Source organism: Leucopleurus acutus (assembly GCF_964270905.1).
Source record: "Leucopleurus acutus genome assembly, chromosome: 8".
NCBI classification, from domain to species: domain Eukaryota; kingdom Metazoa; phylum Chordata; class Mammalia; order Artiodactyla; family Delphinidae; genus Leucopleurus; species Leucopleurus acutus.
In genome coordinates, this window is record NC_139151.1 from 81,674,550 (window position 1) to 81,746,638 (window position 72,089).

The following is a 72,089-nucleotide window of genomic DNA, read 5'->3' on the forward strand; positions in this document are numbered from 1 at the left end:
CCAAAAAGAAGAGCTATACTTTTAGCTTCGTATATGACACAAAAAAATGAATGCCTGCCCGAAAGGAATCAAGAATACAGTAATTCACTAAAATCAAGAATACAATATTTTAGGAGGGCAGAGAGGGAACTTTCACCATAAGGAAACCAAATGTCTGCTTCACCCAGATGAAGAGACCTGGTGTCCAACAGGCGAGGGGAAATGAAAAACAACCTTATTCAACGTCATATTCACCTTTTTTGCACCCTACAAATTGACTCAATCAGGAGAAAGGACTACATGTATTTTTGAGTCCAGGTCTTACTGCATCATAAACATAGGGTTGTTTCAAACCAACGCTGTGTGGAGCTGTTGCCTTAACAGAGTCTGACGGCCAAGGCTAGAAACCCTGGTATGACTCTGACTAGGGATAAAAATATTAAATTTCAGAGCATGTCATCAACAGAGGACTAAACGAAGCTTTGGAGACGGCTTAAAATTTCAAAAAGAAAGAGCTTCAGCAATTTGAATTATTAGTTTATTGGTGCCTACTAAGAGAAGAGGCATTTAGTAAGTTCCCAAATAAACTCTATAGACCCAAATTAAATAGGCTGTTAGAACCCTGGGAAAGATTCATAATATTCCACCCTCTTACCATATTTCTGCCAACACCTCTTATTTATCTCTTGCAGCTGCTTCTTCAAGGTCTCTACTCTTATTCTCCCATACTAAGCACTCCTGACCCTCTCCACATTATCTCATATAAAACATGCATCCACTCCTTTAAATACTTGTTTTATTTTAAGGCTAGCGCATTTTGTGTCCTCTCCAAGAAATATTTGCTTTTTTCAAGTCACAAAGACATGCTCCAATGTTTTCTTCTAGAAGCTTTATAATTTTAGCTTTTATAACTCATGATCCATTGAATTAATTTGTATGTATAACGAGAGGAGGTGGTAGACGTTACTTTTTTCCATGTGTTTAGCCCACTTGTTCAAGTACCATTTGTTGAAAAGATTTTCCTCTCCCCATTGAACTGCCTTGGCACCTTTCTTGAAAATCAGTTGACCTTATATGTGTGTGGGTTTATTTCTGGATTGTACTTTGTTCTGATGATGTATTTGTCTAATTTTAAGTCAGCACCACACTGCCTTGATTACTGTAAAATGTATAGTAATCCACTTCTAGATTTCACAGATAGCCTGATGCAGAAGCCTAAGACCTAAGTTCTAGGGCTGACTTTGGCATTAACTAGCTGTGAAATTTTGAACAAGTCATCCAATTTCTCCATGCCTTAATTTATTCATCTGCAAAGTAGGAGGGAGTAGATAAGGGTTGCAAATTAAAATAACTTGGCAAATAATTTTGATCAATTAATCTGGAAGTTACAACACAATAGAGAGTGGTGGGGAGTGTGTCAAAGTTCATGTCCAGTCTAAAGATGAAAGTTACCACTCAATTCTAGCTTGCAGGAATGTAAGCTTGCTGCTGCCAGAGCTTCTGATTTTTCCAGAGAAAACAGAAACCTGAATTTTTATGTGAAATCTTCTGACTTCTACAGCATTAAGCAGGCCAAAGAAAATACAGATGCTCAGCCCTTGAGCTGCCAGTTCGAGACCCATGAACTAGCAAACCTCTCAGAATGCTTATACTTCTTTTATAGAGTTACTTGTAAGAATAAACACGGTAACATACAAAAATGCCTAGCACTGTGCCTGGTACATAATAAATATTAAGTAAAAATTCTGTCTTTTCTTCTAGATTAAACATTCCATAACTTGTATCCCAAATCTCTACCACAAGGCCCACTCTTTTTATAAGCTAAGAACCATCTCCTCCCTCAAGCCCAACTATTAGCTCACTCACCACTGAATTCACAATCTATCCTGTGTTGGAAACTTCTGGTTGTCCCTCCAGAACCTCCCTCTACCTTTCTCCAGTTCAGTTTGTGCCCAGGAAGGTTTACTTATGTGAACTTCATGAACAGGGTTTTTTGTTCTTGGCCAATAGAAACATCAACAAAAGATTCACGGGTGGGAGAAGAGTGAAGTTGCAGTATGTATTCCCCCAGTGCCCTACCTGCTGAGTTACCAGGGTTGACTGTGGCCTAAAGCCATAGCTTTCTTCAGGCTGCTTTCTCCATAGAGACAACCACCCTCTTTGGGTTCCATTAACTATTTTCTCCTGTTGACTCTTCAGGACAAGAAGTGGTAATAGCTCTCATGTTCTTTTAAAACCTGTCCACTCACTTGAAAAACTCATTCAATTTGAGTGTGCAACGTCATCTTGTGTATAGACATTGTCTAATATGCCAACCCCTCACTCCAAATAGAATTCCTTCCCCTGTTCCCTTTATCAATCAACAGTGCCAATTAACCAGCCTTAAAACGACGATCCTCTAGTAAAAAAGAAGGTTCTCATGCCACCCTTAGGCCTTACTCTTCCCTAAGGATGAGCCAGGAAGAAAGGCAAGAAATCCCATTCACCAAAGAGTAGGGGGAGTTCAACAGGTGGTTAATTTCAAGGAAAATGAGTTAGTCACATTTTCTAGGAGTAGAGTATCAGATGGAATAACGTTTACTGCTTTTGTGACTGCAATTTTTCCCCCTTTGTTTAACCAGGCCAGAAGGGTAAAGGCTCAGGGCTGCTCTGTGCAACCTTCTTTCTCTCCTTTGTGAATATTCTCTCCTCATTCATGCCTGGACCCACCAGCACTTTTTCCCTGGCACTGGGTAAAATCTGAATTGGTCTTTCCACACCATCAGGGGAAGATCTGCTATCCAGGCTGACCTTAATAAACATATAAAGCTGTTTGGCCTGCTTTGGATCTAAGTTACTGATATATATATAGGCTGCTTCTGGTGTCTTACAAAGTTTTCTATGTGGTTCACCCCAGTGTACTGCTATTTTGCACTGGAATTTCAAGCAGAAGTCTCTGCTAATAGTAGTATTACTCTGCTTCCTCTTGCATTTTCTTTCAAGTATCTAGTGGCCTCAGAAGCAGGAGGCTTGGATGCACTAAGGCAGAATTTGTGGACTCCTGATTATACTAGCATAAAATAGTCTCCTTGCCTCTTAAATTAATATTAGGAAGGTAGCACCAAATTTGCTTACCTATGAGGCTGGACTTGATCTCAGTCTCTTGGTTCCTATTGACTTCGATTTGCAGACTTCAACTATGGAAGAATCTAATATGACATTTATTCATTTTCTCTGGAGAGTGGCCCTGGGAGAGAAATTATTTTACAGAAATAAATTCATATCTCAAGGGTATAAGCAAAGATTTGAATTATTTTTTTATTTTTATTTTTTGGTACGCGGGCCTCTCACTGCTGTGGCCTCTCCCGTCGTGGAACACAGGCTCCGGACGCGTAGGCTCAGCGGCCATGGCTCACGGGCCCAGCTGCTCCGCGGCATGTGGGATCTTCCCGGACGGGGGCACGAACCCGCATCCCCTGCATCGTAAGGCGGACTCTCAACTACTGCGCCACCAGGGAAGCCCCCTTGGATCTTTTGAGTTAGCTGGGTTATTTGGGTTTGCCTCCACATCCTTTCCAGGTCTGGTCTCTTTGTCAACTAAAGGTAAACACAGGATACTTGGTGCTCTCAAACGTCTCAGTAAATAAGTATACAGTTAGAACTTACTCTGAGCTCGGCAACATGTTGCACATTACCAGAACTATTGTAAAGTGTGTGTGTATACGTGTGTATGTGTGTGTACACTCCTTTCTATCCTCTGCTCTCCTCCATAACAGTGCTAGACACTGTTCCAATCTCATTGTACATCTTTTCTCACAATTATCTTGTGAGGAGAGTACACTTACTATTGTGATTTTGCAAATGAGGAAAATGGGGCACAGTGAAGTTAAAAGCATCTTGCTCTAGGTCACAGTGGTGAGTTGGGGTCCAAACCTAGGTAGCCTGACTCCAAATCCAAGGCGTTTAACTATTATTTTAAGTACTAATCTGACTAGATCAGAATTTAGAACTCTGATTGGGCTCTATTATTGCAGTCATTGTCTCAGTATAGGTTAGAAATTCATGAACTTGCAAGTGTGACGCCCTCATTCTCTTTGTTTCCATGTAGCAGAAGTTAAAGATAAGCCTATATGGCAGAATGCTTCTCTCTCTCTCTCTCTGCCTTTCTGCCTCTCTGTCTCTCTGTCTCTCTGTCTCTCTCTCCCCTCTCTTATCTCATATACACATGGAACTCTCATTGACCCAGTCTTGGGCAGCTAATAGGAAATTTGCCTTGAAAAGAGGCTTCCTCTTAGGCCCAAGTTTCAAGCCAAGACCCAGATTACCAGATAGGTTTACATTTGGGATTAGGAACCACACCCTGCTATAAATAAGACATGTATTTGTTTCCTATGCTGCTATAACAAGTTACAACAAACTTGGTAGCTTAAAACAGTACAAATTTATTATCTTACAGTTGTGCAGGTTAGAAGTACAAAGTAAGTTTCACTGGGATGAAATCAAAATGTCAGCAGGGCAGTATTCACTCAAAAGGCGCTGTTCTCTTGTCTTTACCAGCTGCTACCGGCCACCTGCATTCTTTTGGCGCACAGCCCCTTCCTCCATCTTCAAAGCCAGCCCAGTACTATCTTTAAATCTCTGATTCTGACCCCTTGCATCTATAATCACATCTCCTCCCTCTGTCTCTGACTTTCCTGCCTTCCTCTTATAAGAACATTTGTGATTACACTGGATCTACCCAGATGATACAGGATAATTTCTCCATCTCAAGATCCTTAGATGAATCACATTTGTATAGTCTCTTTTGCCATATAAGATAACACATTCACAGGCTTGGGAGATTAGGGCATGGACTAATTCTTTCTAGTACAATTTGCCCTCTGGTCCCCAAAGATTCATATTCATCCCACATACAAAATACATTCACCATAGCCCAATATCCCCCAAAGTCTCACCCATTACATCAACTCAAAGTAAAAAAAAAAAATCTCAACCTAACTTGATCAGTTCCAAAGTCCCAAATTTCAGCAGCAAAATGATCTGAATCAGGTATGGGTAAGATTCAAGTAATCTATTCTGGGGCAATATTTCTCATCATCTGTGGACCTGTGAAACTAGAAAACAAGATATTTGCTCCCCATATGTAATGGTAGTACAGGCATAGGCTATCCATCATAATCACATTCAAAAAGGGATCAGATGGAAGGGAAAAGGAGTCACTGGTCCCAAGCAAACTAGAAAACCAGCAGGGCACACTCTAGTAGGTTTCAAGGCCTGGGAATGATCTTCTGTGACTTGAGGCTTTATTTTCTGGGCCCAGGACTCCCCTATCTGAGTCATCTTTCCATTTTCATGAAGGATAGCACATGTTTGCAGCTGAGTGGTTTTATCAGCCTGTTTCTTGCCTGTAGAATTTTGGTAGTCCAACAGCTTTCTTTCATTGCATTCTCTGTCCCTTTCAGTCTAAGCTGGAAGTGTTCCTGTTGGTATAAAATTCTCTAGATCTTTGTGGATCTCCTGTGTGTCCTGTGGATTCACTCCATTAGATAAGAGGCTCCTTCACAGATCTTTCCTGGATAATCCCATCTCTATTCCTGGCTTCTGCTCAGATAGCTAAGGAGATCCATGAGTCATATGCCTGATCTCTTCCAAGATACCTCTGTGTGACAGGATATTCTGACTGCTTCTTCTAAAGCTCTAGCAAAAAGTTGTCCAATCACATCATTGGCTTTTTCTCCAGGGCAAACTTTCCTCACAGTGAATCTCCTTATTTTAGCATCTCTTGCAATCTGGATACACAGAACTTCCCAAATTCCCAGTTCCTTTTTGTTTAACAATTCTTCCGTCAACCTATCTCTTTCCTCTCACATTTTATTATAAGCATCAAGAAGAAACCACTCTGAACCTTCAACAGTTTGCTTGGAAATCCCCTCAGCGAAATATCCAAATTCACTTATAAGTTCTACTTCCCACATGATTATAGGAAACAAATCGAATAAGTTTTCTGTAATTATATAACAAGGGTACATTTTCATAGTTCTTACATGTCCCTCATTAACTCTTGAGCCCTCCCCGTGAGTGCCTTTAATGCCCGTATTTCTACCAACAGTTTTTATGAAGATTTAGGTACTCTCTAAGATGATATAAGTTTTCTCTATGAATCCTCACTTCCTTCTGAATCCTCACTAGTAGTCATTAACATCCATATTTCTACTAACAGTCTCTTCAAGGCAATATATATGTTTTCTATTATTCTGCTCAAAATTTTTCCAGCCTCTGCCTGTTTCCCAATTCCAAAGCCACTTCCATTTTTTTTTTTGGAAAAAAATCATTCATTTATTCATTGTTTAAACACTAACCAAGTACTGCATACACACACACACACACACACACACACACACACAGAGATAGAAATGATGCATCCTATGCAAGGTTTATACGAGTTTAGAGATGAAAAAAAATTGCTCTGTCCTTAAGAAGAAAAGATATTTGGACATCTTACTGGAAATGAGAATAAGTATTTGCTTCACAGGGCAAATGAGGATTAAATGAGTTAATGAATACAAACTCCCTTTACAATTCCTGGCACATGATCAATAACCATTTCTTGTTATTACTAACATCAGTTGTTGGTGGAACTGTAAGAGATGACAGCCCAGTGGTTCTCAAACTTTCACATGCATCAGAATCACCTGGAGGACTCATCTCTAACCAGCTCTTCTAAGCCCCACCTATCATTATTACTCTGATGCCTCTCTCTGATAACTGCATATCATATCAGAAATTTTTATTTTATTAACCTTAAAGAAAGCAGTTTTATAAATACTATGTTTATACACATTTGTGTGTGGATAGGTGAGAGGAGGAGGGGAGAGATCTCTGGACAGGAAGGCTATACAGGTGGTCACCCGTACAACCCATATAACTCATCAGTCAGTTTGAAAACCACTAGTATTCGTTACCTATTGTAGGGTAAAACATTCCCTCCCCAATTTTTTTTATTTTAAGTCATACTCCCCCAAAAGGGGAAGGCCCTGGGCTGTGGAATGTAGAAGTCTTAAACATAGAAGCGCCAACAGTGAATATTTAACTCAGTTTCTGGGCATCAGGAATTCAGGCATGACTTAATTGGACGCTCTGCTTCAGAGTCTCTCACAATACTGCAATCAAGATGTTCATGGGGCTGAGGTCTCATCTGCAGACTTGACTGGACAAGGATCTGCTTCCAAGTTTACTTACATGGTTTTTGGTAGGATTTGGACTGAACCCCTCAGGTTCTCACTAATTATACTGGCCAGAAGCCTCTCTCATTTTCCTTGCCCTGTGGGCCTCTCCAGTATATTAGCTTGCTTCATCAAAGCCAGGGAGACAGAGGTAGAGAGAGTGTGCTGGCAAGATGAAAGTCACAGTCTTTTGATACGTGATCATAAAGGTGACATCCCATCACCTTTGCCACAGTCCATTGGTTATAAGCAAGACACTAGATTCAGCCCACTTTCAAGGCAAGAGGATGACACAAAGGTGCAAATACCAGCAGTGGAGATGACTGTGAGCCATATCCAAAGCTACCTGCCACACCACTCATATAAACAAAACTCTTCATTTTACAGATGAGGAAATTGAGGCTCAGAAACAGCAGATGGCTTCAATACGATCACATAGCCAGTCTACATCCCTGACTAGAACCCTAGTGCTTGTTCTGTTATATATCAGTACAAAATTCTCTCCATTTCATCTCTACTGCAGACATCACAAACAATACATCGATTAAAAACAAAAGAACAAGAAAAAAATGTTCTGATGGAATAAGAGCTTATAAGTTTATCATTCCAAAACTGTAATTCTAATAGAATTTGGAAGGCATTTGCCTAATCATCACCGTAATCAAGAACTCAAGAAATAAAAATGTAATAATAAAATAGTGCTAACGAATAATCACTTATTGGGTGCTTTGTTCAAATAACACAAAGATAAGCATTTTCTTTTGGATCTTATCTATACAGTCTAGAAGGCAATTTCCTTATCTCTTTACCAAGAGAATGTATATCTCTCTAGACCCTATGAGGTTCTCCTATATCTTTCAAAACTAAATGTACCTTGTAAATATATATATCATAGACCTCCTCAAGTGATACTTATTCCCCAGACAGCTGACTAGAAAAGGCTCATTTCAGTTTCAGTAAACATTTATTAACCACTAATTGTAAGTAAGGTATATGCCAGGCTCTAAGGGATCAGCAATGAACAGGACAAGAGGGGTTAATGCTCTAATGGTTCTTCAGATCTACTGGAGAAAACAGACATTTTTAAACTTTATAGATAATTAATTCATGTGCAAAATGCTTGGAAGGTAGAATACAGATTGTTATGGGAGAATATAATAGTGAGTTCTAACCTAACACAAGGGTGTAGAAAGAAGTGATAATTAAGCTAAGATCTGAATTGGACTTAGAAATTTGCATATTCTGTTCCCTGATCTAGGCAAACGGGTAAAGCAAGAACATCCAAGGCAGTCTCCAAGGTGAGAAAGCTGACTTTATTGGTAAGATGAAATCACAGAAAATATCACGAGTTCTCTTTACTCATGATTGGGAACTAACAAAATAGTCATCATTACTACATTCGGTTGTTGGCAACAGTTTTAACTGAGCCCTGGGTCTGTCACACTTGGCAATTTGGTTCTAGAGTTAACCTGACTTCTTGACAGAGGGCATATGTCTGGAGACTAAAGCTCATGGAAGTAAATCTTCCTTTACTTAAAGCAGGGTAGATATCCAATTATTGACTTTGGGACAATTTCCCAAATTTCCAAAATGAATACAGGTCAGGCGCATGCCCCACGGGTTGAGAAGGTTTATGCAGGACAGATGGGTACTTTTCACGGGGAACAGACTCCATAGGAGAAGTAAACTTCCCAAGGAGAGGTTTTAAAAATTACTCATTGGTAATTTTCATTAATGACGAGTCATTAGTGCTAAATCATTCGCAATCCGCTTCCCAACAACAATGGGTAAAGGGATGCATCAGAACAGAGAGCTCTGGGTAAAAGCTGGGATGCAGCCACTCAGGAGAACTGTGCCCCAGGCCTCCCTGGAGGGTGACGCATCTGCTAAGTAGGAAATGCAGCTCTCGCAGAGGAAGCCACAGCACAGTATTTTTTACAATGCCATCTAGTGGACATTAAAATCATTGCACAAGAGTCCAAACACCTATGTTCTAGTCCTTGCTCTGACACTTAGCTCAAGCCAAAAAGCTGATACTAGTCCCTGAACACTTTTGTTTAGTGAGTAATACCAAACATCATTTTTGCCATTACAATAACCTGTAAGTCTCCTTTATCTATAATATGGAGGGAAACAACAGCAACCTCTCAGAGTTGTTATGTCGATAAAGTTATTTTCAACGGCTGGAGTTGTAGTACCTGGTTAATGGAGAATAAAGGCAGGAAAGGAGGAGAGAAATTCTTGAAATAGTCAAGAGTAAAGATGGTAAATGGTAAAGATGAGCTGGTCAGGAGCTTCCTATGGGTGTCCCAATGTAACCAAGAGATGGCCGGTGTAGAAGAAAAAACACAGACTGAGGAATAGATAAAGGTGGATCAAAAGCTGATTCCATAACTTAATAGTGGTATGACAACAGGGAAGAGGCTACCCTTTCTGAATCTGTTCCTTCATCTATAAAAAGTGGTAGCTATACCTACCTCACATTGATAGTCCTAAGATTAAGAGAAAACGCTTCCAAATAGAAGATGCTTATGGATGTCAATTCCCTTCCCACTTTCTGCATCAAACCCTCAGCTGGTTTTAGGGCTCAAATAATTCATTCTTTTCTATTAGATCACTTGAAGTTAGGGTTTTGGCTTTTCCAAATCCTCTTAATCCCTTCCCACCAACTTCCTGCTCTGACACTCTTCACTCCAAGGAAGCAACTGGTTCCAATCAGGCTGTCCATCACAAGTCAGACATTTCTAACTAGCCTGTTCCCAGAAGTTGCTAGAAGGCTATTCATACTTCTGTCCACTCCTCACAGAAAATCTATAGTAATTATTCTTCCCATGGGTCACCCAACACAGAGAAGACAGCTGCAGCAGCCTGCTGACTCGTGACCCAGAAGATAATTTGCTCAGCTGATACTTTTTTCTGCCCATTTCCCCCCATTCTTCTCTCACCTTCAAAGTTTTTTGTTTTTAATTCATCGGAACATCAGTCTGTTGCCCTCACAGTATGAGACAGCTTTTTGCCTCTCCATCCTGTATGCCTAAGTGAGTAATGCCCCGGAGCTGGGAGAGTAATAAAGGATGACAAGGTTTTTAATTCAATGCTGAGAAAAATAAGTATATGTCCCCTATTTCTATGTAAAGGTTCATTCTTAGTCGGAGGGACATGCCATCACTTCAAAAAGGCTCCCTTCCTTCCTGATGTTGGTTTGTTCCTCTTGGAGACAAAAATAATATTTTCCTCAGCAAAGGTGATTTTCCTCCTGTGAAGCCTGTGGACAACTGAATTGATTTTGCAAGCAAAACAATTTTAGTCTATTTATCTTCTCAGGATGATCACCTTCACTGAATCATTTTGTCATCTCTTTGCTGTCGGTTTCTGTAACAGAGAAGATTGTAGGCCTTCATACTTTATTTTTTTTAACATCTTTACTGGAGTATAATTGCTTCACAATGGTGTGTTAGTTTCTGCTTTATAACAAAGTGAATCAGCTATACATATACATATATCCCCAGATCTCCTCCCTCTTGCATCTCCCTCCCACCCTCCCTATCCCACACCTCCAGGTGGTCACAAAGCACCGAGCTGATCTCTCTGTGCTATGCGGCTGCTTCCCACTAGCTATCTATTTTACATTTGGTAGTATATATAAGTCCAAGGCCTTTGAAACAGAAAACTAGATACGGAATAACACAATGGCATCCATGTAACTGGTAGGAGTTAAATGTTTTATTATTTTAACACTCTAGATTGGTTTTCTCCAATAGCTCTCCAAAAATGATTTTATAGATAAAATTTAGTAAAAGTGAGAGTTACTATAAAATAGCTATATTGAAGACTCAGTTTTTCACATTTCTTTTTCTTCCATTTGGAAAGTTGAAAAAGAGGCTTAAGACATGAATTTCACTTTTTCATTATAAAATCAATACATATACTGGTTAAAAAAGAAACAACATAAAAATGTCTAGAAGAATTTAAGATGAAAAGCAAGTCTTCCCCTACCTTTTTCCCCAGATATAATCTGTATATGGAGTTCTATGTGTGTAAGTATATAGGCATATACATAAATAAAATCCTATTACCCAGCTTCTTCCATATAGTATATTTTGGAGATCTTTTTATACCAACACTTATAAATCTACCTCGTGTTTAAGTGGCCACACATCACAAATATTTCTGCATCTATCATAATTTATTTACCCAGTCCTGACTGATTTTTTTCAGAAATTTTAGCAAATAACAATTACAAACTATGCTTCATAGAACAGCCTTTAAAATCTATCTTTATATTTTTGGATGGGTAAAACTGCATGATATAGATGAGCAGTGGAATTGTTGGGCCGAATGGTAAGAGGGGCAAGAGCGAGGATGCAAAGCTTTCCAGTTGACATGTTCGCAAGTCCAGTTGACAAGCAGACGCTGAGTCCTTGGTACATCTACCCCAATCTTTCTGGGAGACCGATGGAACTAAAAATCAGTACAAGGTAGATTATAATCACATGAATCTTGCCACTTTAAATTCTCTACCATTTCTTCGGGTTTTTTGTTAGTTAGTTTGTTCGTTTTAGCTTTCCCCCATTTCCCCTCTTCTTACCTTCTCCCTATTGAAGTAGAGGGGAATAGCTTGGATAATATAATGATGGGAGAGGCCTCTAATCCAAGTTTTGACCTCCTGAGCCTCCCTGATGCCACTGAGGTGTGGCTGGTCTGGTTTTGTCTCTGGACTTTCTTCCCTGATACCTGATAAGGTTGGCTGATCTGTTCCAGGTTTTGAGCGTTTGCAGATCCACTGCTGACAACCACCACGGACTTTACCATTGCCTCTGGTCATGAATTCCCTATACTTTACAGCCTTCCTGTACGAACCCCAGATTTCTTCAGTCCACTTGTCCTCTAAAGCAATTCCACGCTTCTTGATTAAGGCACAAAGTACTTACTGAATTTCCTACGTGCTATGTCCAGGCTGGGGACAGCTGAGAACACCATCTCAGGCTCATGCACATCAACACCAACCTCCCCCAGGGCTGCTCTACAGCTCCTGGGCTTCGCTGCACGTGGCAGGAGGTAAAGCCCCAACCTGCATAAACTCCGGTCCTCCCTCCACCTAGTATCTTTGGTTCTTTGGGGCAAGTAAGCGGCCATAGGAATTCTATTGCCATTCTCAGGGTCCCAGGTTGTATCAGAACCTAATCTAATCCCCTTCTGATTTTCTCTATTTTCGTCCACTTCTCTTCCTTTATTTCCTCTCACAGTTTGGGAGAGCTTTTGCCATCACATACCACCTCTCCCTACATTATGGCTTTTTGAAAAACTCTCTGCTCAGATCTCCAGCTTAATTCTTGATACGTAAAGGGAAGTTTTCGGAACCTTGTAAATTCTTTATTCTCTTAGTAACGCCAGTCTTTCAAGATTATTGACTTGCTGTGGACTAAACAAAAGCCTAGTTTGTAGCTCAGTGGTTCTTATAGCTTAGGGCCTCTCTGCCCTAACCTGGAAGCAAGGCTTATTACTGATCAACAGGTGGAGAGCTTCAGAATGTCATGATTGACTGGAAACCAAAATATACAGGGAAAACTTCCTGGAATCTACAATATTCCTTTCCAAAAGGTCCACTACCAACACCTTTGGCATCAAGTGTCAGGAAACACATACTCCAGAATGTGAAGCAAGGGGCTAGAAGACAGTTAGCTAAGCAGGCTGCCTGAAGGATCATCGAAGTCTGCAATAATGGGAGACAATCCTCTGCTGGCCTTCTTGGCTTGCCCACCAGGGTGTTTTTTCTTAGTCAAGCAACACTCACGGAACACCCTTCAAGTATTTTATATTGATGCTTCTTTAATTTTATGGGCTCCATAAAGTTCAAGTTGGTTTACAGAGTGGCTGCCCATGATTACATTCTTTACCCACAGCCAGGCCCCTGGGCATTGGGAGTTTATTTTCTCCCCCTGCCCTAGAGAAATGGTATGAGCAGGTATAGCCCAGGGGCCTATCTAGGTCCCTGGATACACATTTCAGTAAGTTTGAGTTTAAACATTTTTGTATGATAATTTATGATAATTATGATAATTTATGATATCCTCTATTTATGGATAGAGGTTCGATAGGGGACCAGAAAGAGTCTTCGACAATATCTTTTACTATTTTCACATTTTATTTGTTATTAATAAAGAGCACTAAGCCTCATGCAAATACAGAAGTTCAGAAAGAGTCACAAATGCTGTCAAGAATGCAAAAGAACACAAAGACCCCAAAAATGAACCAAAACTGTACCTGACTCTCAGAGTACCCCTCCTCCTTTCTACCTACCCTGACGCTATTCCCATATCAGTTAACAATATTTTCTTAACAGCAAAAAGAGTTCTTTTGTCAGACTATCTCCATCTTATCTTAGCAGGTGAATAAATCATCAGGAAATCTCCATCTCAGTAGCCATGTGAGAGAGAAGAAAATCACATGAACTCAAGAGTAGGGAACAAAACTATATGTAAATCTTTCAGTCTGTAACACCAAGATTAGACCCTAACACACAGTTTCTTTTTTTCTTCCTTCCTCTCTTCCTCCTTCCCTCACTGACCTTCCCTTTCTTCTCTCCCTTCTTCCTTCCCTTCCTTCAGTCCTTTTTCTTTTTTTTCCTTTCCTTTGTCTATCTTGTTTTTTGCTCTTCCCTTCTTTGTGTCTTTCCTTCATTCTTTCTATTTATCTTACTTTCCCTCCTTCTTTTGTCATTCAATAAACACTTGAGTGCCTACTATGTAACAGGCACTATGCTTAACACTAGCTATAAGAGAAAATAAGAGAGAAAGGGCCCTTGCCTTTTCAAGTTTACAATCTAGTAAGTGGGGCTCACTGCATGCTGATAAAGTCAATAAACACTTCCTTCACCTTACGGCTCTTTGTATTCCTAAAAAGAATGGTTAGGAAAATCATCAGCGCTAAACAGCTCTAAAGAAGACTACTTCCAGTGCAGGGGCCACTAACTATAAAGTCCTATAGGGCCACAGCAAGATCCTTTTTGACCCACCTCCTAGAGAAATGGAAATAAAAACAAAAATAAACAAATGGGACCTAATGAAACTTCAAAGCTTTTGCACAGCAAAGGAAACCATAAAGAAGACCAAAAGACAACCCTCAGAATGCAAGAAAATATTTGCAAATGAAGCAACTGACAAAGGATTAATCTCCAAAATTTATAAGTAACTGATGCAGCTCGATATTAAAACAACAAACAACCCAATCCAAAAATGGGCAGAAGACCTAAACAGACATTTCTCCAAAGAAGATATACAGATTGCCAACAAACACATGAAAGAATGCTCAACATCATTAATCATTAGAGAAATGCAAATCAAAACTACAATGAGATATCATCCCACACCAGTCAGAATGGCCATCATCAAAAAATCTAGAAACATAAATGCCTGGAGAGGGTGTGGAGAAAAGGGAACACTCTTGCACTGCTGGTGGGAATGTGAATTGGTACAGCCACTATGGAGAACAGTATGGAGGTTCCTTTAAAAACTACAAATAGAACTACCATATGACCCAGCAATCCCACTACTGGGCATATACCCTGAGAAAACCAGAATTCAAAAAGAGTCATGTACCAAAATGTTCATTGCAGCTCTATTTACAATAGCCCAGAGATGGAAACAACCTAAGTGTCCATCATCGGATGAATGGATAAAGACGATGTGGCACATATATACAATGGAATATTACTCAGCCATAAAAAGAAATGAAATTGAGCTATTTGTAATGAGGTGGATAGACCTAGAGTCTGTCATACAGAGTGAAGTACGTCAGAAAGACAAATACCGTATGCTAACACATATATATGGAATTTAAGAAAAAAAATGTCATGAAAAACCTAGGGGTAAGACAGGAATAAAGACACAGACCTACTAGAGAATGGACTTGAGGATATGGGGAGGGGGAAGGGTAAGCTGTGACAAAGCGAGAGAGAGGCATGGACATATATACACTACCAAACGTAAGGTAGATAGCTAGTGGGAAGCAGCCGCATAGCACAGGGAGATCAGCTCGGTGCTTTGTGACCGCCTGGAGGGGTGGGATAGGGAGGGTGGGAGGGAGGGAGACGCAAGAGGGAAGAGATATGGGAACATATGTATATGTATAACTGATTCACTTTGTTATAAAGCAGAAACTAACACACCATTGTAAAGCAATTATACTCCAATAAAGATGTAAAAATAAAAAAATAAAAATAATTGAGTGAAGCAGCTCATGTCCAAAAACAGAAAGATGTAGGGTCTGTGGCAAACTGGAAGCACATGGCCCATCTGAATCGGGCAAGTGCTACTCAGCTTTCACTGATGGTTTTCATGCAGCAGTGCAGCCCTGTACTGCTACATCTCTGACTTTTACAAGAGAAAGTACAAATATCCATTGTAGCATAATTACCTCATTTTTAAAACACCATATCGCCCAAGCAGGAAATATCTGAAAGCAAGATGCAACCAAGAAATTAACAGCTTATGGACCCGTCTTCTAATTATTCATTACCCTCAGCTTGTCTTAATAGGGAAGCCATCCTATCAGATGTATGGCAAAAGCCAGCCCAACCCAAGTTTCAGTCTTGGCCTTTTAGATCCCAACACTTGTGACTTCCATTAGTCCATATATCTTGTAGATTCTTATAGTAAAAATGAATGACAAGGAAATATTGCCCAAATAGAATTCTATAAAAGTATGTTCTTCTTTTAAGTCATCTTTAGGTCTAGTACAGAAGGACAAGTATTGAGAAGTAAGGCCCTGGGTAGTTAGCAGGGTTGATATCTATGTTTGCATTGGAGTTACTGAAAAGTCTAGAAATTCTTTCTAGCCAGTCTAATGCACACCCTAGCTTGACCATCTGGCCCTCCCTTTCAGCTTGCGTATTCTTTTGAGGGTAATGAATACCGAGATGATGACTTCCTCTGCCAAACCAAATGGAGGCTGTGACCAAGCCTCTTGGTCACATCACAAGAATATATATATAGTATCTTTGACAGGTTATACCTGTGATTATCAAACTGTTCTTCTAGTTCTGTCTTCCAGCTAAATATGTGAGTCACAAAAAAGTTCTGGCTACCCTCTGGAGCAGCATTTCCTAAAATGTGTTCTATGGAATTCTAGATCCAAGATACTCTATAGAATAAAAGAGAGGGCGGGAACTCCATATTCATATATATTTAGGAAATACAGTAAGATATACTATACACACAGTACACCATAAATATATACACACAAACACATATATGCAAATTTTTTGGAAACTCCTCAAAAAAATTGGCACATCAAAAGGTCTAAGAAGTTATAAATATAAGATCTTGATGAACTTTTGAACTTTAACTCAGTGTTTTTCAAATCGATACAACAAGGAATGCTTTCTTGTGTAATACCCATTCACATACCATCAGAACACACTTTAGACATTGTTGATTGGAACTAATAATATGATTTCCCACAAAGGTGAAGTCATATTTAACAAAAAATAATATACATCTTCATTTATGTCAAAATGCTTTTTGTGGTACGCAGGCCTCTCACTGTTGTGGCCTCTCCCGTTGCGGAGCACAGACTCCGGACGCGCAGGCCCAGTGGCCATGGCTCACAGGCCCAGCCGCTCCACGGCATGTGGGATCTTCCTGGACCGGGGCACGAACCCGTGTCCCTTGCATTGGCAGGCAGACTCTCAACCACTGCGCCACCAGGGAAGCCCTCAAAATGCTTTTTGAATGGGTTTATGTTTCTGCATTTTCTTTACTGAACTGATCCAGTTTAAGACATAGTCTAGTGTGGGACCCCAGCAATGTCATCATCAAAGCAATTTATATAGCAATGTACATATTACATAGCATTTTCACAAATAGTTCTTCATTAAACCTTTGGGACAAACCTCTCAGGCAAATATCTCCTGCACTTTGTTCATCTCAAAATAGGGAAAATAAATGACCTGCCTAAAATCATCAGCTGATGTGAGATTGCAATTCTATTGGCTCCTGGTACATAGCTGCTGCAAAACTCTCATTCAACTCTGTAATTCCTGATGGTTCAGAGTTTCAACTGCTCTTCCAAACTTCGGGGCTTGTGGTCATAAGCATTTTCTATGTTGATAATGACAGTAATTAAAGGCATTTTGGCTCATGCTTAGAAAAGAGGCAGGCCCATCAGAAATTTGTGATGAGTGTAAATTAGAAAGGCAAAGCAACATAATTCATTGTAGAACTCCTTCACTCATGTGTAAAGAGAAAAGCTATCCATCAGTTCAAACATTTGTACATGGAAGTTACTGTAACAGACAGGTTAGGAAGATGAGTAAGACATGTTCCCCCCCTTCAAACAACTGGTTAAGAAAAGCAACCAACAGCTTTAAGACAAGGTGCATGATCATCTTCCAAAGGAGAAATTCAAAGGAGAGAAAAAAATAAGGCAGCCCAAGCAAGGAAGCTGAGAACTGAGAAAAAGCCACTAAATTTCAAAGCTGAAGATGTCTGACCAGTGTCCTTAGAGAGAGCAGATTGCTGTGGAAGTAGGTCACAAAGGGTTAATTCATAAGTGGTTACACCTGAGAACACGCACCTCCAGTCTAACCTAAGTTTAGAATTTATTGTCAGAAATCACAGAGCTTTGGATAAACCTCATTAGCTACAACACTGCAATGTGTTAAAAAAAAAAAAATGCTTTCATACCGTCCGTCTTTTCAACCTTGAAGAGAGCAGAAATGCTGTATTTTTCCACAGGCATAAATGAGTTTGCCTCTGCTACTTCTGAGCAGGAACTAAAGGATGCTCTCAAAATGCCTCAGCTTCTCCCTAAGACATACGGGCTTCCAATGGCTGACCACAAACAGCCCCAGCTCTGTATGTTAACCAGGCCAGTATGAAGGGAAGTCCCATAACTCCCTAGCTGCAGGTATCCTCTATCTGGCCTGACAGCTGGAAGCATGTACAGCTCTGATGTGCTGGAACCAGGAAGCTCCAAGGGCAGCCTTGAGGGACGCAGGGAAGGCGTGAATCCAGTACTCTCTGCACTTGTTCTGTCTTTGAACCTGACTCATTGCTGGCCTTAGATGTCCTCCCCAAGGGAAATAGTAATGACAGTGGCAACAGACGATGTTTTCCATACGCCACACAAAGCTTAAGTGTCTTGCTATTACATCTGAGTGTATTATTATTCACGTAACCCCCGTAAACTATTCACGGGCTCCTTGCAATGCTCCGTCTCCTCCTGTCTAGTCCATATCCCTACTCACCCTTTCGAGGTCCTCCTCAAATTAGTCTTTTTCTTTTGGGAGGTCATTCTGACTGCTGCAGCCCACAAACAAACTTTCCCAGTTACACAGTACTGTGATTGTTTTCCAAATATTTCAGATACGACCTCTGCCTTGTCATTAAAACCCAAGTAATTGGATCCAATGATCCAATCCAAATAACGAGACAGCTATGTAACTGAAAGGCTTATGTGCTAAGCACTGTACCAAGTTCTAAGAATGGCCCTATGTGATTGAAATTAGTCTCTCTCTTTTACAGATGAGGAAACTAAAGCTCAGAGGTTCCCAAAGCCATGCAGCACAAAAATTATAAAGTCAGGACTTGATGCTAACTCTGTCGTAAAGCCCTTGCTTCGTCCAATTGCCCCACTGACTTTCACATTGGAAATTACAAACTATGTTATACGTGCTAAGGCTTTGTGTATCTTAGGCTTAGATATACTATTCCATTTCTCCAAAGGTTAGAGGGTAAAAATACTTTGTCAACCAAGAAAGTGAAATATCACCTGTTGAACCATGAAGGACAAATTGCAGCAAATAAAAACTCTTCAAAAAATCAAGCCATACATAAGGCAAATACTAACAGCCATAAAAGGGGAAATCAACAGTAACACATTCATAGTAGGGGACTTAAACACCCCACTTTCACCCATGGACAGAACATCCAAAATGAAAATAAATAAGGAAACACAAGCTTTAAATGATACATTAAACAAGATGGACTTAATTGATATTTATAGGACACTCCATCCAAAAACAACAGAATACACATTTTCCTCAAGTGCTCATGGAACATTCTCCAGGATAGATCATATCTTGGGTCACAAATCAAGCCTTGGTAAATTTAAGAAAATTGAAATTGTATCAAGTATCTTTTCTGACCACAACGCCATAAGACTAGATATCAATTACAGGAAAAGATCTGTAAAAAATACAAACACATGGAGGCTAAACAATACACTACTTAATAATGAAGTGATCACTGAAGAAATCAAAGAGGAAATAAAAAAATACCTAGAAACAAATGACAATGGAGACACGACGACCCAAAACCTATGGGATGCAGCAAAAGCAGTTCTAAGGGGGAAGTTTATAGCAATACAAGCCCATCTTAAGAAGCAGGAAACATCTCGAATAAACAACCTAACCTTGCACCTCAAGCAATTAGAGAAAGAAGAACAAAAAAACCCCAAAGCTAGCAGAAGGAAAGAAATCATAAAAATCAGATCAGAAATAAATGAAAAAGAAATGAAGGAAACAATAGCAAAGATCAATAAAACTAAAAGCTGGTTCTTTGAGAAGATAAACAAAATAGATAAACCACTAGCCAGACTCATCAAGAAAAAAAGGGAGAAGACTCAAATCAATAGAATTAGAAATGAGAAAGGAGAGGTAACAACTGACACTGCAGAAATAAAAAAGATCATGAGAGATTACTACAAGCAACTCTATGCCAATAAAATGGACAATCTGGAAGTAATGGACAAATTCTTAGAAACGCACAACCTGCCAAGACTGAATCAGGAAGAAATAGAAAATATGAACAGACCAATCACAAGCACTGAAATTGAAACTGTGATTAAAAGTCTTCCAACAAACAAAAGCCCAGGACCAGATGGCTTCACAGGCGAATTCTATCAAACATTTAGAGAAGAGCTAACACCTATCGTTCTCAAACTCTTCCAAAATATAGCAGAGGGAGGAACACTCCCAAATTCCTTCTACGAGGCCACCATCACCTTGATACAAAAACCAGACAAGGATGTCACAAAGAAAGAAAACTACAGGCCAATATCACTGATGAACATAGATGCAAAAATCCTCAACAAAATACTAGCAAACAGAATCCAACAGCACATTAAAAGGATCATACACCATGATCAAGTGGGGTTTATTCCAGGAATGCAAGGATTCTTCAATATATGCAAATCTATCAATGTGATAAACCATATTAACAAATTGAAGGAGAAAAACCATACTAGATGCAGAGAAAGCTTTTGACAAAATTCAACACCCATTTATGATAAAAACCCTGCAGAAAGTAGGCATAGAGGGAACTTTCCTCAACATAATAAAGGCCATATATGACAAACCCACAGCAAACATCATCCTCAATGGTGAAAAACTGAAAGCATTTCCACTAAGATCAGGAACAAGACAAGGTTGCCCACTCTCACCACTATTATTCAACATAGTTTTGGAAGTTTTAGCCACAGCAATCAGAGAAGAAAAGGAAATAAAAGGAATCCAAATCGGAAAAGAAGAAGTAAAGCTGTCACTGTTTGCAGATGACATGATCCTATACATAGAGAATCCTAAAGATGCTACCAGAAAACTACTAGAGTTAATCAATGAATTTGGTAAAGTAGCAGGATACAAAATTAATGCACAGAAATCTCTGGCATTCCTCTACACTAATGGTGAAAAATCTGAAAGTGAAATCAAGAAAACACTCCCATTTACCATTGCAACAAAAAGAATAAAATATCTAGGAATAAACCTACCTAAGGAGACAAAAGACCTGTATGCAGAAAATTATAAGACACTGATGAAAGAAATTAAAGACGATACAAATAGATGGAGAGATATACCATGTTCTTGGATTGGAAGAATCAACATTGTGAAAATGACTCTACTACCCAAAGCAATCTACAGATTCAATGCAATCCCTATCAAACTACCACTGGCATTTTTCACAGAACTAGAACAAAAAATTTCGCAATTTGTATGGAAACACAAAAGACCCCGAGTAGCCAAAGCAATCTTGAGAACGAAAAAAGGAGCTGGAGGAATCAGGCTCCCTGACTTCAGACTATACTACAAAGCTACAGTAATCAAGACAGTATGGTACTGGCACAAAAACAGAAATATAGGTCAATGGAACAGGATAGAAAGCCCAGAGATAAACCCACGCACATATGGACATCTTATCTTTGATAAAGGTGGCAGGAATGTACAGTGGAGAAAGGACAGCCTCTTCAATAAGTGGTGCTGGGAAAACTGGACAGGTACATGTAAAAGTATGAGATTAGATCACTCCCTAACACCATACACAAAAATAAGCTCAAAATGGATTAAAGACCTAAATGTAAGGCCAGAAACTATCAAACTCTTAGAGGAAAACATAGGCAGAACACTCTGTGACATAATTCACAGCAAGATCTTTTCTGATCCACCTCCTAGAGTAATGGAAATAAAAACAAAAATAAACAAATGGGACCTAATGAAACTTCAAAGCTTTTCCACAGCAAAGGAAACCATAAACAAGACGAAAAGACAACTCTCAGAATGGGAGAAAATATTTGCAAATGAAGCAACTGACAAAGGATTAATCTCCAAAATTTACAAGCAGCTCATGCAGCTCAATATCAAAAAAACAACCAATCCAAAAATGGGCAGAAGACCTAAATAGCCATTTCTCCAAAGAAGATATACAGACTGCCAACAAACACATGAAAGAATGCTCAACATCAGTAATCATTAGAGAAATGCAAATCAAAACTACAATGAGATATCATCTCACACCAGTCAGAATGGCCATCATCAAAAAATCTAGAAACAATAAATGCTGGATAGGGTGTGGAGAAAAGGGAACACTCTTGCACTGCTGGTGGGAATGTGAATTGGTTCAGCCACTATGGAGAACAGTATGGAGGTTCCTTAAAAAACTACAAATAGAACTACCATATGACCCAGCAATCCCACTACTGGGCATATACCCTGAGAAAACCAAAATTTAAAAAGAGTCATGTACCAAAATGTTCACTGCAGCTCTATTTACAATAGCCCGGAGATGGAAACAACCTAAGTGCCCATCATCGGATGAATGGATAAAGAAGATGTGGCACATATATACAATGGAATATTACTCAGCCATAAAAAGAAACGAAATTGAGCTATTTGTAATGAGGTGGATAGACCTAGAGTCTGTCATACAGAGTGAAGTACGTCAGAAAGAAAAAGACAAATACCGTATGCTAACACATATATATGGAATTTAAGAAAAAAAAATGTCATGAAGAACCTAGGGGTAAGACAGGAATAAAGACACAGACCTACTGGATAACGGACTTGAGGATATGGGGAGGGGGAAGGGTGAGCTTTGACAAAGTGAGAGAGAGGCATGGACATATATACACTACCAAACGTAAGGTAGATAGCTAGTGGGAAGCAGCCGCATGGCACAGGGATATTGGCTCAGTGCTTTGTGACAGCCTGGAGGGGTGGGATAGGGAGGATGGGAGGGAGGGAGACGCAAGAGGGAAGACATATGGGAACATATGTATATGTATAAGTGAATCACTTTGTTATAAAGCAGAAACTAACACACCATTGTAAAGCAATTATACCCCAATAAAGATGTTAAAAAAATAGAAAACAAAGCCATCTAACAAAAATGTCTGATCAATAGTGGCAAGGGTTCTATATGCTAATGAAACCAAGGGCTATATAAAAAATGTCTTCCTTTGTTCTATGATACCTCCTCAGTATTGAAGAGTATCAAAGAGACGTAGCATCTTCCAGGCACGTCAGCCTTAGTGGTAACAATAAAAACCGGGCTTGCTGAAATTTCTCTACTATTCCTAGAACTTGCAGCCATCCTGACATTTCATTTCTAGTTTCTCTGACCTTTTATTGTCTACTTTTTGCCAGGTACTGTTACGCAAAGGTGATGCTGTGTATTCCTGAGTACACTGTCTAATGGGGGAGATATTTTAGGGAACATTTGCAATAGAGTATGGTGAGTATATCAGACATATAATAAAGAACACTGATGACACAAAGGAAGGAGTAATCAACTCTGCTTAAATGAGTCAAAGAAAGCTTTTGCTGAGTTGCTTGAGTTGGGCTTTAAAGAATCAAAGGACCACCAGAAGTTGCCAAGAGTATTCAAGACAGAGGAATAATATTGCAAACACACCATGGCATGAAAAATCAGAGCATTCCTCTCCTCTACAATATAAGAGGCATGAGATAGAATGGTGAGGAATGAGGAAAAGAGGTAGGCAGGGCTATGCTGACTTCCATAAGGCTCCTAGGAAACACTTCTTAATCTGACTTGAAAAAATTCATTAAAGAGCTAAAAAGAGGTTTGCTTGTTACTATAGTATACTTTGCAGAGGGGCCATATATTGAAAAGGCTGATAGAAACACAGAGTGTTCAATTAGATGTGCTTAGGAGAAAGGCAGGTCTCAGCCATTCTTAGAGCACAGGAACACGTACGTATTCAGGCCAGAGAACGTGAAGAGCTGGAAAAGCTGTAGATGCCAACACCCTGGGATACAAACATGACTCTACGGGGTTAGGAAAAGAAACTGAGCCTCGAGTTTGTAATTTCCGGCTACAGGTCCAACCAAGCAGCTGAACACCATCCATCTCACATTCTTTCATTAATTCAACAAACATTTGTTGAGTTCCTACCACGTGCAAGCCCTGTTTAAATGCTGGTAATTAAAAAAAAATGAACAAAGCAATTTCCAGGCTTCATGGAATATTCATTGTAGTGGAAAGAGACAAAACAATACACAGAGAAACAAGTATATCAGAGGATGATAAATGCCATGAAGAAAAAGAAAACAGGTTAAGGAGTCCAGCAAGTATGGGAGTGAGTGGAAGAGGAATACTATTTACGTAGAATGGTCAGAAAAGGCCTAACTTAAGGTGGTGTTTGAACCGAGACCTGGTTCAAACTGTGAAGCTGTGAAGCTCTCTGGAGGAAGAGCATCATGTTTGGCATGGTAGGGAATCAGTTAGGACGGCTGTGTAGCCCAAGAGGATTGGTGAAGAGAGAGAGACAGATGGAGAGAGAAGGATAAAGATGAAATCAAAGGTGACAGGATAGCAGCAAGTAGGGCCTCAGAGGAAGGGTGACTGTAAACCGGGTCAGCTTACATTTATATATGGCTGTTGTCTGGACATAATTATTAATAGCATCTTCTTTCTTTCCCAAAATAGTCCCACTTGGGATAATAAATTATATGGTTACCCTGGTCACAGGTGATTTTAAGAGTGCTGGCTCTGACTCTGAATAAGATGGGAAGCCCTTAGAGGATTTTAAGCAGAGGGATGCCATGATCGAACTTACACTTCAAAAGAATCACTCCAGCTTCAGGGATGAGATGCAAGGGTTAAAGCAAAGAGCCCCTGTGGGGAGGCTATTGAAATCATCTAGCAAGAGAAGAGATGGTGGGAGCCAGGGCATAAGTGGTAAAGATAGCAAGGAGTAGCAGATTCTGGTTATATTTGGGGGTTTTTTTTGTTTGTTTTTTTGCAGTACGCGGGCCTCTCACTGTTGTGGCCTCTCCCGTTGCAGAGCACAGGCTCCAGACGCGCAGGCCCAGCGGCCATGGCTCACGGGCCCAGCCGCTCCGTGGCATGTGGGATCTTCCTGGACCGGGGCACAAATCCGTATCCCCTGCATTGACAGGCGGACTCCCAAACACTGCACCACCAGGGAAGCCCCTCTGGTTATATTTTGAAGGTTGAACCGATAGGATTTGCTGAGGGATTGGAAGTAGGATGTGAAAGAATGAGAGAAGCTCAGCTATTCTCTGAGTGTCTGTGTGTGTTCTTGGTGCTCATGTCTGGCCTTCTTGCCTAAGGAAAAAGATAATTGTTGTTTGATTTTTTTTGTTAAGTATTTTCAAATTTGTAGAAAAAATTGCAAGGTCAGAAACAAAGAACATCTATAAACCCTTCACTCTTTTTCCCCAAGAATGATTCCAAGGTTTGGGGACTGAGTACTTGGATGTTACTTATCTATTTCTCTTGCAGAAGTAGACAGTCCTTAAGACCTAGGGGAAAGTTTCGCCAAGTTTGAAATCTCACAAAAAGCTAGCAATGCTTTTTGACTCCCTTGTTCCACACCTAAGAATCTACTCTCAATGTAGAATGGTGTAATACAAGTAAAAACATATGTTTGTAGGAATCCTAACAGTATTATCTAGAAGACAAGAAAATGTAAATAATGGAGAAGTTAACCCTTAGAGACAGACTTTTATAAACTATGGCATAGTAACAAGATGCAAGAAAGCAGGCCTTCAACACTAAAATTACATAGAAACATGGACAATTATAAATAGGATAGGTTAAAATGGCATACCTACAGAGGAAAATGTATACTGATTGCAAGATTGTAAAAATATTTATACGTATGACAGCCAATATGAAAAAAATTATTCACGGTGTTAAGACAGCAGACTAATGAGTTACCGGATTTTTTAAAAATTGTTAATTCTTATTTTATTCTTTTCAATAACAACAGAAAGAGGAAGTATTTGACTCAGGAAAAGACTTCCTACTTTGTTTTTCTTTTTTTTACATCTTTATTGGAGTATAATTGCTTTACAATGGTGTGTTAGTTTCTGCTTTATAACAAAGTGAATCAGTTATACATATACATGTGTTCCCATATCTCTTCCCTCTTGCATCTCCCTCCCTCCCACCCTCCCTATCCCACCCCTCCAGGCAGTCACAAAGCACCGAGCTGATCTCCCTGTGCTATGCGGCTGCTTCCCACTAGCTATCTACCTTACGTTTGGTAGTGTATATATGTCCATGCCTCTCTCTCGCTTTGTCACAGCTTACCCTTCCCCCTCCCCATATCCTCAAGTCCCTTCTCTAGTAGGTCTGTGTCTTTATTCCTGTCTTACCCCTAGGTTCTTCATGACATTTTTTTTCTTAAATTCCATATATATGTGTTAGCATACGGTATTTAAGACTTCCTACTTTGATTCAGTAAGCCAGTTTCCTACTTTTTCCTCTTTTTAAAAAAATCTCCTTTCCTCACTATCTCCTGGCCATCCCAATTCACAGAATGAGAATAAAGAAACAGCAAAGGGGGCTTCCCTGGTGGCGCAGTGGTTGAGAGTCCACCTACAGATGCAGGGGACATGGGTTCGTGCCCTGGTCCGGGAGGATCCCACATGCCCCAGAGCGGCTGGGCCCGTGAGCCATGGCCGCTGGGCCTGCGCGTCCGGAGCCTGTTGCTCTGCAACGGGAGAGGCCACAACAGTGAGAGGCCCGCGTACCGCAAAAAAAAAAAAAAAAAAGAAACAGCAAAGGGAAGAGAGGGATAGGACACAAAGGAGGAGAAGAAGCAGGAACCATTGATTTCTCCCTTGAAATGGGTCTCACATTCCACCAGGTGCACATTGCCTCCATTCCATTCTGCCACTCCCATCCAGTCAGGGCCCTCCACCCCCTGGACTCTGATAAAACCACCTAGGAAGTCTCTTCCTTCTACTCCTGTGACTGCCTGCTCACAATTCTTCCACAGCACACCAGCCAAAGTAATTCTTAAAGCATATATCAGATTACGTCACTACTCTTGTTCTAACTGTCCTCTATCTCGGTAGTTCCCCTTTCCAAATCCTTAGCAGGGTCTAGAACAGCAGTTCTCTGGGCATCCCTAAGACCAGTTGAGGGGATTCATGCGGTCAAAATATTTTGATAATAACACTGAGCCGTTATTTGACTTTTTTACACTTGTTTTCTCATGAATGTACCAATTGAATGCAAGACACAAGAATCCAGCTGTCTTTTATTAAGCCAGGTATTAAAGAGATTTGCAATTCCGTACCAGCCTGTAATAGCTCCCTATTTCCTACAACAAATTTTGAATATTTGGCATGATCTGACTCACTCTTCTTGTCCAACTATACATTTCTTCCTATTCCTTACACATACCCTTTCCTCTATTCGGGTCAGCATCTTCAATCTCTCCGAAACAGCTATGTTCTTCACCATTTCTACACTCTAGTTCCCATAGTACTCTTTCCCAAGATTTCTTATCACTTGCCCAAAATCCACCCAACCTTCAAAACCCAACTAATGTCATCTCTTCTACTGGGCCACACAGGATACTCCAAGCATTCATGATGTCCCTTTACTCTATGCTATACAACTTGGCACAAGAATTGGAAGTCAGTTTCATCTCAAGCACTAAATCCAATCATTTGTTAGTGTTTGTCTGAAACGTGGTGTTGAGAAAGATGCTGAGTCTTAAAAGGGAAAGGAATGCCATGATTGATTAGCCGTATCAGCCAGTGGGCCCTGGCAGAGGGAGAAGGATCTACTTAGCATTTACTAATGGGTTCCTGGGCATCAGTTCCATATAATCTCTGCGTGTAGCTAATATAGCCCAATATTCCTATCACCCAGTCTTTCCTTAGTAAAGAAACATGGAGTAACTTGAATCCTGAAGGTAGGAAAAGTTTTGATTAGCTCCTCCAGTCTCCTACTAACTTCAAGTCAGAGCCCAGCAGAACCCTCTGACCTGGCTTCATCCATCCACTTTTCAGCTCTCTCCTCCCGACCAAAGGGAGAAAGAGCTGTAGGTAGCAGGTTTGGGGTGTCTCACTTTTATTTACCCTCAAGGCTGCATTGCAGAAATATTGATTCCAGCTCTCTGGGCAAGTTTATGTGCCCCTTTTATCCCTAACACATTTTTGTCTACTCATTACCAAAATCATCTAAATGGTACATTTCCTAAGACTGGAGTGTGTCTCTCAACACGGCCTCCACCACAACACACTGTGCCCAGGACAGAACTAAGGTCAAAGCAGGTGCTTAGTATAGCTTGAATGAAAAAGAGGGGAAGCAGGCAACTACCTTATGATTTTGAAGCTTAAGGGGCATTTTCTCATGACACAAAGGAAAGCACAATGATTCTGGGATATTCCGTATCCACAATCAATTTCACTTGCCATGTTTACAACACCCCTCTCCCCACTTTGAATGGAATTCCATCCAGATTTCTAATAGCAACAATCACTTTAGTATAGAGATCTCATCAGACGTAAAAGCAAGAAAAATTAATATACGTCAAGGGGCAAAATATCGGGGAAAGTTCTACATGTCATCAGTGGACAGCTCAGTTAAAGCTGAAGCTTGGTGTCAACCTGATTTTCTTTCTTTTATCAGGAAAATGCAATATTCTGGTTTAACTCCCGTAAGCTAGCTTTAGGATGCTGAACACCCCCTTATCCTCTCTGGATTCCAGCTCGCTCATCTGTGAAACGCAGGGGCTGGAGGGAGAGATGGGTTTAACATTTCTTCCAGCTTTAAAGTTCATGATCCATCATCTAGATTGATGTTTTAAGTATTGAATCTGCAAAATGAAATTATTTTGATTAATATCTAATACAGAACGTGTTCTGTGATAAAGGACCTGCTTGGATTTTTAAACATTTGGAGGAAGCATTTGGCTATTTTAGAGCATGTACTTTAATCAGCCTATCTACCTACACTTTTGGAAAACACTTTATAATTGGAGAAGTGGGGAGACTGGATTTGATCACAATCCCAACTGCCACTCAATGTATTCTTTGCCAGTGCAGAGTAACTTTTTACAACTTTACTGTCTCCTCATTCCAGATGCAATTTCAAAACCAGCAAAGGCAGAGCTGCCACTGCAGTTGGAGATATTCTTTATCAAATGATACAAACTTAAATGTCCCTTCCTGGTTCTTCATTTGCTCGTGTCATTATCTCTACTTTCTGCCTCTGTCTCCTTCAACTTTTGTAATCAAACCAGCCTGCATGACTGCCTCATTCTCTATCCAAATATTTCTCCACGTAAGATCCTTTCCTGAGAATTCAGGAGTCATGACCTCTCCCTATGGTAACAGGCTGCTTCTCTAAATGAAATAAAACCGGGATCCTACAGCTTTCTCTTTAGAAGGATAAGCCAAACTTATTGAACTTTCTTTGTCCTCTAGCAGTTTCTTATGCCTGAAACAACTGTTCCTCCAACTCTTGGCAAAGCTAAATTACTCTTCTTTATTATTTTTTTAGTTTTTTTTATTTTTTTTGCGGTACGCGAGCCTCTCACTGTCGTGGCCTCTCCCGTTGCGGAGCACAGGCTCCGGACGCACAGGTTCAGCGGCCATGGCTCACGGGCCCAGCCGCTCCACCGCATGTGGGATCCTCCCGGACAGGGGCACGAACCCGCGTCCCCTGCATCGGCAGGTGGACTCTCAACCACTGCGCCACCAGGGAAGCCCTAAATTACTCTTATCCCTACATTTCAACCCACGTGTTACTATCTTCATGAGGCCTTTGCTGATCCCCACCCTTCCAACAACTGCCATTCTCCCATTATCTCCTTATGTTTCCAAAATAACTTTAGTAATTACTTCATGCTTGAAATGACTTTTTCAGTCTCTATAACCTGCCCTAGAATACAACTGAATGAGGTCAGGGACTGTGTTTATCTTATTCATCAGCTCATCAGTATCCTGAGAATACGGAACTATGCCAGGAATGTTCTAGAATGAATGGAAGGCAGAAAGGAGAGAAAGAGAGTGAAAAAGATAGGGAATGAGTGGGCCTGGCTCTGCCTTAGAGTGTTACCTTCCCCTTGAGTTCTCTGTCTCATCACTGCCACTGCCACTGCCACCACCATGATGCTTCTAGCAATAGAAGGCAGGATGGTGCTGTGTGGAAAGACCTAGGTTTAAATTCAAGTTCTGCTATTTACTAACTCTAGGATTTGAGCAAGTTACCTAGCCTGGCTAAACATGATTCTTTGTCTAGAATATTCTTTGCAGGGTTACTGTGAGGACAAAATGAGATCATGTCTAAAAAAGTACATGATGGTTGCTCAATAAATATTAATTATTTTCTATCTCCGCTCTCCCCCAGCCCCCACCCCAAGTGTGCTACTGTTCCTTTAACACTTTGGCTCAAGTGTGGACAAAAACATCTTCTCTTGGTTCTCCTTAGCACATGTCAGACAGACTGACACTTTACTAATTGTTAAGGGAAAAACAAAAGGTAATTAAATACAGAGCAGTGGCGGTATAAAGCAGCCTGGCTTCCCCAGAACAGGGTTTAGTTTCCATCATAGTTATTTATTTTTCAGACTCAAAGGCCCTATTATATTCCAAATGGGGTCCTAAAGAGAAAGAGAATTCTACAGAGCAAACTCTTTTATTCATTCATCTCTTCATTCATCCATTCATTCAGTAAAAATTGGTTGTGTGCTAGTTAGCATGGAATTGGTGCAAACCACCTGGCCTCTGGGCCATACAGCATTGTAGATAGACGGCAAAACCTTAGCTCAGAGAAAGAAAACAAACAGCAGAAACTAATAGCAATACAAGGAAATGAGGGTAAAATTGTGGTCTTCAAGCTAGGAAGGTAGAGTTGCCAGGTTTTAAGGGGGGAAAAATCAGGATATCCAGTTAAATTTTGAAAAATAGCCCTGTCATATTCTTGCAATTTTTTGAAAAAAAAGCTCAAATCAGTATGCTCAGGATGTCCTAACAAAGTCAATATATGATGCAAGTCAAAAAATAGACATGTCTTGTCAATACAGGATGCCTGGCAAACTTGCCCCAAGGGGAAGGGCCCATAATTAAAGGCCAAGGTCTACCCATTAACATGACATTTGAGAGGAGCTTGGATGAAGGGAGGAGCCTTCAATCACTGGCAGACTTGCTGCATGCAGAGGGACTAGGGACAGATCACGTGGAGGACTGGAGGGGCTGGAGCACAGTGAGGAAGGGGGTACTAGGTCCCAGACTTGGAGCTGGCAGGGCCAAAACAGAACATCAGCAGGATGGGAAAGAAGGAGAAACCTGCAGGACCAAGAAGGAGCTCAGGGAACAGCTCAGTTACCCTCTGAAAAGGGGTGGTACTCAAAAGTATTTAGCAGCTGGGAAGCAGGCACCAGAGCAATCAGAAAGGGTGCATCCTGGACTCCCTCTGCCATGCCAGGCATTAACTCTTCAGTTGTTGGACCATAAGGGGGTCCAGGAGGTCCTGGAGAGGGTCTAAGATGGCCAGGGTGCCGGTGGGAGGGGCGTGGTTATTCAGGGGGCTAAGAGCAGAACTATTTACTCCTGGGGAAAAAAAGTATTTCAGTATTTTAACAGCTAGCATAGCTGTTTCACTGTGTCCCACAGAATGGCAGACCTGCCCCAATCAGTTCTCAGAAGGGGCAGCGTACCCACGAGGCTAAGGAAAAGGCTCTGGCACTTATTCTGAGCCCTGATGGTTGTAGCCTGGTCCTTCTGACTATTAAACATCTGTAGAGGACGGTTGAGCTGACTTTGTGACAGGCAACTGGTATTTTTTGGAGCTAGGGGAGAGGGTGGGATAGAGACCAGACCAAGCACACATTATACCTGTATCACCTATCTCACATTGATCTCTCCATTTGGTGAGGATGAAAGCAACATCTCCTGGACTAGAAGCTCCAGGAGGAAAGAGACTAAGATAAGTAAACACTACGATAATATCAGGTAAATTGGGGTAATAACATCAGTGTGGAAGAGTTTAAGCAATTTGAAGGTCACTTGTTTACTCATCATGCATTCATTTTTAGCACCTACCATGTGACACACACTGTGCTTTACCCTAGGATAATAATAATTAAAAGTGTTTTTTGTTTTTTGGGTTTTTTTTTTTTTGCTGTACGCGGGCCTCTCACTGTCGTGGCTTCTCCTGTTGTGGAGCACAGGCTCTGGACGCGCAGGCTCAGCAGTCATGGCTCACGGGCCCAGCTGCTCCGCGGCATGTGGGATCTTCCCAGACCGGGGCACGAACCCGTGTCCCCCGCATCGGCAGGCGGACTCTCAACCACTGCGCCACCAGGGAAGCCCCAAAAGTATTTTTAAAGTAATTTATTTAAATATTAAAATATTACTATACTAAAATACTAATACTAAAATACAAAAAAAGTATTTTGTTTTTTAAAAATGTGGTTGATATAAAACAGACATACTGATTTTTGAATCCCACTCAAAATATTGACTATATATATATATATATATACCCATACATACATATATGCTAAAAAATAAACTCTGTTAAAAAAATGAACAAACTTTATTTTACAAGATTATAAAGTGAGCCATACTCATCTTCCTTGGGAAGCACTTTGTATTGCCTTGCTTGGCAACAAAAAGAGGAGCCAGTATAACCATCAATCTGAAGTTATAACAAGTATCACCTTTCCTACAGACAGGAAAACAGACAAAATTAATTCCCTTTTGGTCCTCTGATTATTGCAATGTTTACTCTGACTTACTCTCTGTGATAAGAATGAGAACTCCATGGCACAGAATTTAAATGCATGAAGGCTTGCTACGTGTTTTTTTCTACTTTGTTCACCATGCTCTAGATCTGTAAATATGTACAATTTTCTGGGCATGGGGGTGTTCCCTGGGAGTTTAGCTACCAACACAAGCCACGACATACGTCTTTACCTCAAATTAGAGATAAAACATGTATGGGCAAAAATTTTGACAGCCAAATAAATTAACTTGAAAGAAATTATTTGCTGAGTAGGTATTTAGATTTTGATTCATGGTCTATACATTTAGATATATGCTTTTCTTGGACAGTAATGATGTCTATTTCTTTAACAGATTATGTAGTAAAAGGAAACCACATAACTTATTCAAATGAGGATAATCTGTAGAGTGAAAGGGGAGTTATTAATAATTATACCAGGACAACAACAACAAAAGCAGATGCTAACTTGCATTTATTGAATGCTTCCATTGTACACGTCTATGCTCTGCACTTGAAATACATGTCTTCATTTAATATTCAAAAACTCTCTGTGAAGGATATTATTAGACCCACTTTACAGATGAGCTGGCTGAGATCTAGACAGTTAAGACAGCTGTTAAGTGGCAGAATCAGGACTTGAACCCAGGTTCATATGACTCTAAAAAACCTCACCTTAAAGAAAAAAGAAAAAAAAAACCACACCTTCTAGCAAAGGAGAAAAACTCGTAAACAAAGAGTAACAGTGCAGGATGATAAGAGGTCTGACAGAGGAAAATGCAAGGTACATAGGAACAAAAAGGTGAGCCCCTGGTCCAGACTGGGGATCTTAAGAACAGCTCCTCAACACATCCCAAAGGTGGCATTTGAGCTGGGCCTTAATCCCAAACGATTCTCAAATCATTCCAAAATAACTAAGTCAGCAACTATATACACTGACTGATTTCCTTAAATATACCAGAGGCAAAGCTTTAAGAAATGATTACACCATTGGAGAATTTCAACAAATTGCCAACAAGACAAGGGTAACAAGGTAACCCTTGCCAACAAGGGTAATAGGAAAACATAAATCTCGGTGAACAGCTCAAAAGTGTAATGGGGCGCCTGGTAAACACCCCAATTATGTACTATCATATATCCTGTCATGGTGACCCATGCTACAGAATATAATTTCACTGAAATACTATCTGCCTTGTCAATAAGACAAGTGGTAGCTGCCATCTGATGGCTGTGTACTGCCCCAATCCTAAAGGAAAAGGAGTGGATGCTAATTCCTAGGAACGGTAAGAATGGCATAAGGCACTGAGAAATAAATAGTAAATGAAGGGCTCACCTTAAAGTGCTGCTCTTGGGTTCAGACTGTTTTCCCATTCACCAGCAGCGGATAGCCTTAAAAATAGAGTAAGTGGTAGAAGGGGTTGGTTGCTGTCAATAACTCCCAGGTACGGGGATGGCAGGACAGAGCAGAATGAGCACCAGCCTAGGTCTCCATGACTGCACTTCTCATCCCAGCTCTCTTACTGCATCGCAGTGTGATCTTGGGCAAATTCCCTAACCTCTCTGGATCTGTTCCACCTCTATAAAAAAGAATTCAGTACCAGGAATTCATCATCTGACATCCTTTCCATCTCTAAACCATGAGTATCTCACCAGGCTAAATTCAGGGTTAGTATTAGAAGAGCCATTCACCTAAGAAAGAAACTAGAAAACCTTTGGTTCTGTGCCTAAAGATGGTCCACTCAGAGGTATCGTACTCTTTGGAAGACTATGTTTAATGACAAAGGATTAGCTTTCCACGTTTTTCCTCACAAGACTTACCAAGGCAAAATGACATCTTCTCTGATTTTTTACCTGGTTTCACATCCTTTTCAATATTAAATGAAATTATGTGACTAACATGCTCACCACAAGACCTGGCACTTATTAAATGGCTCCTTATAAATATTACTTCTTCTGCTTTCCCTAAAGGTTTTGGGTGTCTAATATTCAATTGCCTTGCTGGATTTGTGTTCTATAAGTAGAGTTTTTTTTTAATGTGATAAAGTTTTTTTTGTTTTTTCTTTTTTTGTTTGTTTGTTTTTATTCGGCTGTGCCGGGTCTTAGTTGTGGCACACGGGATCTTTAGTTGTGGCATGCGGGCTCTTAGTTGCAGCATGCGGGATCTAGTTCCCTGACCAGGGATCGAACCCAGGTCCCCTGCATTGGGAGCCTGGAGTCTCAACCACTGTACCACCAGGGAAGTCCCTAGGTAGAGATTTTCTAATCCCTGGTTGATACATGGAAACTGTTCCTCGTCAGACATCTCCACTTGGCTAAAGAGACCAACTGTGTTGCTGACTCTCAGAGGCTTGTCAACATTGTCTCCTATAAGACTCAAATAAATAGCACTCTATTTTCCATTCCTGAGTCCCCAGAATTTTGAGAAACAGAACGAGGAGTATATCAGAAGGAATCCCACATGTCCCCCTTATTACTGAAAGAGGCTAAATTGAAACACAGCGTGGTGTGAAAAACAACACTGGCCTACTAACTCCTCTCCAAAATTAGGTGGACACCCACTGAGGCAGAGGTTGGGCTCCCACTAGAAAGGAGGAAGAGCAGTGGAGGAATGTTCTCTGTGGGCAAGTCCATGTCTAAGGAAGGAAGGGCAGAGCCAGGTCAAGCAGACCCAGCATTTCCTTCCAAGTTTACAATCAGGTAAAACCCTCCATCATCCCAAGGGTGGAGCAGTAAAGATTTCCAGAGAGGCTAGGACAGCTCTTAAGGAAAATCCCTCCATATGAAAACTGGGAATGGGAAAAAGGCATTCTCATTCATGAAAGACTGTCCATCCAGAACATCATGGAAGAAATAAATGAAGAAACAAACTAAAAACCAGTCTCCGTTACACTAGGGAGAAAGAGTAGAAGCAGATCCAGGCAACCGAAGCCCTAACCTGACCACACAGAAGCAGTCAAGATGATCAGGTCTCCATTCCAAAATCTCAAAATTTCTAAATGTGTGCCGTTCACTTCCAAAGAGAAGGGAGGCTCAGGTCCTGACCATTTTGAGGAGCAAGGCTGGGGTTAATTTGCTGTGGCCAGCAAAATGGAGGGAGTTGTATGAAGGGAACGATGTCCTCTGGGATTGATCACTTGGCTGAAAAATTACTTGACCAAACACAAGCAGGGTGGCAGCCCCACTGCCCAGAAGGGGGCCAGCTGCTAATACAACGCCTCTCTGGAGAAGCGCTTCCAACAGTATTTCTGAGTTGTTAGTTGATTAGGTTTCAGTTAAATCGACAAAGCCTTTAGAGTTAACTATCTAGAAGATATTGCTCCACAATTATAATGCACAGAAAAGTGTTTATTATCAGCTTTCTCTTGTTTGGGCTTAATTATTTAAGTACTTGAGATTCAGTGGCTGTCTTCCTGCTGCCCCAGAACCAATCTGAGAGGGAAACTGGCAAACATTTCAAAGAAACCAGGTCTATTTCTAATGGACAAATGAATCAAATGAAAAATGGGCTTTTTCTCAATTATATTCAGGAGGAGCACAATTATTCAATAAATCAATGTGCATTTAGCTTAGGACAGTAAAAGCCACAATGTATTGAGTGCTTACCATGTGTTAGGTTTGAGCTAAGTGCTCTGCCAACACTATCTTATTTAATCTTTATATTTTCCCTGAAAGATAAGCAGTATTATGCCCATTTTCAGATGTGAAAACATGTCAAGTCAGTAAGAGAAAGAGACAGGATTCAAATTCAGATCTGCTGGTGTTATGGGTTGAATTGTGTCCCCCACCAAAACTCACATATTCAAGTTCTAACCCCTGTACCTCAGAATGTGACCTTATTTGGTAACAGGGTCATTGCAGATATAACTAGTGAAGTTAAGATGAGGCCATACTGGAGTAGGGCGGGTCCCTAATCCCATATGTCTGGAGTCCTTATAAAAAGGGGAGATTTGGACACAGATGCACACAGAAAGAATATGTGAAGATGAAGGCAGAGATCAGGGGGATACTCTACAAACCAAGGAACTCCAAAGATTGCCAGCAAATCACCAGAAGCTAGGGGAGAAATATGGAACAGTATCTTGCTCACAGCCCTTGGAAAGAACCAAATCTGCTGATTTTGGACTTCTAGCCTCCAGAACTAAGAGACAATAAATTTCTGTTAAGTCGCCTGGTTTGCGGTACTTTGTTACGGCAGCTCTAGCAAACTAATATAGTTGGGTCCCCAGAATCTGTGCCTTTCTGCTGGGTCATGCTAGAGGTCTAGGTGGGCAGAGTTTCTTGCTGTTCTTGAACCAACCCATCTGGTTAGACACCCTGGACCAAGCTTTACTGCAGTTTGGACTGAGATTGTAGAGGTAATCTCTGACAACATATCTAGTGTGGCTTCTTTCCCGCCTTCCCCTGGCTTGACTAGGTCTCCACCTGTCTTAGTGTTTCTGAGAAATCAATATTGCCTCACTCTTTGAGTTAGCAGACCATGTGTTATTCACTCATTCACTAAAAAAATACTGAGCTCCTTCTTTGTTCCCACTAGTCTCTCATGGAGTTCACAGTCTAGCAGAGGAGCACGATGTCAAGAAAATTATCACACTGGAAATTATGACAGCTATACAAAAAATGCTTGTCTTAGAGACCCCTACCAAAATTGAGACTGATCTCTGTTCCAAGCTTTACTTTGATTCTTTTTAAAAATAAGATAGGTATGTCAGAACACCAAGAAACAGAGGCCAAAGAAAACTTAATTGTTTTATTTATTCTGTATTCAAGGCAATGATAAGCAATATTTGGCAATTATCTGCAAATTTTCTCAAATTTAATAAAAACTATAAACTGCATATCCAAGAAGCTCACTGAAAACCCAAGGAGGAAAAACCCAAAGAAAATCACACCAAGGCACATCATAAATAAGCATAAATTCAGCAAGGCAGGCTGAAAATTTATGATAAAGATAAAAATCTTTAAAGCAGTCAAAGGGAAACAAGACACATTACATAGAGAGGATAAATATATAAGACTGCAGAATCCTTATCAGAAACAATGCAAATAAAGAATATAAAGTGCTGAAACAAAACTACCAACAGACTTCCTAACCTAGAATTCTATAACTAGAAAAAATTCCTTCAAAAATTAAGTTGAGTTAGGACATTTTTAGTAAATTTAAGATTGACAATGTATTGCCAGATAATATGCATGACAAAGAATTTTAAAGAATGTTCATTAAGCAGAAGAAAAATAATATGTGTTGAAAAAGGTAATATATGAGTAAATATAAAAGACTTTTCTAATTATTTAAGTGTTTAAAAAATATAATTGCCTATTTAGAACAAAGATAACAATAATGTATTGAGGGTAGAATAATGTTGAAGTAAAATAAATAACAATTGCACAGAGGATGAAAATGAAATGTTACAAGATACATACTTTAATTATGTGTGAAGTGGAATATTACTGAGATAAAGTATGTATTTTAAACTTGAGAACAAACAAACAAATAAATAAAGCAAGCTGATAAGCCAATTGTGGAAATAAAACAAATACTAAAAAATAACTAATTCAAAAGAAGACAGGAAAAATGGAAAAACAAAAAATAAATGAGACAAATAACAATATGATGACCATAAACCCACGATTATCAAAAGTATATTAGGGCTTCCCTGGTGGCGCAGTGGTTCAGAGTCTGCCTGATAATGCAGGGGACACGGGTTCGTGCCCTGGTCCGGGAAGATCCCACATGCCGCGGAGCGGCTGGATCCTGTGAGCCATGGCCACTGAGCCTGTGCGTCCAGAGCCTGTGCTCCGCAACGGGAGAGGCCACAACAGTGAGAGGCCCACGTACCGCAAAAAAAAAAAAAAAAGTATATTAAACATAAAGATTTTGAGCACTCCAATTAAAAGGCAAAGATTATCAGACCAGATTTGTTTAAAGGCAAGACTCAACTATATGCTGCCCATATGAAATGCACTTTAAATACAAAGACACAGGATGGGAAAAGATATATTTGAAAACACTAATCATACAGTTAGAGTGACTATATTAATACCAGGTGAAATAGAGCTCAGAAGGAATATTACCATGCCTAAAGAGGAACATTTCATAAAATAAAATGGTCAATTCAGCAAGAATATGAAAAAAATACAAAATGTACATGCACCTAATAACAGAGCTTCGAAGTGCACAAAGCAAAAACTTATAGCCTTATAAGCCTTAAGGAAGAAATGGATAAAATTATGGTTGGAAATTTCAACATTCTTCTCTCAGTAATCAATAGAACAAGCAGACAGAAAAATGAGAAAGTATATAGAAGAGTCAAACAACACTATCAGGTTAAATTCATCAATACCCTTAGAACATTTCACCCCAAAACAGCAGAATGCACATTCTTTACAAATGCACACAAATGTTCAACAAAACAATCCATAGGCTGGGATATAACATATATCTCAAAAGGTTTAAAATGATAGGAATTACATAAAGTGTGTTTTCTAAGCACAATGGAATTAAATAATCAATAACCAAAAAGTCATGAAAATCCCTCCAAATATGGAAATTAAACAACATGCTTCCAAATGACCCATGGGTAACAGAAGAAAGCAAGAGAGAAATTAGAAAATATATTTAACTGAATAATGAAAACTCAACATGAATTAAGATTTGGGGATGAATCTAAAGCAACACTTACAGGGAAATTTGTAGCTTTAAATGGTTTGTTTGTTTGTTTGTTTGTTTGTTTTGCTGTGCCATGCAGCATGAGGGATCTTAGTTCGACAACCAGAGATCAAACATGTGCCCCCTGCATTGGGAGCACAGAGTCTTAATGACTGGACCACCAGGGAAGTCCCTTAAATGCTTATATTAAGGTAATCCTCTGTGACATTTTTTCTAATTGAAGTATAGTTGCTGTATAATATTAAAGAAGTTTCAGGTGTACAATATAGTGATTCACAAGTTTTAAAGGTTATACTCCACTTATAAAATATTGGCCATATTCCCTGTGTTGTACAATATGTCCTTGTAGGTTATTTTATACCTAATAGTTTGTACCTCTTATTCCCCTACCCCTATATTGCCCCTCCCCTCTTCCCTCTCCCCACTGGTAACCACTAATTTGTTCTCTATATCTGTGAGTCTGCTTCTTTTTTTTATTATAGTCACTAGTTTGTTATATTTTTCAGATCCCACAAATAAGTGATGTCATATAGTATTTGTCTTTCTCTGTCTGATTTTTTTCACTTAGCATAATGCCCTCCAAGTCCATCCATGTTACTGCAAATGGCAAATTTTCGTTCTTTTTGTGGCTGAGTAGTATTCCATTGTGTGTGTGTGTATGCCACATCTTTATCCATTCGTCTGTTGATGGACACTTAGGTTGCTTCCATATCTTGGCAATTGTAAATTGCCAACATAGGGGTGCATGTATCTTTTGAATTAGTGTTTTTGTCTTTTTCAGATATATACCCTGACATTTTAATCCTTAAAAAATTATATGAAGATTTCTGACCTGTATTGTGTTTCTCTTTTGTCAAAGAGTGCTTGCTGAAGCTGAATGTGATGGTGGAGTTTGGGGAGCAGGTTTACTTCAGTTCAGTTTGACTGGGTCAAAGTCCATGACAGTTAAAATACTTTGGATGTCTGTTTGCTTCCCAGCCCAGGATGAAGTCAGTAGTTTTTGCTTCCTTTTCTGTTGTTGGAGAGCAATCTGCTGCAGTAGCTGTGAGCTAACCAACATCATCATCACAGTGGAGAAAGAGGAATGTGGTCTCTGCAAAAGCATCAACACCACGTGGTGTGCGGGTTATTGCTACACCCAGGTAGGTACTTTGCTTTGAAGGAAGTGAGAGTGCTGAGGGTCTGGATGAGGCGGGCTTCATTAATTCCCACACTGTCAATATTTTGTCTCTTCTGAATAACAGCCACGAGTCCTTTAGTCAATACTGTCTGTGTTGTGATTGAGGTAAATTACCATGATACCATTTAGATGTTTGGGTTTGGACTTAATTTGGGTAAAACAAATTTGGGACAGCTCAGACTGATGTAAATGAATGCTTCAGTAATGTGCCAACTCTGCATTTTAAAAGAGCATTTTTCTGCTAGCTTTACCTATTGAGGGATAAACATGGGCATGAGTACATATCTATATTTAATCATGGAATATTGCCAATAGTCTTAAAAAGCCAATTGCAATAATAAAAGGCATACCTCTGCAACAGGGATAGTAATAACATTCATTTTAAAGCCAAATAAAAAATGCAAGCAGCCAATTATAAAATCATTTTATTGGCCCATCTTTAATACAATACCAACGAGCAGCCTGAGAGCAATCAATCCCTGTAGATTAGAACCAAAATGAATCATCAAACCCACACCCTTCTTTATGCTGTTAAGAAAATTAAGGAATACAGGTATTAAACCATTTGTCTACAGTTTCACAGTTTCTTCAAAATAAACCAGTTAAAGGCAAAAGTGTTTCTTTGCCATTTTTCTGTTGTACCTGGCTGTGCAGAAGTTTGATAAACTGAAATTGAAATTAGCTGCTTTTTAATGAAAATACTTTGTTTGATATTAAATGAATTGATCAATAAAACTCAACTTACTGCACTTTGGGTGAGATATAGACCCAGTGGCCAGCTAGGGAAATGAATTAACCCCCAGTCCCCTTTCTCCCTCAAAACCAATTATTTTCTCATTGGGCAAGTAGAAGAGTGAAATATATTTGGCCTGATTTAGATGTTCTGATAGTGAAACTGTTATCATATACTTTTGGATTAAGAACCCCACAAAGGTACAGAATTTAAGGCAGTGGCAAGGAAGAACCTAAAAGGCAACAGAATATCCAGAATCCAATATGAGATTTCCCAAACACTTTAGGCAAAATATCAATAACTTAACTTACGGCTCTTATTCCTCTCTTAAATATACACAGAAAAGAGTACTTGGAAATATTTTTCTTTCCAAGTGCTATGTTTTTACCAGTCATTAATATAGCTTAAGATTACGAGGTACAAAAAAAAAAAAAAAACACCCATCCTTAAATTGCTAAGGTCATATCTTCTAAAGATACCCTTTATCTTTACATGTTTTTATGCCATACAAATTCAAAGGTTTTACAGAGTTTTAGAAATATTAAATATGTGGGTACTCTCATGGTAGAGAGAAAAGAGACAGTTATATTTTCTATAACACTTCCAGGGCAGTTCAGAAAAGCGGTATAAATGTTCCTTTATGAGGTCAAGTTTCCTGTGCTTAAGTATCTTAGAAGCTTATCTTCTGAGAGCAAATATTAGAGCAAGCAGTAGTAAATCCCTGTCTCATATTGACTAAGCCAAACAGAAACTTGCAGAATATTGTAACCTAACTCTCTCTCTCTTAAACCACTCAGGATCTAGTGTACAAGGATCCAGCCAAGTCCAACGTCCAGAAAACATGTACCTTCAAGGAGCCGATGTACGAGACGGTCAAAGTGCCTGGCTGTGCTCACCATGCAGACTCCCTGTATACGTACCCAGTAGCCTCTGAATGTCACTGTGGCAAGTGTGACAGCGACAGCACTGACTGCACCGTGCGAGGCCTGGGGCCCAGCCACTGCTCGTTCAGTGAAATCAAAGAATAAAGAGCAGTGGACACTTTGAGCTGCCCACCCTCGTCCTGAAAGACTAAGACATCCAAGAAGTCTGTGTGTACATGTGCCCAGGCTGCAAACCACTGTGGGAGACCCCACTGATCCCTGCTCTCCTGCATAAGGGAGCTCCAGGAATGGAGAGTGCTGGGGCCTGGGGCCTGTCACCACCCAACCCTATATTCCTAGTTCTGGGCTCTGTCGGTTTCATTCAACTTGAATGCAGGGGCTGTAAGCTGTTTCCCATTTTTAATAGACTTAGAGGTCCTCTAGAGCAACCCTGTCATTTTATAGATGAGAAAACCTAGACTTAGGAGAAGGAAGTCTCAAGATGATGGAGTAGGAGAACTAAATGGAACACAATCTCCTGTAAGATATATGGCCTGCAAGAGCAGAGCCAGTATCACTTCAGTGTCATGAAGCAGGTACCTAACTCTATGTCTAATTGTTTCATTATTAAGAGGAGAGTCAGGAAGGTAGGGATACTAAATCAAGACTATCCACTTTATTGCCAGCCTATGCAGGTGCTACAACAGTTCCACCTCGCCTGTGTTTTCTGGAAGAGAAGTTGTTGACTTGAGAAGGTGGGAGCAGGTGTGGAGGGTGGTAAGCTGGGAAACAGTGAGACCATTCACAATTTGCAGCCTTAAAAACCAAATCTTAATTTTTATTTCAAATTTGAATTAAGAGCCAAGATGAGAACTATGAATTTGGGGCTGTGGAAATTCAATTGCAAGATCAACAAATATCCTTTCCTAAATTGCTAGCCCCTATGTACTTTGCCACTTAAATAAATTTGATCAAGAACTTCCAGCCTTCTCAAAGCTCCCCCTCAGGCAATAGGGCATCTCATCTGTCACTCATTGCTGTGCCACCTGTACCAGAAACCTCCTCCATTGCTGGGATGGGAACCTTGAAGTCCATGTGACAGCACATTAGGCAACTTAACAGGCTACATTTAACTTACTTGCCAATTAACTTTTCAGAGAAATAGTTCTCTTAAAAAGAGTTGGCAGTCTAGAGAGAATAGCTGTATTTTCTGGGCTCTCTCTACATTTGCTTTCTCACTTGACTACATGTTCTCCCAAATCTATGATTTCTTTCAAAAGGGTGCACTCTGAAAATGCTTCATGATTTAAATTACTTTTAAAGATAATAACTCTTTTTTTTCACCTGAATGTTGAAACATACTTAAAAATCAAAAATGTTGTCTAACAAAGGCACAACTTTGGATTTTTCCATGCTCTTGAACTACTTGCTCATGACACATACATGTGTATCTTCACAATATAAGTGGTAACATTACTAGAAATCTATTTTTAAATGCTTCTATAAACATCACCTGTGCTTACTGTTCATTTGGGAATATCAATAAGAATTTTGCTGGATTTTAGTGTTCTTTTTTCCCTAAAATAGACCTTCTGTCATTTCTTGTATCATCACTTTCTTAATTTATTCCTACTCTTAACCCCCAGTCTACACTAAAATTGATTTATTCCCAGAAAGCTCTTAGCATGTCTTACCTGTAACTCAGACTCAATGGGAAGTTTTCCTCATAACCTTTGGAATCTAGTTAAGTACTAGAGCTGATATATTTTCCAGCACATGGATATCAAGGATTATTCTTCTCAGGAGATGCAGAGAAATCATTTGACAAAATTCAACATCCTTCATGATAAAAACTCTCAACAAATTGGATATAGAAGGAATGTACCTCAACATAATAAAAGCCATATATGACAAGCCCACAGCTAACTTCATATTCAATGGTGAAAGACTGAAAGCTTTTCCCCTAAGATCAGGAATAAGAGAAGGATGTCTACTCTCACCAGAGAATATTCCAACATTACCAGAAGTCCTAGACATAGCAATCAGGCAAGAAAAAGAAATAAAAGTCTTCCAAATCAGAAACGAAGAAGTAAGACTGTCTGTGATTGCAGATGACATAATCTCATATGTAGAAAGCACTAGAGACTCCACTCAAAAACTGTTAGAACTAATGAATGAATTCAGCAAAGTTTCAGGATACCAAATCAACGTACAAAAATCAGTTGCATTTCCATATACTAACAACAAAACTATCTGAAAAAGAATTAAAGAAAATAATCACATTCACAATAGCATCAAAAACAATATAATAGCTATGAATAAAGTTAACCAAGGAAATGAAAAATCTGTACAATAAAAAATATAAGACCATGATGAAAGAAACTGAAGAAGACACCAAAAAATGGAATAATATCTCATGTTCAGGGGTCAGAAGAATTAATATTGTTAAAATATCCAGAGGCTTCCCTGGTGGCGCAGTGGTTGAGAGTCCGCCTGCCAATGCAGGGGACACGGGTTCGTGCCCCGGTCCGGGAGGATCCCACATGCCGCGGAGTGGCTGGGCCCGTGGGCCATGGCCGCTGGGCCTGCACGTCCAGAGCCTGTGCTCCGCGGCGGGAGAGGCCACAACAGTGAGAGGCCCGCGTACACAAAAAATAAATAAATAAATAAAATATCCATACTACTCAAAGCCATCTATAGATTCAATGTCAAAATTCATCTTTTATAGAAATAGGAAAAACAATCCTAAAATTTGTATGGAACCACAGAAGACCCTGAATAGCCAACTTGAGGAAGAAGAATAAAGCTAGAGGCATCACAGTTCCTGGTTTCAAACTATACTACAAAGCTACAGTAATTACAACAGTATGATACTGGCATTAAAAAGACACACTGACCAATGGAACAGAATCAAGAGCCCAGAAATAAACCTATGCGTATATGGTCAACTAGTATTTGACAAGGCAGCCAAGAATACACAGTGGGGTAAAGATAGTCTCTTTATTAAACGATATTGGGAAAACTGCATATCCACATGCAAAATAATGAAACTGGACCACTACTTTACACCACTCACAAACTAACACAAAGTGACTTAAAAACTTGAATGTAAAACCTGGAACCATAAAACTCCTAGAAGAAAATATAGGGGTAAGCTGCTTGCATTGGTCTTGGCAGTGATTTTTTTTGGATATGATACCTATAGCACAAGCAACAAAAGCAAAAATAAATGGGACTACATTTAACTAAAAATCTTCTGCACAGCAAAAGAATTGATCACCAGTTGAAGAGGCAACCTAGGGAATGGGAAAAAATATTTGCAAACCACATATCTGATAAGGGGTTAATATCCAAAATATAACTCAATAGCCCAAAAAAAAAAATCTTATTTTAAAAATGGGCAAATGACCTAAACAGACATTTTTCCAAGCAAGACACATAAATGGCCAACAGGTACATGAAAAGGTAAAACAGCCCTGATCACCAGAGAAATGCAAATCAAAACCATGATGAGATATCCTTTCACACCTGTTAGAAGGGCTATTATCAAAAAGATAAGAGATAACAAGTGTTGGCCAGTATGTGGAGAAAGAGAACCCACGCACTGTTGGTGGAAATGTAAATTGGTGCAGCCACGATGAAAAACAGTAGAGAGGTTCCTCAAAAAAAATTAAAACTGAACTACCATATGATCCAGCAATTCCAATTCTGGGTATATTTGAGAAGGAAATAAAGTCACTATGTCAAAGAGATACCTGCACCCCCATGTTCACTGTAACATTATTTAAAATAGCCAGGACCTTGAAATAACTTGAGTGTCTGTCAGTGGATAAAGAGATAAAGATGATGTGGTATGTACACACAATTGAATATTATTCAGCCATAAAGAAAGAAGGAAATCCCTCCGTTTGTAACAACATGGATGAAACTTGAAGGCATTATGCTAACTGAAATAAGTCAGAGGAAGGCAAATACTGTATATCTCACTTACATTTAGATCTCACTCTAAAATAAACCACAGAGAACAGACTGGTGGTTGCCAGGGGCAGGTGGTCAAGGAGGGAGAAATGGGTAAAGGTGGTCAAAGGATACAAAGTTCCAGTTATAAGATGATAAGTTCTGGGGATCTAATGTACATCATGGTGACTATTATTAACAATACTGTATTATATACTTGAATGTTGCTAAAAGAGATCTTAAAAGTTCTCACCACAAAAAGTAAATAAATAAATAAAAATAGAAATTAATAAAAAGGTAACTACATGAGGTGACAGATGTGTTGACTAAACTTACTGTGGTAATCATTTCACAATGTATACATATATCAAATCATCATATTTCATACCTTAAACTTATGTCAATTATATCTTGATAAGGCTGGAAAAAAAATTAAAATTAAATTTCTAAAGAAAAATAATTATTCTTCCCAAATGACTTTTTTTTTCCATTCAATTTGAAATTCTTGAATTGAGAATGAGTACATGTTAAAACAGTGGGCCTCTCATAATAATCATCTGCTCTGCTCTTCATGAACAGATGTGATTATAGTTTTTGACTGTACAAAGATCTAAGAACAAACAAAATGAAAGCTGAATAGAATCACAGAATGGAGAGAGGACTGAAGGCCATCTAGTTCTGTGTTGCCATTTACTGTGTGCTAACACTGAGGCCTGAGATCACATAGGATCAGAATTAGAACCCTGTACCCCTTATTTTTAGTCTCTCTTCAGAATATCTCCCATTATGCCATCAGAACACTTTGCCAACCAAACTAGATCATTCAAACAAGGCTATCTGCAAAGTGTAGACTATCACATACATCTATATTCTCTATAACATTTTTATGTCAAGACTAGACGGCAGTTCTCGTCATCAAAAAAAAAAAAAGTTAGTAACTCTGTGGATGTAGGGATTCTGTCTCCCTCTGTCTGCCTTTGGGTAAACCTTGGCACTTAGTAGGTACCATTAGTGGTATAAATGGATTGATTCAAACTGAACCGAGAATCTGTTTGCCTGCAATTTCCATCCAGTTTTGTCTTTTGGAACCATCCAAAACAAAATGAATCTCTTTTCTGTTTGAACACCATTCAAGTAAGGAGAGCAGCTATGTTCTTGTTTCCAGCCTGAAGATTAGCGGTTCATTCAGCTGTTCTTTGAATAATCCAGGGTTCAGACAGACCCTTCCACAATCCTGATCAATACTCTTTGGTGTGCTAAGGGCCTATATAAAGTATGGGGATTCATAAAGGGCAGAATGGACCCAGACTGAAGACATTAAATAACTGCAGACAACAGATTCAAATGGAAGGTCTTTGAAGACAACAAATGTATTATAATTATGTCCTGAGCACCTGGCCCATACTAGGCTCCAGCGACTACGTCTAAATGACCTGACCAGAGCATTGTCTTTCTTCTCTCCATCTGAAACCATTAAGACAAAGTCTTTTGCCCATTTCAATGGTAAGCATTCTTTTTTGCACTCAGTGTTACTCGCTACCAATGTACTTCAGTTAGCCTACTGAGTTTGAAATTTATATCATTACTTCTCCTATTTCTCTTCACATAGAAAAACAGGAAAACATATTCAAGGCAAGAACTTAAAAGGAGGAGGTGAAAGATCTAAGACCTATCGAGATTATCAATATTTTACCTATATAAACACAGAAACTTTGTTTACGTACCATGGGCTGCCCAGACAGGTAGCCAAGGAATCCTGGTCTGAGCAAACCTGAGTTGCTAATAGGTAGGTAATATAATAGATGATTGATAGCAGAGATGTGAGTTCAAACCCCAGCTTGGCTCCTTTCTGTGTGCTGTTGGTCAAACTATGTAACCTCTCCGAGCTTGGGTCCTCATTTTCAAAATAGCAATAATATTTATAGCTAACATTTATATGGAAGCTACTATGAGCCAGGTACTATTTTATAACTAACTCATTTAATCCTTGTATAGTCCTCTGAAGTAGGTTTATTACTATCTTTATTTCACAGAAGAAGAAATAAGTTTAGAAAGATTAAATAATTTGCGCAAGTCACACAGCCAATAAGTGGTGAAGCTGGGATTTAAGCCCAGGCAATCAGCTCCAGAGCTTCTGTCTCCAGCCATTACACCATACTGCCTATACTCTCATAAGCATGAATTCCAGAATATTCTCTCCCATTGCCATCACTCCCCTCAGCAGCAGGAAAGAAAAGAGAGAACCGGGCTAGAACTAAGTCAGGAGGCCTGGATTCCACTCACAGCTCCTCCCTGACTACCTCTGTGACTCTGAGCAAGTTACTTTCTCTGTGTGGGCCTCAGAATCCTCATGTGTAAAATGAAAATGTTCAGGGGTCATGAATTCAGGCTTAGAGATGTCCAAAGAATGAATGAGACAGACTAAAGTGTATTCTTTCCACAGAGAAACACTTTGCTTGCATATATAATACATAAATTACGTGAGGACATAAGATACACTCAATACAATTGCATCTATCATTATCATTTACTTTTCCCTTTCCCTTTCTGCCCGCATACCTTGAGTGTTCAACCTTAGGAAAAGTTAGAAAAGCTACATCTCTCCATTACGCTCACCATTTCAGATCCCAGAGAAAGTTATTAGCATGGAAATAGCCTTGCAGAGCTAAGGCCAGAGGAAGGCCAGGAACCAGCCCATTTCTGAGCCTGTTTAGTCTTCTAACAGCTGACCTCGACCTCCTGGCCGGCTCTGAGCCTGCCACACCAACAGCTCTTCAGACCCAAGGCTGTGAATGCAGTGTTCTACAAGCAGTCATAACCTCCCAAATCCACTTAATCCCTTAATCCTCACCTCCCAGCATGGCAGGAGCTCGCACTGAACACCTGCCTCTCAGCCTTTACCCAACAGCTTCCACAAAGACCTGAGCCCAGTCCCAGCTACTCTGCTCCAACCTTCTCAAACCCTGAGGTTCCTGCTTTTAGAGGAAACGTTCTAGCGCATAGCTGAAGTTTGCTAATATGTAAGAGAGAAAATCCAAAGTACATTTGGTATTTGGACAAATGTCAAATGTTTTCCCTATGCACCAGATTTAAAATATAAATGGGGGAAGTTAAAAAAAAAAAAGCAAATGGCAAGCAAGCAGGCTGATCTGATTCTGGTGCTGCTTCTTCTCCTCCAGTAGAGGATTCTAGAAGGGTAAGTGAGATTCCCACTGTATTCTAGAATGTTGACCTTATTATGCCCTCCCTATTACCATTACTCCCCACAATAGCAGGAAGAAGAGAACACTGGGCTGGAAGTCAGTCAGGAGGCCTGGGGCACTCACAGCAACTCCCAGACTATCTCTGTGACCATGGGCAAGTCACTTTCTCTCTCCCAGCCTCAGAATCCTCAACTGTAAAATGCAGATGTCTGCAGGTCACAAATGCATGCTCAGGGAGGCCTAGAGAGAACTGCAATGAGTGAAATAGACTAAGAATCATTCAACAGAGAAACACTTTGCTTGCATGTTAAATACATAATAAGATTCTCCATTTTCATAAAGAAATATGCCAATTTCATTGAGTAAACTTTTAATTTTAGAATAGTTTAAGATTTACAGAGGGCTTCCCTGGTGACGCAGTGTTTGAGAGCCCGCCTGCCGATGCAGGGGAGGTGGGTTCGTGCCCCGGTCCGGGAAGATCCCACATGCCGCGGAGCGGCTGGGCCCATGAGCCACGGCCGCTGAGCCTGCGCGTCCGGAGCCTGTGCTCCGCAACGGGAGAGGCCACAACAGTGAGAGGTCCGCGTACCACAAAAAAAAAAAAAAAAAAAAAAAAGATTTACAGAGAAGTTGCAAAAATAGTTGAGCTCCAATATACCCTACACCCAGTTTCCCCTTTTGTTAACATCCTACATGAGCATCATACATTTATCACGACTGTTTTTTCTCAGCCTATCTACAAATATGAATACAGAGAAATATATCTCTACTTAGGAAGAACAAAGACAATTTTGTGTTGATAATTCAGCTTAAATGAGAGATACGGTAGGGAGTAGAGGAAATGATAGGTAACAGGCACAAATCCCAGGAATGGGAGGAGCTGCAGCCCAGATTCAGGGGATGAATGCCACACAGAAATGCAGATCCTGTATTTCTAGATCTCTGGGTTTTATCTTTGTTTTTTGTTTTACAAACAAACCAAAAATCTAGATTTTTATGTCAAACACATCAATTTTTTAAATTTTAAAGTTTGGCTTATTTATTTTCCTTTCTCAAAATACTACGCTTGGGCTTCCCTGGTGGCGCAGTGGTTGAGAGTCCGCCTGCCGATGCCGGGGACACGGGTTCGTGCCCCTGTACGGGAAGATCACATATGCCGCGGAGCAGCTGGGCCCGTGAGCCACAACTACTGAGCCTGCGCGTCCGGAGCCTGTGCTCCGCAACGGGAGAGGCCACAACAGTGAGAGGCCCGCGTACCGCAAAAAAAAAAAAAAAAAAAGTACTACGCTGGCCGAGTAAAACAGATATACTAACTGGATTTGGCCTGACTTTCAGTTTGGGAGCTCTAGTTATATTAGTTTTACTTGGCCAAAGTCAAGTGTTAGCAGGACTGGTTCCTTCTGGAGGCTCTGAGAAGAAGGTCTATTTCCTTTCCTCTTCCAGCTTCCACTGACGACCTGTTTTCCTTGACTTGTGGAGTATTGCTCCATCTCCAAAGCACATGACTCCCATTCTGCCTCTGTCATCACATGGCCGTCTCTGCTGACTCTGACTGTTCCTGCATCTCTCTTATAAGAAGTGTTATGATTACTTCAGGCCCACACACATAATCCAGGATAATCTCCCCACCTCAAGATCTTTAATTTAAGCACATCTGAAAATTCCCTTTTGCCATATAAGGTAACATTCACGGTTTCCAAAAAATTAAGACATGGACATATGCGGAGGGTAAATATCCAGTCTACCACATTAGTTTAGAGGCTTAGTTCCTTTCCAGCTTTTGTATTTAAGGATTCTCTCTCAGATCACTTTCTTAGGATGCCATCTTCTTTCTTATGATTCCATTTTCTTGGCCTCCTACCAGAGAAGCCACTTTAGCAAATATTTGGGGGACAGCTGTCATAAGCCCAGCAGTGTGCCAGGGACAAAGGGAAGAAGTAAACACACAAGGACAAATATTCTCTATTTCAAAGATTTCTGATATACTTGGGAAAGCACAAGAATTTACAGAAGGTGCAATATTCTGAAAACTCACTTTATTAGAAAGATTTTCATTAGATCTTGGGGAAAACATTGGAGATACACACATTTTTTGCAGAAGAATTTTACAGAACTATGTATTATTATCATCAATTTACTGACACTTGACAGAACACCTATTAGTCACCATGTCCACATATGAACTTAATAATCTGTACTAGAGAGGACACAGGCTGTGAAAACACAGGCCCAGGATGAAGGGCCTGAGAAAGGTCAATACCTCTGAGATTAAACTCTTGGACGGGACATGGCCAGATCCAGCTTATTCCCCTAAACCAAAATTTATGCCCATCATTACAGCCATAAACTATTAAGCCAGAAGGGCATCTTTTCACTGGAACCCTAAAGTGGACATCTTTTGGAGTATCTGCCCCATATTCCTACATCCTTTCTCTGGGAAATACATCTCCCTGTAACTCATTAAAACGCCTTCTTGGCATATCTTTGCAATCATTGACTCCAGTTGATTGAGCCAATAGGCACTTGCTGCATACACTTCCATCCCTAGACATTGGAATTAAAACCAAGAGTTGAGTGGGCTGAGGCCTCTAACATAGAAATGTGGAAGATGAAGAATTATAATTTTTCTCCATCATAGACTGGGGTAGAGAGAACCACTCCACACAAAGAGAGAGCAAGCAAGGCAAGAAACAATGACACACAGAGAAACTAAAGTGATATCCAGAGAAGCCCCACAGCTACGTTCTGCTTCCAGCCACTTCTTTGATTTGGCTGCATTATTGCCTTGAGTTCCAAAAGACAACTCTGTTTCTTTAAATAAATTTTCTGTCTTTCCTTAGGTGAGACCAAGTTGACTTCTGTCATTTGAAACTAAAAAAGCATTACAGTCCCCTGCGAGCTCTCAAAGAGCTTTCCCTGAAGGCTCCCACTCACTGCTGTCTCCGCTGAAAATGTTTCCTACTATTATTGCATTGGGATGCTTGTCCTTCAGGAACTACTTCAGAAGAATTTGGTACCTGGCATCTATAAGATTAGAGAACAGAGGACACCTTAGGCAACACAACTCACACATCACTTCTGCAGAAGTGAAATGTTTGGCCTAATTTCTCAAAATGAAGTCATTTTTGGGGTGGTGAAATTTCTCATGTCCCAGGTGCTAAACGGTTTCATGTAAACTTTGAAAGTTTACAGGAATTTGATCCTCATCCCAGGTGCTGTCCAAATTTTAAGGAGTGAAATGAGGTTTGATAGATACCTGTTTAGTGCTTTCACTTATTAAATAAGTATGTTTTGCCATTTATAGAATATTTTCTCTCACAGTACCTCATTTGACCCTCACAACAGTCCAGTGAGAAAGATCCTGTATCCCCATTTTAGAGATTTCGGCAGTGTTGAATGATATGACCTAGTGAAATGGCACTGGATTTTGAGGCCCTTAATACTTCCTTAGGGTAAGTATTAAGTCTAACTAATCCTAATATGCTAATCACGCTGCACAGTAAATGACACATAGTGTTTCAGGAGTGACAAGTCATTGCATCTTACACAGCCGCTCCAATCCACTGATACTGGCTACCTGCAACACTGTGTTGAGAAGGACTCTGGGAGTGCATCTGGACTCTGAACAAGGGCTGTGATTGAACAGTGCCGCCTGCTGACATGTAAGGGAGAGGACAGTGGCAGCACAGTGCTCAGTATTTCCATCCCTACAGTAAATGCTCTATAAATGTTCATTGAGTTAAACCAAATTGGCAGACCCAGGACTGAAAACCAAGTCACCTGATGCTGTTTGCTGGTGTTCTTTCCATTACACTAGACAGCACCTTCTCTCTCACTCCTAAATTCTAAACCAGGGGTGAGAAGACTACAGCCCAAAGATCAAATTTGCCCTGCTGCCTGTCTTTGGAAATGAAGTTTTACTGGAACACAGTCAGGCTCATTTGTTTATGTTTTGTCTGCACGTGCTTTCCTGCAACAATGACTGAGTTGAGTAGTCTCAACAGAGACCAGGTTGCCCACAAAGACCAAAATATTTACCATCTGTCCCTTTATAGAAAAAGTCTGGCCAATCCCACTCCTAAACCAAATCAAAGAAGTTCAAAGCAGCTCCAAATAGATCAATGTTATTCTACCTTTTTTTTCTCCACAGAAGAAAATTGCCACCTTTGTGCTTCGGTGACCACATAAGGTACACCCTACCATCATTAACATTCTAAGGTAAAGGAGGCAAGTGTGTACTCCTTATTTGCACATTCATGGATTGGCATTTAGAAAAGAAGTATCTGTAATATGAATTAAAGACTTTAACGATGTATGCCTGAGGTAATTTATTCATTGAAGAGTAAAAGAAAAGTACACCATAAAATGGTAATAATCAAATTAAAACCTACTGTAAACTCCTATTTGCCGAGGATCCAATCAGCCAGAGTCATTATTTTTTTTTTTCTTTATGGGGAGAAATACTAAACAAGGATTGGTTAATGAAATTGATGAGAGAAACAGTTTTCAGCATATCCACTCATAAATAAAAGTGACTGGTTTTCATAATTACAATACTAAAGCCTTATGCGTCACGTAAAGAAGACTTAGTAAGCTTTGTGAGACTTAGGAGACAATATTAAGCTAACCAGTGTGAATAAGCCAAGTTGCCCGAGTTCTGAACACACAGAATAGTCCATTGGTTTATCTTTTAACTTTTGGTTTCTATGCAGTATTATAGGAGTTAACCCAAGGAACAGAAAGAAAGAAAATGTATTGAGTTTGTTCTCTCCTTCTCCAACAGACTGTGTGGATCACCAAACTACACAATACAACACTCACCTTGGTGATCATTAAATACTTGTGAGCAATAAGGTAATTTATACATCGCCACCAACTGCAGTGGGAGAAAATGATAATAAAACAAACACAAACATGCAGTGTAGTATCAGATATTATGGGGAAAACATTGTGATAGAAACTCTGCTGGGTTGATTAAAAATATGGTGGCTAATAATTCCTCACATCCAAGTACATACATATCACTCCTGAGAAGAAGAAGTGGATCTATTCTCTTCCCCCTTGAATCTGGGCAGGGCTTGTGACTCACTCTGACCAATAGAATGCAGCAAAAGTGGCATTCTGAGATTTTCCAACCAGGTCTTAAGAGAACCGTCTCTCCCTCTTGGAATCTAGCTGCCATGCTGTGAAGAAGCTCAGGCCAAACTCTAGAGTGAGAGAGGCCACGTGGAGGGGAGCCCTGCCAAACAAGAGGCCATCCTGGACATTCCTGCTCTTAGCAGCTCCCCACCAAAGGCAGCTGCTTACATGATCAGAATTAGTAGAATCACCCAGCTGAGCCCGGTAAACCCACAATAATAAAGTGTTGTTTTAAGACACGATATTTTGGGGCGGTTGGTTACATAGAAGTAGATCCTCAAACAGAGACAGGTTTTGTGGGGAAGATCATTTAGACTGATGGTCAGATGGACTTATGAGAAGTTGTTGTTTGAGCTGAGTGAAAAGAAGGAACCAGCTGTGAGACTCTCTGGTGGCAGAGCATTTCAGGCAGAAGACATAGCAAGTACAAAGCCCTGGGGCAAGAATAAGCTTGGTGTGCTTGAGAAAAAATTAGAAGCCTGATATCACTGCAATGTAATGAGGAAAGTTGAATCAGAGAGAGAGGGAGGGGCTAGATCCTGGAAGGACTCGTAAGCCATAGTAAGGAGTTCAGATTTACTTTTAAGCCGGTGGAAAACCACTGGAGACTTTTAAGCAAAAAATGATACAAACTGATTTACGTTTTTAAAATATCATTCTGGTTGCTGTGTATAACTATGGCTTTTTCTTTCCTAGAAATTTTATATAAATGCAATCATACAAAATACAGTCTTGTGAGTCTGACTTCCTTCACTTATAATGTTTTTGAGATCCATGCATACTACTGTGTGTATCACCAGTTTCTTCCTCTTATGCCTAGATGGATTCCAGTATATGCATACGTCACATTTTGTTTATCCATTCACCAGCTGATGGGCATTTGGTATATTTCCCACTTGGGGCTAATACGGATAATTCTACTACAAATATCTGCATATAAGTCATTGTGTAGACACATGCTTTCATTTCTCCTGTGTAAATATCTAGGTAAGTATATGCTTATGGAAGGGTATGTTTAACTTTTTGAGAAACTGTCAAACTGTTTTCCAAAGTGACTGTACCATTTTACATTCCTGGCAGCAGTGACTAACAGCTCCGGTTTCTTCACATTCTCATCGACACTTAGTGCTGTCTTTTTCATTTTGGCCATTCCAAGTAGGTGTACTGTGGTATTTCACTGTGGCTATAAACTGCATTTTCCTATTAACTAATGATGTAGATCCTATTTGCTTTAATGTGCTTATTTGGAGAAATAGCTACTTGAATCTTTTGCCTATTTTTTTATTATTAAGTTATAAGAACTCTTTATATATTCTGGATATATGCTCTTTGTCAAATACATGCTTTGAAAATATTCTCTCCCAGTCTGTGGCTTGCCTTTTTTTATTTTCTTAATGGAATCATTTGAAGAGAAAACATTTCTAACTTTGGTGAAATCCAATTTTCTTATTTTTTGTATAGCTTGCTTTTGTGTCCCATGTAAGAAATCTTTGCCTAACAAAAAAAAAAATCAAGAAAATTTTCCTCTATATTTTCTTCGAGAAATTTTATAGTTATAGTATGACATTTGGGTCCACTATCCATTTCTTCAGCAGAATTTTATGTACTGCCAGATCACATTTGAGGGTCATCTCTGCTTATTTTAAGGAGTTTAAATTCAGTAGGTTAAAATTTATTTTATAAGTCAAACAAGTAATAGGTAATTTTGGAAAAGGAGGGCTCTATCTACTTTTCAATCATTATATCTTGGCCAAAACTGTGTATTCCCAGTCATGGACTCATTTACTCTATTAAATGCATCTTGAAACTTCTTCACACCCTCCACCCTAAATCTTCTTGATGTTGGGAGTGAGGGCAGGGGGTAGGGAATGTTCTTCTTACTCCTAATATTTCCTTTCATGTGATGGAAGATCCACTAGCTTAACATCTTGAACTCCTTCTGCTCCATCACTTATCCCCCAGGGAAGAAAAGAGAGGTATCTAGTTGTACGTTTGTAACCCTGCCCCTTGTTTCCTCCTTGGGAGATGGTGCATATGCAGAGAATGTGTTCCCACTTGCCCTCAACCATGCAGTAAACTTGGTGTAAAGGTCCCACCACTGGCAATGGGGTTGAAGGGAGCGGGGGGCCAGCACTGCCTGTGACTGGATGGTAAGTCTCTCTACCCAGGGATTTATTATTAGGAAGCCCACTAGCCCACAGATAAAAGCCACATCCTGCAGTATCAGCTTTATCCATAATAAAGGTAATATTTTGGCTCTATTTGCTTAATCTGTTCTCTGGTTTCTCATTTGGTTCAGAACTCAGATGTGGAAGGCTGTTATTTGCTTGAACACCCCCAAATATTTCCCAAATGTCATTCCTTTGGGTTTCCTAACTCTATCCCTCTGACCTTGTAAATTTTTGTTTCTCCCTTCCTATGGCCAACAGATTGAGAATTCATATTTATAGACAGCCAGCATCTTTATCTTTAAAGTATTATTACAAATTTTTTTTAAATACAAATGCACAAAAAAGGAAGAATATTAACATTACTTATTCTTCCACCCTCTAGAAGTGTGCACTCCAATAAGGTAGACACTTGCCCTACATGCCTATTTAAATTAATTATAATTAACTTATATTAAAAATCCAGTTTCATAGTCATACTAGCCACATTCCAAGTGTCTGATAGCTACATGTGACTAGCGGCTACTGTATCAGGCAACAAAGGTAGAGAACATTTCCATCATCATAGGAAAGTCTATTGGATAGACTGCTCTAGAAAAAATTAGGGATTTAATACGGACTTCTATATTAAATATATATATTTATATGTATATAAATGTACATATATATTCATATTCCACCCTTCCATAATATCATTTCTGGTGGCTCTGCAAAGTATTTTTCTGTATTGATTTCTTTACTCTAATTTCTTTATCCAGCTGTTGGATACAGACTCTTCCAAACTTCCTTCATTACAGCCAATGGTGCACTGAATATTCTTGAATACCTTCAAACTGTCTTAAGCTCCTGCAATGACTTACAGAGTCAAATGGCACACACACTTTTCACATTGCTAACAGTTATCATCAGGTATCAATAGAAAGCGGACCCTGGCTTGGAATACGTCCAGCCCTCCTACTTGTCTGAGAGAAGTGGAGAATAATTTAGAATGACTTTACTTCTTTACAGAAAGCCGCTAGAAAAGCAAAAGGGCCAAAATGTGAGCTGTTTGTTAATATATTAAGGATTCCTGGGAGTTTGCTGATTGCAGTCACACGAACATGCCTCCTGGAAGCTGCTGCTCTTTTTTATTCACACCCCAGGAATATTTCTAGTGTTCCTTTAAACACAGTGAGAATCAAGTTGTTCTTATAGAGATGCTTGGAACCTTTCTGGCTGGGAACTGGATAGTTAACTAAATGCTAACCATGGTGTGTTTTGCCATTGGCATGTCCTCCTTCTCTGCTTGGCATCTCCTGCCACATCATATGTGATACTGTTACCACTTTGGTTTCACTAGGGTGGCTAAGGGTATCGCCCAACATGGAAGGCACTGGAAGCACTTTTCCAGCTGTGGCAGGAGAGTGTAAAGAAAGACTCTAGAGACAGACTGCCCAGCTCTGGATCCTCGCTCTGCCACTTGTTAGCTGGGTGACTTTCCCATGTTAAGAAGTCTTTCTTGCTTCAGTTACCTCATCCATGAAATGTGATAATGAATAGCATGTTCTTACATGTCCGGCACATATTAAGCATTATGTAAGTGTCTGATACCTTTATCTACCTTTACCCGTACACTGTGCTTCTGGTGGGATGAGAGAGCAGCAAGTTCAGCCCACCACATCATTAGCTAAAATTGAACCTGAGTCAACTAGAATACCTAAGTCAGCATCTCCCAGAGTGTCCCACATGGGTGGCACATTGCCTCCGTAGGGAGAATGGGTTATGATTAAATCAGTCTGGAAAATGTTGCTCCTCTCCTAGAGTTAGAATACACATTAGCAAATCCGGGGTTCTGAGAAATCCTACAACAAAGAAACCTGTTGACTTTAATTTAACTATGCATTTTCCAAAATTATTTGATGCAGACATTTTTCATTGAATAGCCCCTCCTTGAGAAGAGGCTTTGGGCAATGCTGCCCTCCTATTCGCACAGTGTCTTTATTTATTTATTTTTTTTATTGGGGTATAGTTGTTTTATAATGTTGTGTTAGTTTCTGCTGTACAGCGAAGTGGAGTTCCCTGTGCTATACAGCAGGTTCTCGTTAGTTATCTATTTTATAAATATTAATGTATATATGTCAATCCCAGTCTCCCAATTAGCGCAGTCTCTTTAAAGACATCAGTTTGTGAAAGGAACCATTAGCTGTGCTTTCCTTCAGAGACATCTGTTAAGCTTCCTCCCCTCACCCCCATCTTGTGCTTGTACTATTGATTTATTTAAACTTTTGGCAGAACTTTACATTCTTTCTAATCAGTTCTACCTTATCTAGTCAGCTCCTGTCTTTTAGCTTACCAAGATTTGGGGAGAATCTTATGATTAAGTATGCATTCCGGCTTGTCTCCCAGAAAATGTATCAGCTTGATGTATTTTGTCTTCCTCCAGGCATTTGGCAAAAATATCAAGGAGAGTAGACTCAAGAATGGTGCCAGTCTGCTCGGGATTGTTTTCAAATTGTCTGGGTCAGTGATATCTAACAACCCTGAAAATAATTCTCACTAATGTGTTGGTGGTAACAAATATTAAAATAAAATATTCTTCCAAGTATTTTGATAGGAGCCTGGCTGAAGACATCACCTTTGATGAAATGAAAAACTGGTTTTATTACAAGTAACTGCTAGTCAATTGGTGGCTGAAGGGGGCATGCTTTAAGATAGGTTTGGGCCACCTCTGGGACCCATGTATTTACCATAGATTCAGAAGGAAACAGTTGCAGTATATGTCACATACCTGCAAATTTGGCCTTATCCTAAAGCCGAGACTAATATTCTTCCTTCTGCCTGATCCAGTGGCAGGCCTTGCATACATCTGGGGTCAAAGATAATTCTGGAACCTCTTAGGCTTGCAGCCACCTAAGCTATTCAATCCCTAGCACTAGCCCCGCACAGAGTTTCATTGATTAGCTACGATAGAATTTCTTTAGCAAAGCACAACTTATATTAACAAAGCAAAAGCAATAGTTTAATAAAATTGCTTTAAAATCAAAGCAATATAATCAAAGTCATCAGAACCGGTAAACAAAACAAATTATGAAAACAGGAAATCCAGGAAGTGTTTTATATTTCCCTTTTGCAAAGGACAGTGGGATTCTATTAAAACAGAGTTTATTGTTCTTCATATTCAAGTCTATTAAGGTTACAATGACGCCAAAGCCCCTTCTAAATAATATTATCATATTTTAAGAGGTATATTAAAAGTGTGTTTTAAAAAGATTATTCAGAAAATAAAGTGCCTTTGTAGCACATGAGGAATTGTGGAAAGAATGAGGGGAGATAAGACAAGTGTCCTAAAACATTTGAATATTGAAATGTGCTTCATTACAACTTCCACCGGCATTCAGTAATGCTCACCAAATTCTTATGTCAAGCCAAGACCTTGCTGCTGTGCTCCAGACCAAAATTTCCAACCAACTACTAAAACTTCTCTCTTCAGAATTACAAAAAACACCTAAAAATTCACAGGTCCAAAACTGTACTCATTATATATCTTCTCAAACCAGTTTCTTCTCCTTTGTTACCTATGCTAGGAAATGGCACTAACAGCTCCCGGTCACCGAATCAGCTATGCGGTGTCATCTTAGACTCTCTTCTCCTCATCCGTACAACTGGCAACTCATAAAATCCAGTTCCGGGGCTTCCCTGGTGGCGCAGTGGTTGAGAGTCTGCCTGCCGATGCAAGGGATACAGGTTCGTGCCCCGGTCCGGGAGGATCCCACATGCCGCGGAGCATCAGAGCGAGTGATGTCTCTCACTCTGGCCACCTCAGCCCTCTGGTCTCTCCTCCATATTGGGACAAAGAGCCTTTCTAATTCTGAAACCTGAACTTGTCACTTCTCTGTTCAAAATTCTTGCATGGTTTTCTGTGGATGACAGGATAAAATTCAAATTCCCTCGTATGATGATGGACAAGCACTCTTCAGCTACTCCGTTTACTCTCCACCTTTTTGCACTTTCTTTATGAATCACTTTGATGTCCTGAAACACAGCACACCAGTTCGTTCCCCGCCCCCCGCCTGCACACAGCATCTGCAGGCTGGCCTGCCCTCCCCTGCTCCATGCTGGCTCTTGAACTCCTTTACTCCTTCAAATCCCAGTTCACACTTCACTGTGTCTTTGAAGCCTTCTTTATCCAACTCCAAAGTCCTAGCTCTGTATTTGTATTTATTTTCTTTACAAATTTCCGTCTCCTAATAGAGAGTGAGCTCCATAAAAACAAGTCTAAAACTTTACATATTTTGATATCTTCAGGTCCCGACTGTACAGCCTCCTTTCAGCAATAAAAGTTTTACTCCATGGAGAGTGGGAATACATAACCTCCCTTCTAGTTCCAACATTCTATAACATAATAGCTTTTAAGACCTAACTATATACAGGGCATGCTTGATATTATACAGATATGAATCCCAGTCATCCCTCCAGTCATTCATCAACGGCTGTCTGAAGATAAGGTATTGATGTGTACCAGATGGCATATTCTAAAAATTGCCACAACAGTATCTCCCATCCTTCATGGTCTTCTTGCAATGGACATGACTCTCTGCCCATTGAGAAGTGAGACATGTTCCTTCCCCTTGAATCTGGGTGGGCTTGTGACTTTGAAAGAAGTGCTACTACATGACTTTCAAAGTAACCATAACAGGTGATACAATCTCTGCCTGGGACTTTTGGGGATGCTCACTGATAGAAAGCAGCCACCATGCTCGCAGGAAGCCCAGCATCGACATGGAGCCACCATGTGTAAGTGTTCCTGCCAACAGCTACAGCTGAGGTTCCAGCCACTCCAGACTTGTTAAAGAGGCTGCACGCGATATCAGCCTTCAAGTTACCCTGAGCCTTGGAGTCTTTCCCACTGACATTTATAGAACAGAAACAGCCCATCCCTACTGTGCCCTTTACCAATTCCTGGTCCACAGAAGCTTGAGTATAATATAATGGCTGTTCTTTTATGCCAGTAAATATGGTATGGTTTATTATGCAGTAAGAAAACGGATACAATAAGCAATAAGGTAGGGCAACCTTTCTTGTACTGCTCTAAGAGAAACACTGGTGCCCTGGGAGGTATCACCAAGTTTTCTGAGAAAAAATAAAGGTGCGGGAGGGAATTCCCTGGCGGTCCAGTGGTTAGGACTCTGCGCTTTCACTGCCGAGAGCACGGGTTCGATCCCTGGTTGGGGAACTAAGATCCTGCAAGCCTTGGCCAAAAATAAAAAATAAAGGTGGGGGAGAGAGTGGTAGTTCTGTGGTCACTCACACTGTATCTCCTTTTTAAAAATTTCCATTGCATAAAACTAATGGTTTTAAGAACTTCAGAACATCAGGTCTTGAGATACAGAAGAGACCATGACAGTAAAAGGCTATCTTTATAGAGTTTAGATTCTAATCAGGAGCGATAAGCATTAAACAAATAAATAAACAAATTATGGTACATAATGTCACTTAGAGGTATCTGAAATAAATGACGATTGCATCAATTAATTAAAAAAAAAAAAAGAACTCCAGAAGCAACAACCCAAGGCACCTAGCACTGTCAACACAGTATTCCCCAAATATATTTAACAATGGACTCCTTTTGTCATCATACACAAAACATCCCCCCCCAAAACTACAGCTTGTAGAATAGTCTGAAACACTGGGTTAAATTCACCAAATCAAACAATCCCAAACACTGGCCAATTGGAAGAGAGTCTTATTTTGTTGCTAAAGCATTATACTCAGGAGGGGCGGCCTTAAATGAGAAGCACAAAGTAGTCAGGTTGTGCTTGGAAGGCTCAGCTAGCCTTAGCACCTCCCCTCAGAGGTTCCTACAGGAAATCAGTGCCTATGAAGTAATGAGAGGGGGAAGGGGAAGGTATTTGATAAGACCCCGTGCGTGTGTAGTTTGCATAGAGTGTGCAGGCCCAGCTTCAGCTGTACTAACAGGCACACAGGTGTCCCTGGCAAAGAATGACCGGTCTGAATGCATTCAAGGAAAGGAAGGATGGGAAAACAGGGAGACACCTGCTCAAAGGGAGACTCTATTTCCAAGCAGTAAAAACCCTTGTTTTTCTGCATGGCTTCTTTTTATTTCAAAATAAAAAGGATCCACAAGCCAGAGTGGGAAAGTGATCCCAGTGGCCCAGAACAGTTAATCTTGGTTGTTCACACAGTGATAGGAGCCTTGGAATCAGTGAGTCTGTCTCATGCCTGGGGCTTGAGGCTTAGGTGGCATTTTCAGTTCTCAGGTTTCCTATCCACTGACGTTCCGCATCAGAACACCAGAGCCTTGCTCTTTCAGTGTGATTTGATGCTGATGAGAGTCAGGATGGTACACAAGGTTATGCATCACCTCGAGCCAAGTGGCTGGCTCCCAGCTCAGGTTACCTGGGCTGTGGGTGAGCGCCACTGCCACCTAGTGGCCATCTTTCAAAAGCACACTCTTCTTCCTCCACCTTCAACAGTCCCGATTGCCCAGACTTAAAGGAGATGAAATTCTCCAGATCAAGAAAGACAGAGTAAAATACCATATCTTTAGCTTTATTTCAAAGACATCCACTGGTTAGCACCTTGAAATTATCTTTCATTTGAAAATGTAGAAGATGCAAACCATATAGCAGAAAGCTCCCCGGCTTTGTCTAAATGGAGCTGGACGGGCAGTTTAAAAACGTGCGATTATGAACTGTAATAAGTACCACAAACTGGGGGGCTTAAAACAACAGAAATGTATTATCTCACAGTCATGGAGGCTAGATGTCTAAAATGAAGGTGTCGGTAGGGCTGGTTTCTTCTGGGTGCTTTGAAGAAGAATCTGTTCCATGCCTCTCTCCTAGCTCACATCGGTTTCTGGCAAGCCCCGATGTGCCTCACCTTGTGGACACATCACTCCAATCCCTGCCTCCATCTCTAGTGTGTTCTCCCCGTGTGTCTGTGTCTCTGTTTCCTCTTACTAGAAGAACACCAGTCATTGGATTAGGGTCCACTCTAATACAGTTTGACCTCATTTTAACTAACTGCATCTGCAAAGACCCTATTTCCAAACAAGGTCACATTCGAAGCTTTTGGGTGGACATGAATTTGGAGGAGACACTATTCAACCCAGTATAATTACAGTATGTGAGTAGAGGGGAGAATGAGCAATTGGGTCCTTTTTGCATAAACTGCATCATTACTGCAACTATGAAGTCTTTATATTTTTCTATTTTATTTAAAGGGGATTTGCTCCAAAAATTTATTGGTCTAGGCCCATCTTCTCCTGTAAGAGATGAGGACAATGAAACCGAGAGATGGAATGCAGATGGCCCAAATTAGTGGCAGGGCCAAGAAAAGGACTCAGTGCAGATCACCTCTCCTTCCCCTACACAGCAACACCACCCAAGGCAGCAGCTCCATTGCTACTGCTCCCGTTGTGGTGGTGGTGGTTGTTTAATAGCAGAGCACCCTGCTGGGCACTGTGGTAGGCAGAATAATGCCTCCACCAAAGATGTCCACATTTTAAGAAATTTCATTCACTTATTCATAATTCAAACCCCATTTATTTAAACTCTGCTACACAGATATCTTGAGACAATTTTATTTATCTGTACATTCACTGAATCTTTTCAGCAGCTGTTTATTAGGAACCTACTACTTCCAGAAATGATAGATTAAGAAGTGAACAAGACTCATAAACTCCCTGCCCTCAATGGAGCTTACATCCTAGTGGGAAAGACAGACAGTAAACATGTCATCAAATGATTATGTAAGAGTTTCAAATAGTGCAAAGTTTTAAAAAGTAGTGATGGGACACAGTGTAACTACGTAAAAAAACCCAGAGGACATGAAGAGCACTGTAGCCAGGGTCAGTGGAGGTCACTTAGGGGATGTAACATTTAAACTGAGATCTGAATGAGAAGAAAGCAGCCATGTGACTATTTGAGGAATGAGTATCCAAGCAGAGAGAACAGCAATGGCAAAGACGCTGAGGTAGAAAAGCTCTATATCTTTAAGGGACAAAAGAAGGCAAGTGTGGCTGGATGATCAGAGTAGCTAGGGGTAGGTCGTGGTGACTTTGGTAGAGAATCATAGGCAACAGATTCACAGGCAAAGACTGGGGACCTTTAAGAAACATGATATTGCATCTAGATTGTATTCTAATCACAAAGAGAAGCTATAGGAGTGTTTTAAGCAAGAGAGAGATATGATCTGATTTATTGTGGGAGAAACAAAGATTTTTAGAAGAGTTGTTCCCTGTCCAAGGACAGAGGTGTAGCCCTAGACCAACCTGTGTGGGAGGATTATGGGAATGCCCGTGGGAGGAATTAAGTCATCTCATCAACCTTCGTAGCTGATTTAGGCAAAGGAAGTGAGAAAAAGCGAGGAGACAGAGAGCGTCCCATGAGCACATGCAGCATAAGCAAAGGCACTGTGGCAGACAGTGTATGTGGGCAGGGGTATTGTAGCAGGTCTGAATTAGTGAAGAAATACAGTTAAGGCACAGCATGGTGAGGTCTGAGGTAGGGCAGAACAGGACAATTCCTGGAAAGGCCTTGTATATGCTTGGATAAGAAACATGGACTTGATCCTTTGGGTAAGATATCAGAGGATTTTAAGCAGCATGGCCAAAGGATCCAGTTTATGACTTAGACAGAGTAGCCTGTAGGCACTGTTGAAGTCAATGTGCAACAAGAAGAGATGCAGAAGGAAAGTTAGGAGACTGATTAAATAATCCAGATAGGAGTTGATCAGAACCTGAACATCGTTGTGTTGGTAGTAATAATAATTAATAATAGCATTAACATGTTGTGGTACTTGCTCTGTTCCAGGCACTCTTTTAAGCAATTAATAAATATTAATTCATTTAATGCTCACAAAAATCCCATAAGGTAAGACCTATTACTATCCCAATTTTACAGATGAGGAAGCTGAGATAGAAGGTAGTTAAATAACTCTCCTAAAAGTAATAGAGCAATACAGTAATAAGAAATAAGTGGTAAAGCTGGGAGTGAGGATGAAGGGAAGGAATTCCAGAAATACTTAGGGGAAAAAGTATTTCAAGGTGCTTAAGGAAAAAATTGGTAACATTTTCTGAGTAGGAAGAATTATGAAAATATCCTACATTTCCAACTGTGCCTTCGGTGTTTGACTATGGCACTGAATGAGATAGAAAAACAGCGGGTAAACCAGTAGGCCTGTCGGGAAATGGATGGATTCAGTTTGAGATGTTTTGAGATGTTTGAAACACCTGTGGAATATCCAAATGGGTATAGGTGAGCAGCAATGTGGAAAAGTAGTTTACTTTTCTTCTTTAAGTTTTATTAAAGTATAATCAGAAAGATGTCCACATTTTAATCTGTAGAGCCTATGAATAAATTATGTTACACGTCAAAGGAGAATTAGGATGCAATTGAAATTAAGATTGCAAATCAGCTGACCTCGAGGTGAGGAGATTATCCTGGACTCGCCAAGAATGTCGAATGTAATCACAAGGGTCCTTAAAAGTAGAAAAGGAAAGCCAGAGTGTCAGAGAAAGATGTGAACACGAAAGAAAGGCACAGAGAGATGAATGTCATTGGCTTGTCGAAGATGGAGGAAGGCAACCACTAGTCAAAGAATGTGGGTGGCTTCTGGAGGCAGGAGAAAGCAAGGGAACATTCTTCCCTAGAGCCTCCAGAGAGGAACACAGTCTTGCCAACACCTTGATTTTAGCCCAACGAGATCCATTTTAGATTCTGACCTCCAGAACAGTAAGATAATAAGTAAATGTGTGCTGTTTAAGCTTCTGATTTTATAGTTTTTTGTTATAGTAGCAATAGAAAACTAATATAGACGCTCTGAGGAAGAATCTCTGCTCGATAACAAGAAGTCTGGAGTTAGTGATGGTAGCGTGGTTCGGGTACTCAGTGAGATCATGAAGGACTCGGGTGCCCTCTTATCAGAAACCTCCACACAACTCCTCCAATAATACTTTATTACGTGTCTTATTGGTCCAAACTGGGTTATACAGCAATACCTAGTTGCAAGGGAAGGTGAGAAATCTAACATCTGGCAAAGAGTAACAGCACTATCAGGACTAGATCAGCCGAGTCATGATTCATTGCTTGGAGCTGGGAATATTGCTGCCCTGAAACCCGCCGGTAAGGATGCAGTGAAGATGGGTATAGGAAGGTAAATAACCTTTGGCAAAGATACAATCTAGCATCTGCCGGACTCTGAGAAGCTTAAAATTCACAGGTGTTGGGACAACTATTCATTTCTAAAAAAATCTAAAAATCCACATAAGACACTTATATAACCAGATGCCCCCAATCAGAGAAACACAACATACAAACGGAAGAGGCTAAAGTGCACTAACTATGTATAAGAATTAATACTTTCAATAGGTGTAGAAGGCAAAAGTCACCGTTCCCACTTACGAGATAAGGAAACTCTCTCTTAGCCTTAAGGAGGTTAAGTGATGTACCCAAACTCATCGAGTGAGCAAAAGTCGATTCTCATTCTGCTTTTCCCTGGTTGAAAGAGTAAAGAGGAGCAATCGATGCTAATTAAATGCTGGTAGTTAGAAACTTCACAGATCTATCGAGAAGGGCACCTGAACTGTTACTGTTGTTACTAGGAGGCCACTGAACACGACCAGTTCTGAGGAATAAGGACGGGAAGCATACAGGAGGCACAGGGGATTTTTTCCTCCTCACCTCTGGAACGCTTGAATCAGAATATGATTCTTCTTCTGTCCCAAGAAATTAAGTTTCACATAACTTCAAACTCTTCAGAAATTGAGGGCTGCTTATAGTCTCAGTTATAAAAAAAAATCATTCCCTTGGCCTGCACCAAAGAGTGATTTTGTAATAGCGGTTACCTCTGAAAAGGAAAGAAAGGGAATGGGATCAAAAGAGGCAGACAGGGACTTTCAACTAAAACCATAATGTTTAATCTCTTAGAAATATGAAAAATCTGAATAAAAACAATGGCACAATATTAAGAGGTATAAAGCTAGCTGATGGGTATAAAAGCATTTGTTAGAGTATCCTACTTTTTTCTCTAAATCCATGAAATGTCTCCCAATTTAAAAAAATATTTTTTAATTAAAAGATAATTTTAACTCCACAGTGCAAGTGGGTTTTGTTCATTATTCATTAACTATATGTGAGTTAAGTGGTAGCTGTGTGCTAGTCACGCTTCTAGACGCTTACAAGCAAGACCCACAAAATCACTGCCTCCATGGAGATGACATTCTTGTCAAGGCAGACAGGAATCAAACAAGGCCATTGCAGTGAGTGTTAAGTGTGTTACAGGAACAAAACAGAGGAATGTGATAAACAGGGACCCAGAAATTGTTGATTCTCATGAGGTAGACAGGAAGAGGAACATGGCTGAGGAGCTGACATTTGATCTAACACGTGAATAATAAAAACAAGTCATTCAAAGAATAAGGAAAAGAGTACTTCATGAAGAGCAATCAGAGCATGCAAAGGCCCTGAAGCCTCACAGCATTCTAAGAACCAAGAGCGGCCCGGGCTTGTTAAGTCATAGCAAGCAATGTGGTGACAGACGTGGTCAGAAAGGTAGGCAAGAGGGCTTTGTAGTCATGCCAAGAAATGTAGATTTTACCTGAAGTGCAATGGGTAGCCAATGGATGGAGGGTTGAGGGAGAGGGTTTAAGGAAGGGTACAAGGTGTGTGTATATATATATATATATATATATATATATATATATATATATATAAAAAACATGTGAAATATATTACAGTGTACTGAAAAGTGGAAAAAGCATATTAAAGAACACTATGATAGTAACATATGTTTGTCCCCAAAATGCATATTGTTTGCATGGCAGAAGTTGGGAAACATTTATTCAAATGTGGTGGGATTTCAAGTGACTTTATTATATTTTCTATCTATATGTTCTTCCTTTTCTTTCATTGCCCAGACACTAAACCTTACTTGTAATCCAGTACTCTTTCTTGTGAATCATAACATCCTTCCCATATCTGGCTGTCCTAATAAATGTTTTAGAGAGAGTTCTACTGGCCCTCAGGCTAACTTTGGATCATCCCCTGTAAGTGCCTGATTTGGGGGCCTGGGAGGGAGGTGATGGTGGGGTTTCATTTTAAATATGTCAAGTGTGAGATGTTTACATTAGTTAGGACAGCCATAACAAAGGATCACACACTGAGTGGCTTAAACAACAGAAATTAATTTTGTCACAATTCTGGAGGCTAAAAGTCTAAAATCAAGGTGTTGGCAGGGTTGGTTCCTTCTGAGGTCTCTCCTTGGCTTGTAGATGATTATCCTTCTCTTTGTGTCTTCACACGCTGATCCCTCTGTGTGTGTCTGTGTCTTTCACCTCTTCTTATAAGGATAACACACCTTTTAGACTAGGGCCCACCCTAACAACCTCATTTTAACTTAATTACCTCTATAAAGAACCTATCTTCAAATATAGTCACATGTGGAGATACTGGGGTTTAGGACTCCAACATATGAATTTGGGGGTAGGGGGAAGGGGACAAATTCAGCTCAGAACCATGTCCATCCGGGGGAGACTTTCCGAGGATGTTACATACATGCCTCTTCAGCTGAGCAGAGTACACTGGCCTGGAGGTAAAGACTTGGGAGTCTTTTCTGTGTAAATGCACTCACCCTAGGAGAGCCTGTAGCATCAGGAGAGTCCATGACAGAGGGACACCAAGGAAAAGGGCCTACGAAAGAGATAGGGAAGGCCTGACCCAAGAAGCAGGAGGACAATTAGGAGAGACTGAGGACATGCTAGTTTCAAGAAGGAGAGTGGTCATTAGTGTCAAACTCTAGGTTCTGAAACCGTATCCTACAAACAATCCTCCTAGGGCCCCTCTACCGTTGGCTCAAGATCACCACCATGGCTCCCACTGGCAATAAAACAATCAGTCCACCATCCAAGGGTCTCCACAATATGATTCTAACCCCTTTTAAATGTTATCTCCCTTTAGCATCCTTCAAAATCCTTCAGCATTAGTGACACAGAATTGTCCTTACATACTTGCCCGAAGTGCAGTGGCCTCTGGCCCTTTGTGCATGTTACCTCCCCCCCCAGGAATGATCTTTTCATTATTCTGCTCATCCTCATCCTACCATCCTTCAAGGACAATGCCACCCTTAGCAATTTCTCCATATGAACTTGATTTCTATGTGTGTCTATCTGCTGCACTGGGGCTGTGGACTCTTCAGGGAAAATCCTTTCTATTATTTATCCCTGGCACCCCTTGAAGCCTGCCATGGTGCCTAGTATATAGCAGGTGCTCAAAGAAGGGCTTTTTGCATGGATGAACTAATGTTGTTTTGTATCAAACAGAATTAAATAGAATCCAGCAGCTGACATTTAAAAATGTTAATGCTACTGACTCACCTGTTTGGGGGAAGGGATGAGTTTTCTTTGAAGACTTAGTGATTTTCACATCTGCTAGATGTGCTGTTATCCTCTTTAATGTGGTCACTTATTACAAGGAGAAACAGTTCCTCATGATTCAGGTATTTTCATACAGTTGGATTATTATGTCTGAAAATTAATATTGTTCTGTCCTCTGATATTTACTTCAGGGCCAGTAGAAACGTAACTATCCTCACTCTCTATTTGTGTTCAATCTAATCACTTAGCAAGAGGATTAGAGCCAGTACACACTGATTTTTTTGAAGACTTGGGAGTGATTATTTTTTTATTCTGACACTGTAAATATTTTCCAAATATATTAATATATGATAATTATTTCTTAATATTTTAATCTTCTTAACATGTTAACATTCTTAACATGTTCTTAGTCTCTGAATATTGAGGGTAATATATACATAAGGTTGTACACTTGTATACAAAATTTTTTCTATGATGTTTTATTGTAATTATATGTACAGATAAGATAGGATACTGCTTCCTTCAAGACCTTCATTAAAGTCAAATTGGAATTTTACTGTGGATTAAGGATATTAAGGCATTACTTACTGTAATTCCTTACATATGATGCTATTCAAAACCTTTCCAAACCCATCAACTCATGTCACAACACTTTGAGATAGTTTGGCTAATGTTATCACCACCATTTTACGCACTAAAAAAAGTGACACAAGATATTAAGAAGATGTAGTAAGTTATCAGACCCATGACAAAAACAGTTCTCCTTTCCTCAATTCCATGTACTTGCCAAAGACTATATAAACCTCATTACACAAATAATTCATGATTAGATTATATGACCTTTAAGGTCTCTTCTAATTCTGAGATTCTATGAGTCCACAGATAAATATATTCCTTTCAATAGTCCTTCATATACCAACCTTTATTTTTTATTAGCTGTAGTACTTAATGGTTAAGAGCCAGTGATCTGAAGTGAATCTGAATCATAATATTCCAGCTAGGCCAATTATAATATTGCTTTAGTCAAGTTATATAATTTTTCTGAATTTCATTTTTCTCATCTGTAATTTGGGGATAATAATAGTACCTGCCTTCTGAATTATTATGAAGCTTCGATGAAATCATACCTATAAAGTCCTTAGCAAAGTACCTAGGACATATTAAGCACTCAATAAACACTAGATGCTATAATTAATGTTGCTGCTGCTATTATTATCATCATTATTAAATTCGAGGATATATTTGTACTTTTAGAACTATGTCCTAAGGATAGTAAGAATAAACTAGTTAAACATCTTCCCTCTATGAATTTTATACAAACCAGGGTCATGAAATATAGTTAGCCAGTTGATCATTCATGTTGTAGAAGACAGAGCATTTAGATGCCCTGGAACTGGAATTCAACCATGAATTAAAATACCCAGTCTCCTGACTGTAATAAAGACAAATTCTCTAGTGGAAATGGTTCACCAAGGATTTATTAGAACTTTCCTGTAGGAGAAAAAGTTTCAGAGGTTTTCACTATAAGTAGAAAATACATAGAATCAGAACTTAAACCTCAAAACCTTCATCTTTCTTTATGAAATTCAACAGAAGTCCTTTTAAGAAGTGTTAATCCAGTTAAATAGTTACCAAACCTTACTCTCAGCTGAAATGGGTGTAAAATCTCAAATTAGAAAGTCTCCTTTTTGGTTAACTCCCATCGGATCCGGCTGCAGTATTTCCCATTACTTGCATTTTAAGGAGAAGAGCATTAGCACAAAACTTCAGTATCAGTGTTGGAAATTGACAAACCGGTGAAAGGGAAAACATGACAGTCAAAGATAGAGTGGATTTCCTGTGTGTGCTAAAAAGAGAAAACCATTTCTTTGGCTATTACGGATACAATTAAAGTAAAGCTTTAAGATAATGTTTCTATCAGAGGTTGAAGGGATGAATATCAAATCCCTATTATGAGGCAAATATACATATATCTTATCAATTTTTCTTTACACAACCTTATAACAAAAGAATATTATTCCTTATCAACCTAAAATTGTGCAGAGACCTAAAGAAGTGAGTAGCCTGTGGTCACATAGCTGGTGAAATATAAAAGTGGATTCAAGTCCCAGAGCCCAAGACCCTCAGCTAGCTCAGACTGTTCTTTTTTATTTATTCAACAAAAGTTTATGGAAGTATATCATTTTAAGTTTATTAGGAATCAGCTGGAGAAAGAGTGGTGGATGAGACATTGTTCCTACCCACTGTGAATTTATAGTCCTGGACAAGAGAGAAACAAATGTGCTAAGACGGCAGTAAGAGAAGTGAAAAAAGGAAGCAAAAGAGGGGCTACTAATT

The 72,089-nt window shown here is 39.9% G+C and overlaps 1 protein-coding gene across 1 annotated transcript; it reads left to right on the top strand.

Moving 5' to 3' along the window:
- Window positions 1–11,543: 11,543 nt before the first annotated feature.
- LOC309964881 (follitropin subunit beta-like) lies at window positions 11,544–42,078 on the top strand (the record flags this gene model as incomplete). Its single annotated transcript, XM_082844068.1, has 3 exons — window positions 11,544–11,659; window positions 39,997–40,279; window positions 41,848–42,078. The coding sequence occupies 3 exons, from the start codon at window positions 11,544–11,546 to the stop codon at window positions 42,076–42,078; spliced, it is 630 nt and encodes a 209-aa protein (XP_082700194.1).
- Window positions 42,079–72,089: the final 30,011 nt, after the last annotated feature.